This window comes from Schistocerca piceifrons, chromosome 5, assembly GCF_021461385.2.
Source record: "Schistocerca piceifrons isolate TAMUIC-IGC-003096 chromosome 5, iqSchPice1.1, whole genome shotgun sequence".
NCBI lineage: Eukaryota > Metazoa > Arthropoda > Insecta > Orthoptera > Acrididae > Schistocerca > Schistocerca piceifrons.
In genome coordinates this window covers 254,784,924-254,857,012 of record NC_060142.1, presented here as the reverse complement: position 1 = coordinate 254,857,012, position 72,089 = coordinate 254,784,924, and the positions used below count along the sequence as shown (strand labels likewise).

Here is a 72,089-nt window from a genome sequence, read left to right as displayed (position 1 = left end):
TCTCCCCCTTCTATTCCCATCTCCTCCTACACCTATGTCTCTCCACCAACTCCTCTCCCCTAACTCCGACGATCTTATCCCGCTCTTCCTGTTCATCTCTTCCGCTTTCCTAACTATGTAAATTTTCTGCTCTCCCCTGTCTCTGTCCGTCTCTTCCTCCCTTGTCTCTCTCCATTTCCTCCTCTTTCCATTCTCTTCCCATCGCTTTCTCCCTCCTCTCTGTTTCTCCCCCCTCCCATATCTGTGTCGATCTCCCCATCTCCTATCGGGGCCTATCTATTTCTCCCTCTTGCTGTCTCTCCATCTCGTCGTTCTCCGTTCTCTCACCATGTTATTGCACTCACTTCAACAGGAGGTTGTTGATTTTACTCCAACAGTATTTCTCTTTCCATTTGTAACTAATATATGTACCAAATTTGATAGAAGTCGTTTCTGGAGTTTATGATGAGCTTTTTACCCGTGAATCTGCCTGCACACGCACATGTAAAATATATTTCCCGTATGTTTAACATATTTGAAGCTTACTTGTACAGATATTTAACCTATATGCCTAATGAATTTTGCCCTGCAGTTTCAGAGCTTCTGACGTCATATTTCCTGAACTATATGCTGTAAAATGATGTAATTTTGCAGGTACATCCAGTGTTATACGAGTAAGTGGTTATGGCCTGCGAAATATGTTAAGAACAGAGTTAGTAGTAAAGAAGTAACAAACTTAAACGTGATGCATGATGCAACGATTACGCATATATCTCAGTGTTTATGACGTCGTATATCCTGAACTACTCATCATACAGAGAAATACCTTCTTTATGTACATTTAGCGGCGTACGTGGATACTGTCTACGAAATGTGTAGCGACTGAAGTAAGGAGCAAAGAAGTAATAAAGTAAAACGTCATGCATAGGGCACCAGTTTTTTTATTATGTCTCATTCATGTCATCTCAGCTATTTATCGTATAATGGTATATTTTTCTAGATATATTCAGTGGCAGATGTGAATACTGTCTGCGAAATGTGTTGTGAATAGAGTTCGTAGTAAAGATGTCATAAATTAAAAGTTCTTGCGCCGTATGGCAGTTTTACGGCATGAAAAGCGAAAACGGAGGAAGCGATAAACTTTTTTCCTTTCTTAATTTTGTAGGGGCAGTCAGCGAGAAAAAGTTTCGTAAAAAGTTGAAATTATGTGTAAGTTTGTTGCAAGTCGCTGAGTGGTTTCACTCGCATATATTGGATGACTAAATTCCTTTGATATGTGGATGGTTCTTATTACCACAGTAATTCTTTCCAGACTGTAAATGCATAAAGATGTGTAACACACAGTCATACAGACGTACAAAATTTTTTATAATTTGCTAGGATGTGAATATGCTCTGGAATGGTATCAGAACACGTTACCATTTTATCTCTGCCGTGGTACTCATAATACATTTCATTTTTTAAGTTAACATTCTGTGAGTTTGAAAACTGTGGTAAAAACAACGGGACTGTTTGTTCAATAACCTGCTTTAGTGTTACTTCATATGGTTCCCATACGCTTCAACAACATTCTAGAATAAGTCACACGAGGCTTTTGTGAGCAGTTTCGTCTGTCAACTGTTCGAAGATTGACAATGTCCTACCAGAGAACTGAAGTAAGCCACATGGTTTCCAATTTCACAGTATCCTACCAGCGAACCGAAGCTAGCCACATGCTTCGCCTACAACTGAGTCTACATTTCTTTCCATTATATTCCCCCGCAAGATGTTGCACATTATCGTTGAGCTGACTGTTCTCAACTGCGACTCGTATACAACTTTCTGCGTTGAGTGTACTGAATGTATGACAGTACCGATGAAATGTCAATCTTTGCGCCACTTTGAAGTCTTATCAAGATTTTACATGATATTTGTGCCACTTCCAATTACATGGTATGGTTTTTTATTGCATGGGACCTATGGTTTGTCATAATTAACTAACGGGCTATCTCAGTCAAAAAGTCTTTACAGAATCTGAAAGGAATTGAATCGAAGGCCACTGCAGCAAGAAGTCATTGAGTGTGTGCAGATATAAGATTATGTGAGTGCACACCTTGTGGATAAAGAACCAACCACATTCCTTCCTAATTAACTTAAAAAAATGTAGGACTTCGGAAATCAGCTTTCTCTTCACGATCACTGCTTAGGCCATAGTAGTATCATGTATTTGAACTGAAAAACTGGACTATTACTTCTCCACAACACCTACCGAATTGGACGCACCTGTGAAGCGTGATGGGATTTCTCCCACAAATCCTGGCGATTAGTTCCTTGTCCGACAGTCACCGCCAGAACAATCATATATTCGTTGGCAATGAGCAATGCTGCTGCGACTGGCCTTCATGGTGTTCCCATTCGCATGACTTCTGATGTTATCCATGCTGTGTATCCCACTGCAACAGAACTTTTTCAGCTCCGATAGTACAGGCAGATTATTGTCCACTTTCAATCGTGCCATAATAAAGAGATGTACGTATAGAACGTGGTACACAAACGATGCCGAAGACTGGCTAGCATTTTCAGGCATCCATATAACCCACCAGGTAGAAATACGACGTCATGCCACAGATATTCTTAACAGCTTGTAGTAACGTGAACCAAAGGCATGCTTGTTCGCAGTGAGCATATACCACGCCATACTTTGGAAAGATATCTATTTTAGCTAACGTGAATCAGTTTAGGAATAGAAAAATCTGAATCTACGCAACATAACGACGATATTGATCCATAGGTGTTCCACGTACTCTCATCTGGCCATGCAGCTTTAAACACAGAATAAGTTTTCCCAGCTCTACATAGCAAACGTTCTGCTCCACGAGAGCTCATTGAATAGTGTCATATGAGTAGGGCGACGAAATAATAATGGAAACTGATTAATAATTGTTGCTTGATTGATTAAAAAATTTCATTGAAATGAATAATTGAAAGAAATTGGATGGTACACATATTCTGGGTGAACTATAACTGGCACTAATATCAATAGACTTTCAGTGTCAATACAATTAAGACTTATATTCATCCCTTGAAGTTACGTACTTCTTCCCATTGGTTCCATTGTGCATAGAGCTGATACAGGATCGTCCCTCCGCTGCTCACGCTAATTCCTCTTGTCGTCTTTGAACCTCATGATGCAGGATTCTCAGTGCGGGTGAAATCATGAACAGACGGGTATTATTGATATAAATATGTATAAATAAACTCGGTTTTCTTAGTAACTTTTATATTATTTTTTAATATACGATTGGAATACTCATTTTTAAACAATACTCGCACGGTGGAGCTAGTCATACGTCCGCCTGCTACCACTTACAGAAACAAACGGATGAAGATATAGAAATTAATCAATTGAAAAGCGTATCTCTTCTCTTTTTTGTATGAAACCATTATCTCTGGCACAAAGCAATTGGTTAATTCACGGTCTGTTTTACCTGAATAATAAGAAAAGAACGAAGAAAAAAAGAAAAAATAATATGCTCCATAACAATTCCCCTCCCCCCCTACTGTATACTGACGTCATACGGAGGTACACAATGTCTAAGCTTATTTCCCTTTCTGAGGGTTAACCCTGGCCGATATGGGCAGAGCCTTTATTTTCAGCCATTGGAGTTATCCAGTATGATTATCAATTTGTATTCGTGAGTCATCTTCTTTTAACACATACATACATACGTTTTCCTTCATAACAAAGTGCTTGCTACGGCCGCCTAGTCCCATTGTTGTCAGTCAATATTTGCCCAGTGTTTAGCTCGTGAAGCACAAGCGCGCAGCGCAACGGTCGATGTCGTCCCATCTCGCGCTCGCATGTTTAGTACAAAGTCAGTGTGTCCGTGTCGTGCGTTTACAGTGGCTTTCCCTACACACATTCGTGAAGCTCGTGTTCAGTAGCGTTACCCTTTGTGAAATATTCGATGCGGTGACAACTGGTTTCCACATGAGTGGACCTGGGATTTTATTTCACCTCCTCGCACCCACTTATTCAGTCGGGGTACCAGCCGCACATCCGACATCCGTCTACAAAGGTACGTTTCCTGCCGCTTTTATTACGTTGTCGAGCACAGAAAATTCACGTTTTGCGACGTTGTCGAGCACAGATAATTCATGTTACACAAAGTATTGTCGTCTTTAGTTTATCACGAGCGTACCAACGTGTATCACACGCACGCTTAACACTTTGCAGCGAGGTTTCGTATGTTTTTGCTCTTTGTTTCTGAGCGTCTTTCATACAGTTGCATTACATAAAGTTTCTGTACTGTCCTTTCCACATACTACACAAACAACACCAAAAAAATGCAAATACAATTACAAAATACACTTATTCTTTTCATTCTCTGACTTGCCATTATCTTTGCTTAGTCTGCTACGTATTCTCTTCCTTTTTCATTGCTCGTCGCTATATTTCAGTACATCTCCTTAAATTAAAATTTCGTTTCATTATTTGATTCCAGTTATATGAGTACACACATTACTGTCGTTTGGTTATAATTTCTTCCTGTAACATTCATACAATAATAGATTCTGTTTTCCTTTAGGGCATAAATTGACATACATTTCATTTCAATTTACAGTGACTTCTTGTCGGAGCATATTTATTAATTCCAAAGAATTAAAGTAGTAAACAATAGTCGCTACAATAGATACTACTCGCCACCCAGGTTACTACGCATAGCCTCACCTCTCTAGCATTCTCTAGGAAGGATCTACGCACTACAGGTTTGAGTAAATTCCACGGAAAGGCATTTATGTGTTCAGTTACTTCTCGTTACTAGACTTAACTGTGATCCCAAAAACAAAATAGTTCGTTATTGATTAACACAACTCAAATCTGACGATACCAATCGTATTAAGCACTTATACCGTCTTTAAAAGTGCAGTTCAATGTTCTCTTGTTCTGTTCATTGTATAAAGGAAAGCTACTTCATATGCTGAGATATACAGAGGTATCTTATCAGGACGGCATGTTATGTACAATGAGCGTAAAAAAGTGTTTATGTAAAAAAAGAACGTGCATAAAAGTTTCAATGTAAATCAGGTGTTTGACCCCTTCAGGGGTAGTCGACGCTCACAGTAGTTAGGTTTCAACCCCTTGATAATGTGGTAGTGCTCAACCTTAGTGATACGAGACGTAGTGCAACTGTTTTCTTCTTCACATACTTTCACTCTATCACGTTCATTCGTATCATAAAATTATAACTCTATCTATCTTGTGGTGACGTCCTCCTTATTCTTATATGACACCTAACACTCTACAAGCATTTATCTCTCTTCATTTGAGGACGTGTCGATGCATCGTTCCCAGGAAGAAAAAACTTAACACCAGCTTAAAACTAAATCTTCATAGATATGTGTAGAGTGGTTCAATTGGCTGCTAATACTTCTTTCATATATTCAATCATGTATTCATTCACTTCAGTGTGCAGTCGTGCTATCAGAAAACTTATTTAATGTCATGTGTGCGTCTCTACTTACCTTATAAATCTGAAAGATGATTTTGTACGGGAAATAAAACACACATGCATGTTAATACTATTAAAAAGGCTTGTCAGCTCTTAATGACCATGGAGGTACGTAGAGCAGTGAAATAATATCCTCGTAAAGTTTCTGATAGAAAGTAGTCGCAAGTGATCTGCTGCATACTTTGATGTCAATCGCTGTTAGTGCTCAAGTATGGGGGAGTAATTTGTGGTGTAATACTGATGCGTACAGAAATTCTGCGAGTGGGATGATCTGGAAAGTAAGTACGATCGTTTAAAGAGCATTGTTTGGTTTCAGACAGGTGAAAGTTTCTAGAGCGATGTGATTGACAAATCTTGTGATCTTACAGGCAGAACTTTAACGACCTAACAAGACTCGACAGATTTTACTACAAACATTTTTTATCAGAAAGTTTGAAGTTTTTACAATAGCATCAATGATTTACATTCCGTAAGCTAAGATCCAACAGTCTAGCTTCTGCTTATCACCAATTTGACCAGTGACACGAAAGTCAGATTTAAATTGCACTTTTTTGGAAGGTGAACCAGCTATACTGGTTCGACGTAAAATGAGACAATGCTATTCTTTAGAGGAATTTCAAAATGAATTTCTTGCAGCATACTGGTGAGAGACTACATGGCTTCAAGAGAAGGACAAACTGATTAGTTTGTCAAAATTAGAAAATTCACATAAGTAATCTTGACGCAAATCAATGAGCACATGGTACAACAGAACCAACCTTTAAGAGAACTGTAGTGTCGGTAGCTGGACCGACACCGTGATGTGGATTGCTGAAAAGGAATGCTAAACTAACGCTGTGGCCGATAGTGCACGCTCGGCATAACGCAGACGGGCGTGAAGTCTGGAACATGAGAACTTATGAATGAATAAGAAGAAAAGTATGTAGATGCTTTTTACTTAACTTTTATTGATTCCTTGGAATACATCTCTCTTGAATACTCGAAGCTATAGGCACTGATACAAATGGCTCCTTGCTAGTTCGTAGCCATTAACTTAGCTGATGGCTATTCTGTCTCTCGGCTAATGAGAGAGAAAGGCTTCGTACAACTGGGCGATAGCTAGGTTCGCATACAACTGGGCGGTAGCTTGGTTCTCGTACAACTGGGGCCGAGTCCACTCTCGTATCACGAGACCTGCCTTGGTGGTGGCGCTAGGTCTGCGATCACAGTGGCGACACGCGGGTCCGACATGTACTACATGGACCGCGGCCGATTTAAACTACCACCTAGCAAGTGTGGTGTCTGGCGGTGACACCACATTCCTCCCCCGCAAATCGGCGAACGGTCGTGTAATAAGGCTTCCGCCCGCCGTGGGGAGGACCCCATGTTGACGTATGCGATGAGGTGGGGAGCCTAACAACAGGCGAGGCTGTGCCACCCGCACCCGGCCATCCGGTCCGAGGGGAGCTAGGAAACGCCTGCAAAACTAGTCCAGGGTGCACGTCAACATGCGGTGTACGCGCCCGTAAAGAAACATGAGGGGCCGAAGTGTCGACCTCCATTGCGTCGGGGTAGCCGACGCGCGATGACGTTATGTGGTCCGGAGCGGGCGGGCGTTCCATGGCGGAGGACAGCTGGTCACGGGAAGCGATCGGCGGCGCGTGACCCTGGGAGGCGCTTGGCGGCTGCAACGAAGCGTCGAATGCGGTCGGCGGCGGCGGCGGCTGCTGCTGCTGCTGCTGCTGCGGCGGCGGCGGCGCGTCGCCATGGGGCAAAATGGAAGGCATCGTCGGTAACACCTGGGGATGAGGCGAGCCAGTAGATGGGTCCCCAGGGCGCTGACCGGACGGCACCGTCGCTGAAAGCAGACGGGGAGCGGCAGAACCCGAGCGACGACAGAGGCGCAGCTGATTGAGATGCCGACGCACCTCACCAGAGGCCCCCAAAACCAAATACATCGCGCGGCCAAGGCAGCGAAGAATGCGCCCTGCGAGCCAACGCCGTGAACCTCGATAGTTGCGATAAAATACAACGTCGCCTGGAGCAAAAGCAGGAGTCTGCCGCTGCACAGGAACCTGATGCGGCGGATGCAGCAAAGACATCAAGGTGCGATGAGGACGACCGTGGAGCAACTCAGCCGGCGAGCGACCATCTCGGGGCTGAGAGCGATACGAAGACAAAAAGAGCAACAATGCGTCCTCCCGAGAATGCGACTCTTGCAATTTCAACATCTGTGACTTGAAAGTCCGGACCAAACGTTCAGCGGCACCGTTGGACTGAGGCGAAAACGGCGCGGATGTCAGATGTTGAATACCATTGGCCTGGCAGAATGACTGAAATTCTGCGGACATGAATTGTGGGCCATTGTCGGAAACAATAGTCTGCGGAAGACCTTCAATGCAAAAGATAGCAGACAACGCTTGGATGGTGGCGGAGGACGTCGTGGAAGACATCCGGACAACAAAAGGAAAATTACTGAAGGCGTCGACCAGAACCAACCATCGAGCATTCCAGAATGGACCAGCAAAATCAATGTGCAAGCGTTGCCAAGGGGAAGTGGCTTTTGGCCACGCAAAGACTTTCCGCGGCGGTGCGGATTGTTGTTCGGCACACGCCGGGCACGAAGAACACATATTCGTAATCGCAGCATCGATTCCGAACCAAGTACAGTGCTGACGAGCAAGTTGTTTCGTTCGCACTATACCCCAATGTCCTTGGTGAAGAAGCCGTAAAACAGAGGACTGTAACGAACGTGGGACCACGACTCTGGACTGATCATTATCAGAACGCAACAACAAAACACCACGTCGAACAAAAAGTCTCTCCTTGTGAGCAAAAAATCGGCGAACCAACGGATCCTCGATCCGAGACTTTGACAAAGGCCATTGCGTAGCAACAAAACGTAAAACAGTAGCAAGGACAGGGTCAGCAGCTGTGGCTGTAGCGACACGACGAAAATCAATCGGAAACGATTCGACCACTTCATCGGTTTCCGAATCAATGAACATGCAAGCAAGTTCGGAAGAATCGAATGCTTTATCCTCAGCAACAGGCAAACGGGACAACGCATCGGCGTTTCCGTGCTTAGCAGTGGACCGATACAAGATATCGTAGCGGTACTGCGAGAGGAAAATAGACCAGCGAATGAATTTCTGCGCTGTACGTGGAGGTACAGGCTTGGTCGGATGAAAAAGCGATGTCAAAGGTTTGTGGTCTGTGATGATGGTAAAGTGACGACCATACAAGAAATCATGGAACTTAGTAACACCAAACACGAGAGCCAAAGCTTCTTTCTCTATCTGTGAATAATTTCTTTGCGCAGACGAGAGCAATTTGGACGCAAAGGCAATAGGGCGATCATGGGAGCCAACCTTGTGCGCAAGCACAGCACCGATCCCGAAATCCGATGCATCTACCATCAACAAAAGGGGTTTCTGGGGATCGAAAGGCGTAAGGCAAGTATTAGAAAGCAACGCCGATTTCAACTGGCGAAAGGCGCGTTCACATTCCGTCGTCCAGACGAACGGAACACCTTTACGGCGTAAGCGATGAAGCGGAGCTGAAATGGAAGAGGCATTGCGCACATATTTATGGTAATAATTAATTTTACCCAACACACTCTGTAGCTGTTTCAGATTTTGAGGGGACGGCAAGTCTTGTATGGCACGGAGGTGCTCTGGACTCGGATGTATGCCTTGGGCATTAATGACATGTCCCAGGTATGGTAAGTCACGAGCAAAAAACACACATTTGTCCTTCCTCAAGCGAAGACCATTTTGCCGCAAGACCTGAAATAATGTTCGTAAGTTCGCAAGATGATCTTCTTCGGTCTGTCCGGAGATCACTATATCGTCCAGATAGTTTGCTGCAGTAGGGACCGACGCACAAATAGTTTGTAAATATTGCTGAAACAAGGCAGGGGCGGATGCACACCCGAATGGCAGTCTTTTGAAGCGGTACAATCCAAGATGCGTGTTAACCACCAATACGCGCTGGGATTCGTCGTCCACCGGTATTTGCAAGTACGCATCGGCTAGGTCCAACTTTGAAAAATATTTTCCCGGGCACAATTTAGCAAAAAGATCTTCCGGGCGGGGCAAAGGAAAAGTAGCAGTCACTAGCTGTGGATTCACTGTGGCCTTGAAGTCCACGCAAAGTCTCAATTTTCCGGAAGGTTTTGGCAAAATGACGAAGGGTGAGGCCCAGAGAGAAGCTTGCACACGTTCAATTACACCCTGTGATTCGAGATCGTGTAATGTTCTTGCGACCTCATCACGCAATGCGTGGGGAACATTGCGCGCCCTGAAAAATTTCGGTTGCGCGTTTACCTTCAGTTCTAAATGTGCTGCATAGTTTTTAGCGCAACCTAAGCCCGGTGCAAAAATGTCTGCAAATTCGTCACACAGCCGAGAAACACTGTCTGTAGGCACAGTCTGATTCACCGATAGGACCTGATTTACAATAGACATGTTAAACAACTTAAATAAATCTAGACCAAACAAGTTCACTGCAGAAGAAGAACGAAGAACGTAAAACGACACAAGTTTTGTTTGTCCCTTGTATGTTGCAAGAAGGCTGCACTGTCCTAACACAGGAATTTTCTGTCCGGAATATGTAGTTAGCTTAACATTTGCGGCACGTAACGGAGGTGCGCCCAGTTGTTTGTACGTGTCGTGATTGAGCAATGAAACTGCAGCTCCGGTATCGAGCTGGAATGGTATCACTTGGCCGTCAAAGTCTAAGTCCACAAAAAGTTTATTGTCCTGCTGACGACAAGAGCGACTGTTTTGTGCAATTGGAACAGACACTGGTACAGAATCACTTGCTAATTGACGTGATTTCCGGCGACGTCGACGCACAGTTTTTGTGGGACGATCACTGTCACTGTTAGAGAAAGTGTCACTGGACGAAGTGGAATTAACGACATGAATGTCCATAGGCGAAGGTCCACGAGCCTGAGTGTCCTTGGTTCGATTCCGGCGCGAAGCAAAGGGCCTGGAATGATTGTGATTGTCTGATCTGAGCTTTTTCTGGCAAACACTTTGAACATGTCCTTTCTTATCGCAGAAAAAGCAAATAGCTTGGCGGGACGGGCAATGTTCACGCGAATGTCTAGTAGCACACCGCGGGCATGATTTCACTACATTTGTGGGCTGGCGCGGCACACCTGGGTTAGCACGCGGCGGCAGCTGTGCGGACGGCCGCGAGGGCAGTTGACCGGGCCGCGTTGTGCGAGCGCGCCCGGCGGGCCGGTGAATGTTACACACAGCTGGCGAAGTTTCAAAAGATTCCTGAGCACAGTCAAGTGTGTCCTGTCTATCCAATATGTCTATCACTTGTTGAAGGGAGGGATTAACTATTTTCAAAATTTGCTCCCGTATGCGAACATCAGAAACGTTCTGTGCAATTGCATCACGCACCATTGTATCTGAATAAGAAAGACCACAGTCACATTCAAAGGCACAGTCCCTAGTAAGTCCTTGCAATGTTGCTACCCGCTCCCTATTAGTTTGACCGGCCGTACGTTTTGTACGAAAGAACGTATATCGTTTTGCAACCACATTAACTGTTTCTTTGAAATAGGCATCTAATGCAGACAAAATTTCCTCGTAGGACAGAGTTGCTACGTCGCGCCGGGGAAACAATTTCACTATCACACGGTATGTGGACACACCGACACAAGAAAGCAAAAACGGCTGCCGCTCATTACCTTGAATTCTGTAGGCAGCCATGTGAAAGGCGAACTGACGAGACCACTCTTGCCAGGTCTCATCGGCTGCCACGTATGGTCGAAAGGGAGGTGCAACAGCGTTCAGTGGCAGCGGTAGCGAAGAAGCGGCGGCGGCCGCATCGGTGTGCAGCGCACGTTGACCCTGGACGAGCTGTCCAAGGGCATCCAGTAACGCCTGCGTCTGCTGATTCTGCAAGCGATAAAATTCGGACAGTACATCTGGAGATTGTGGCGAAGCCATGACACAATTAAATGTAAGCAATCAGAACACTTGAAATCGGCCAATGGTGCAAATGAATTAATACAAACTCTTTATCTCGTCGCCAATAATTGTAGTGTCGGTAGCTGGACCGACACCGTGATGTGGATTGCTGAAAAGGAATGCTAAACTAACGCTGTGGCCGATAGTGCACGCTCGGCATAACGCAGACGGGCGTGAAGTCTGGAACATGAGAACTTATGAATGAATAAGAAGAAAAGTATGTAGATGCTTTTTACTTAACTTTTATTGATTCCTTGGAATACATCTCTCTTGAATACTCGAAGCTATAGGCACTGATACAAATGGCTCCTTGCTAGTTCGTAGCCATTAACTTAGCTGATGGCTATTCTGTCTCTCGGCTAATGAGAGAGAAAGGCTTCGTACAACTGGGCGATAGCTAGGTTCGCATACAACTGGGCGGTAGCTTGGTTCTCGTACAACTGGGGCCGAGTCCACTCTCGTATCACGAGACCTGCCTTGGTGGTGGCGCTAGGTCTGCGATCACAGTGGCGACACGCGGGTCCGACATGTACTACATGGACCGCGGCCGATTTAAACTACCACCTAGCAAGTGTGGTGTCTGGCGGTGACACCACAAGAACCGTTCAGCCAATGGGCTTTAATCCAGCTTTGTACACACATCAAAAAAGTTTTGCATCAGCTCGGTTCTGAGAGTTCCGGAACCTGTACAGAAAAGTGGGATAGAGATCAATAAGAACAACATTTATGTCCTTTTTATTGCTCATGAAAAACACACATTGAAAGTTGTAACACCATACAGTGAGACCTTCAGAAGTGATGGTTCAAATTTATGTACACACCAGCACCTCTAGTACCCAGTAGCACGCGCTCTTGCGTTGTTGCATGCCTGTATTCGTCGTGGCATGCTATGCACAAGTTCATCAAGCCACTGTTGGTCCAGATTGTCCCAGTCCTCAATGGCGATTCGGCGTAGATCCCTCAGAGTAATTGGTGGGTCACGTCATCCATAAACAGCCCTTTTCAATCTATCCCAGGCATGTTCTTCAAGGTTCATGTCTGGAGAACATGCTGGCGACTCTTGCGATATCGTTATCCTGAAGGAAGTCATTCACAAGATGTGCACGATGGAGCACGAATTGTCGTCCACAAAGATGAATGCCTCGCCAACATGCTGCCGATATGGTTGCACTATCGGTCGGAGGATGGCATTCACGTATCGTACAGCCGTTATGGCGCCTACTAGGACTACCAGCAGCGTATGTCGGCCCCACATAGTGCCACTCCAGAACATCAGGAAACCTCCACATTGCTGCACTCGCTGGAGAGTATGTCTGAGGCGTTCAGCCTCACCGGGTTGCCTCCAAACACGTCTCCGACGATTGTCTGGTTGAAGGCATATGCGACACTGATCAGTGAAGAGAACGTGATGCCAATTTGATTCCGTGACATGAATATGTGTGACGGAATATGTCTAACGTTTAGATGGCCAACTCAAAACAAATAAGTACATCCACGCATCGCTTGTTGTGTGCATGGTGCAAGAAGTAGTACCTCTGATGGTGAACATTTTGACTGGCACAGGCTCTAAGTGGCACACTAGCAAAGTTCACAAGTCTCACAGTTAAGGTAAAGACCTGCCGTTCATTACTAGTGAAGCGCCAGTACAAGAATGTCCTTCTGTTTCTCTCGGCTTTCCTCGCTATCGTGGTAGCATAGCACATTTCCATCTTAGACGACTCCGACTTTAGCACATGCCAAACACCAGCTGGAGCCCGACATTTGAAGCGGGGAGAACGCCCCATTCTCTGCATACATAGATTTGACCAACCAGCGACTTTAAAAATTAATTGGGAGAAAAGGAAAAAAAGAATAAGCTTCACAGCCTCTTTCGCACACGTTTACCCCGTGTCTTTGCTAAAAGCATGACCCGGATGGAACCACAGCCCTCCATAAAAACATCATTATTTTCCCTGTAGCGTCCATTTCTAACTTTGCAAAGAATGGCCATAAACTTGTGAAAGTCTCATGCCTTCACCAATATGTTTTGTAGCAGAGTCTGGACGCCTGGTCGCCACTGGCCTGTCCAACGGAAATTCGCAGAAACTCACAGCCGTCTCATCAGCTTCCTACTTTAGAAGGGCCCATCCTTTGCTTTATTGCCAGTCATCAATGCTCTGCTCATAGCTTCAGCGACTCCTTGGCGCTGGTCAGCCTACCTGGGCGCGGCCGACGACCGACTGGCGGCAGCCAGTGTGTCTGCGCAATGAGATCGGCGGACTTGGCAGTCCACCCAGGTTCCACAGAAAATACGCTCTCGTCGGCCCTCAGTCGCCGTACGCTTTTACTGCAGTCTATTAACTGCACCCTCTTCCTTTGAACGTAGGTAAGGCTTACCGCTATTCCTTCACTAGAGCACGCAAGCAAGAGCGTTAACTACTGCCAACCATTTCATCATATGAATGAAGTCAGATCGTATCTAGTATAGCAACCACGTAATATATATCATCTTCCCTAAGAACATTAAGCAGCATGACACCGTATCAGATGTGAGAGTGCCCTGCAATCTTTCAACCTACTTCACAGCGATGCGACAGTTTCGGCCAGCAATGGCTACAGGAGAAGATCCATACAGCACGATGTACTACCGATCTTACCAACGTTACTGAAAATACCATTTGTTTATAAGATTTTAGGGACACGTTGCTACAAGAAAATAGGAGCCTGGAGAACTAATTTATCATCCAGTAATCAGCACACATATAGGCAAACATATTTTAGACACAGTTTTAGATTTTGCTTCTCCACTTTGTAATCAGTGATGTAGCATTCAATAAATGTAATTAAGATAAAATTTACTCTGGTTTAGTATTACATACAACGAAAGTTAGAGGAGTTGTTTGAAGGAAAGGTGACGTAGTAAAATTTTAAAACTGCTGAACAAGATCAGACCTTCTCTGCAGACTTCTGGGTCGTTCCACTACTAACAACAGAATTATGATTAGCATGATTTGTTTAAACAGACAAAAGTTAGTTTTGGGTTCAGAGAATTCATGTATTTCGCTACAAAACAGTGACACGCTGGTTGCATTGCATTTACAGAAGTGTGTTTCAGTGGAGAAACAGGAGATTAGGAAGCTATAGTTTATCACGTCAAACAAAAGCATGAATTGGAACACTTCATTATTTATTACTGCAGAATCTCCTATTGGTGCCGGCCGGGGTGGCCGTGCGGTTCTAGGCGCTTCAGTCTGGAACCGCGTGACCTCTACGGTCGCAGGTTCGAATCCTGCTTCGGGCATGGATGTGCGTGATGTCCTTAGGTTAGTTAGGTTTAAGTAGGTCTAAGTTCTAGGGGACTGATGACCTCAGAAGTTAAGTCCCATAGTGCTCAGAGCCATTTGAACCATCTCCTACTGGTAATGAAAATGAAGAATATAGACGTTTCTCAAACAGTACGAGAAAAACAGTAGACAGGCACGAAGGTGCAACAGACTGGGATAGGAAACAATTACAGGTAGTCCTACATTTCTGGCAGTGTTCCGGGCACTATGCCCAGATTTGTTTATGAATTTCAAGTGAAACCTCATAGTACTTCTGTTTCTAGACATTATGACATTCCATTCATTTATAGAGACAAAGTAAACCAGGAATTTGAGTCTGTACTCCAGTAAGGCATAACTGAAACAGATACTATCCCATATAACTGTCTGTTACACGTTGTTCCAGGTAAGGATGTTTCTCTCGCACTTGTTTTAGATTCGAGACATAACAACAGAAACAGATACACCGCAAACATTAGATGAGTTGCTCCAAAACTTTCACGTGGTCACCTTATTTTCTACACTCGATTTAAAATCAGGATTCTGACATCAAATTACACCAAAATTGTCACAAATATACAGCCTTTTATATTGCAAACTGCCTTTAGGTCTTAATATTTTGTCTGCAGCTTTCATAAGAGGTTTGAACTCCATTCTTGCAACACATTTAAAGGCCAGAATCATTATGTCGATGACATACTTATTGCTGCTACCAACATGAGAACATCTTCAACTCATTATTGGAAACATTTTCAGATCATAGAATTACGCTCAATTTATGCAAATCGGAGTTTGGAAAGTTTTCTATTAAATTTTTAGGACGAATCAGTTCAGCTCCTGGTATTGGACCCGATCGAGACAAACTTTAGGCCATTCGTGACATTGCAGTTCCTATTACTAAATGCCAAGTTAAACGTTCGTAGGTCTCCTTAGTTTTTTTTGTTTTGTTTTGTTTTTTGTCGTCTCTTCAATACAAAGCTCAGGACACACAAAGATTATGCCAGTTAAGCGATAAAAATTCGAATTGGTTTTAGATAGAACAAGCACAAAAGGAATCTGTTAAACAGAAACAAGCTTTACTAAATGCACCTTTACTGTCTCACCCGACTCTTTCGCGTGATTTTTGCATAGCCACTGTCAGCTTCAAGACAACCCTTCAGAATCACGTGTTTTAATAGATTGAGAAAGATTGTGTAATGTTATTAAGAGCATTGCATTTTCCGACAGTGTTTTTCCGCTTCTGAACGGAGTCATTCAGTTACGGAACTTGAGGCATTACCTGTTGTTTGGGCCTTTACAATACTTCGATTTTTTTGTTTTTTGGGAAACACACAATAATATTCAGAGACAGCCATGCGTTACAGTTTCTTAGGACCGCTAACCTTTCTCATAATCACTTGGGGAGGTTAGTATTATATTTACAGTAACTTCATTTCATAGTTATAAACATTCTTAGAAAAAAGAGTGTTGTTGCTGACCCCTTTCACGATCTCTTAGCGGCTCATAGTTTTGTTCATCCACATAATTCTGTCAGTCTAACATCAGTCTGATATACATACAACAGGTTGCTTTCGAAAGTCGTGTTTGTTCCAGTTTAAAGAACATTGCCAAAGAACAGGATACAGATCCCATGTGTATGAATATCAAGGCAGTTGTGGAGACACACAAACAATTCGACAGCTAAACATTAGCATTCGGTTATGAACAACACTCTCTTCAAACGTTTGGAGCCTGACAGCGTTATCTGGCTTGTTTGCGTTCCGCATGATTTGGTCAAGAAGTTAGTCTAGTGCATTGATTTTAGTTACGCACACTTTGGCTCAAGAAACGTTTTTACATATTTCGTCAGACATCTTATTTCCTCAACATGGAAGAAAGCATCCCACGTGTTCTGACCAAATGTAAACTCCGTCATAAAACTAAAACATCCACGACTTCACATTCTGCTCAGCTGTTTCCAATCATTTTACATAAATTACGTCATTTAACAGCCGTGGACCTGTATGGAACCCTTCCAACGAGCAGCCAGAGTTCGTATATTTTTGTGTCAGTAGAACGCACATCAAAATTTGTCTCTTTTACACTACTTCGATTACGAAAACTGTCTCTGGAGCATTTACGAAGGATTTTTCAGAGAGATTGGACATATCGACAAAGCTATCTCTGACAATGGAACTCAAAGTCGTTCGATGCGTAGATTGAAAAACAGAAAAATTACACCAGTTTTAATTTCCCAGGACCAAGGTTCTTCCAACGACTCTGAAAGAATCACGAAAGAAACTGGAAAATTATGTCGATTCTACTGTCACAAAAAAACACATAGATTAGGGCAGGTATACTCAAATCTTTCAGGACATCATACATTCTTTACCTAAAGCTTCAACTTTACTGTCTTTTCATTTGTTACTGTAAATAAACTGACGCCAGACAAAATCAGAGAAACCCTACCTTTTCCAACGACACATTGCTTCAGACATCATGAAGTTATTGAAACAGCCCTTAAAAATTTAAAACACAGAGCGGAGAAGACACAACGGCTACAGAAGAGGGAGGCAACACTAAAGGACGCAGGCAGGTTAACAGGCGTCAGTTCGTTCTCACCAATTACCATGCAGCTCAAAGAACAAGTTTCACAGATTCTTCTTAATCTACAATGGACCATTCCGTATTCACCAAATAGCTATCACGAATGTGATTGAAGTTGAAACATTGCGCACAAAAGAAAAGAAAAAACACTTGGTCTACACCACATTTCCAATGTGAAACATTTTATAGAATAATTCATTGAGCATTTTTTTCTTTTGCTAGTTAGTACACATTTCTTAGCATGGTCATGTTGTGATACGCGTGAATTTCTCGTTGACGAGTGGATATTGTAAATGTGTAGAAGATACATTATAAGCCAGTTCATCCTAGGTATATGTAGATCGTAGTTTTTCCCCCTTACATAAGGTAGGAGAACCTGACCATTTCCTTGCAATTCTTTCACGTTATGTATTTCTGTTACTGTAACACTCTTTTCTGTTGCATATATAAATTATAATGTCACTAATAATGAAACATATTGGTAACATACGCAATCATCGACTTATCTTAGAAGAAATATTAAGGAAAGGCAAACCTAAGTTTCTAGCATTTGTAAACTTAGAGAAAGTTTTTGACAATGTTGACTGGAATACTCTCTTTCAAATTCTGAAGGTGGCAGGGATAAAATACAGGGAGCGAAAGGCTATTTACAATTTGTACAGAAAGCAGATGGCAGTTATAAGAGTCGAGGGGTATGAAAGGGAAGCAGTGGTTGGGAAGGGAGTGAGACACGGTTGCAGCCTATCCCCGATGTTATTCAATCTGTATATTGAGCAAGCAATAAAGGAAACAAAAGAAAATTTCGGAGTAGGTATTAAAATCCATGGAGAAGAAATAAAAACTTAGAGGTTCGCCGATGACATTGTAGTTCTGTCAGAGACAGCAAAGGACTTGGAAGAGCACTTGAACGGAATGGACAGTGTCTTGAAAGGAGGGTATAAGATGAACATCAACAAAAGCAAGCCGATGATAATGGAATGTAATCGAATTAAGTCGGGTTATGCTGAGGGAATTAGATTAGGAAATGAGACACTTCAAGTAGTAAAGGAGTTTTGCTATTTGGGGAGCAAAATAACTGATGATGGTCGAAATAGAGAGGATATAAAATGTACACTGGCAATGGCAAGGGAAGCGTTTCTGAAGAAGAAAAATTTGTTAACATCGAGTATAGATTTAAGTGTCAGGAAGTCATTTCTGAAGGTATTTGTATGGAGTGTAGCCATGTATGGAAGTGAAACGTGGATGATAAATAGCTTAGACAAGATGAGAATAGAAGCTTTCGAAATGTGGTGCTACAGAAGAATGCTGAAGATTAGATGAGTAGATCACATGACTAATGAGGAGGTATTGAATAGAATTGGGGTGAAGAGGAGCTTGTGGCACAATTTGACTAGAAGAAGGGATCGTTTGGTTGGACATGTTCTGAGATCGAGGGATCTCCAATTTAGTATTGGAGGGCAGCGTTCTTCTTTGTGTACTCGCCGTGGGGTCGAACTTGACCTTCAGCTTGGTCCACTCTGCAGGGTGCTTCTCTGTGATGTGCTTCAGGCTCTTGATAGCCCTCTCCAGCTCGCTAGGCGAGCAGTCTCCACATCCCGCCGCCTACACCTTTGGCAGCCTGCCTGTAGAAGTATCAAAGAAAATCTTGTGAAACAGTCCATTGTAATTTTTTCCACTTACATTTAATATTAAAAAATGTACAAATGTGTGTGAAATCTTAATGTGACTTAACTGCTAAGGTCATCAGTCCCTAAGCTTACACATTACTTAACCTAAATTATCCTAAGCACAAACACACACACCAATGCCCGAGGGAGGACTCGAACCTCCGACGGGATCAGCCGCCCAGTCTTTGACTGTAGGGCCTTAGACCGCTCGGCTAATCCCATGCGGCTACATTTAATATTCTATTAGATTTATATTTATACTGAAACACAGTATACAGTGCACAATGGGATTATTAATCATTTCATTGGGTGATACTGGCCTGTACCATGTACTGACAATTCCTGTAGTACTGCAGGACCAGGAGTTACTCAGGGTTGAGCAATGACAGAAACGGTGCAGTGGATAATGCGTTGCTCAGAAGCCGCTGTCAGCTAAAGTGGGCTGGAAATAGAGTTGTCATGTTCTGCAAGGGCGGACTTGTAATGCCATGAGGGAAAGCAGAGCATGGCGACGGCAATTTATGATGCTCAGGGTGATATAACTCTGCAGTGCGGAGGTTATTCTCCGTTGGGCTGAAAATTTTTTGAGTATAGTGTACTTGGAGAAAGAGTTTTGGGGGCAGAAGAAGGCGAAATAACATGATTTTAGTGCGGAGAATTGCGAGGGATCACAAATGATGGTCATGAGTTGCGCTTTGAAGAATCCTTTCATGGGGAGCGCGTTGCATGCTTCCCGCTGAAAATGACAGACATGTTTTTTTTAATCAAAGTTTTAAGGACGTAGGAGGGGAAATGGAGCCTTCCAGATAGTCTTCTGAAACGAGTATGAAGTTCAGATGATTATCTGCAGAGTCATGCCTTGTGTAGTTGAAGTAATATTTTTGTAAAGTCTACTTGAATTCGTCACCTGAGTGAAAACATGGACGCCACGTGTCCAGGAGTGAGTAGAGTACGATGTAAACAAGATCTTCAATCCAGGGATTGACCAAGAGCACATACCTATTGGGATTCATTAAAGACATTTCCCTTTGGGGCTCGAGCATGAGATTTTGCTGGCGAGAGCTAGAGTGGAGAACCTGGTGCTTAGATTTTGAGATGTCTTGATTTCACCACAAGGAGGACATGAAGTCAATTCTTTGTAACGGAGTTCTTATTCTGTTTACTCGACCATGGTTCTGAAACTCTCTGTGAAGTAAGACATACGCTAAATTACTTCTGTATGGGAGAACACTCGATTCGAAGAAATTCTGTTCGTGGCTAGTGAGCAAACAGAAATATTGACTAATACTCTGACTTGTTCTGAGTTAATTGCAGCCCTACAAGTGTGTAAACGGTATATTGCATCCACTGGATATGCATAGAATTCCATGTTCGCCATGTATGTCTTCTGTACAAAGGTAGATGCCCTGGCATCAATATCAGGGCTCTTTGAATTTTATTTACAAAAATTGTGCACACCTGTAGTCGGAGAAATGTGTGCTGAGATGTCGTCAGGCTCTACAAAAAATTCACCGAATCCAGGTACTCTGGGTTCCAGTTAAGCGTTTATCGACAATTTACGGTGTGGAAGTTGTGATTCATTCTAGTAGCATCCCGAGAGGTATTTGCGCTAAACACAAGTGATGAAAATCTACAAGTCGATATCTCGTTTTATGGAAATCTCTAGGTGTATACTTTCAATAGCAGGGTCGTTTTAATCATTTGTAGGCGCGAGAATTGTGTTATAGAGGCAACATTACGCAGCCACATATCCGCACATCATATGTTACAAACACCATGTGCGTTTACAAGTGATGTTCCTTAAGCATAATGTATACGGAAAAAGAACGAGTTTACCTTCATCATGAATACAACCGCTGACTGTTAAAACTGCAATACCATGAAGTGAGCACCGAAAATCCGTCAAACTGGCATCACGTGCCTTGAGGGGCAAGCGATTGGCGTTTTGGCTAAACTGCACAGAGTGGGTCAGACTAACAGCAACTACATTCTCTATGTAATGATAGATTACTCGACAGTTTTATCATACAGAAACCACTATTGAAGGTTGTTTCTTTCTGAGAAGGTCATGTTATGCAGCCTGTAAGTAGAAGAAAATTTGTAAGTAGGCTGTTTAGGTATTTGTATGTTGGTAGCGCTATGCAGCGCCCTGTATTAAATCTCTGACTGCACATTGTAAGAGACTCTGTGGCTGGTCGGTCTCAATAACGATCTATATTAGTGTTTGAACTGGATGTCACATCATTAAGGTAAAAAAATACATTATATGGTTTGCAACAAAATCATTCCTTTGCTAACCACATGCCTATTAGTAGTTAGAATCTTTTATTTAGCTGACAGTATTGACGCTCGCGTATTGCAGTAGGGCGCGTAATGAAGATTTTTGTGAGGCAAGTGCTTAATGAAATGTATAGGTTATTGTCAGGGCCATTTTTTGTATTAATTATTTGAAGTCAGGTTGTAATTTTTTTTGAGCAGTCAGATTCCGTTGCGCAAGAATATTGTGGATCAGTGTTGATATGATAAGAAAAAGTAAACAGGAAGTAGGCTCAGTACGCTCATCTTTACTCGGCTGTTTCAGAATCTAATAACCTAGTAGATACATCTTTTCAGTCATTCAGCAATTTAAGTACAGATTCACACATTTAAATAAAGATGTTTCATCTGTCGACCCATTGCCAAGGATTCCTCAGTGGAATCTTCTGATTTTTCTGGTAGTTTGAACAATTAGCACGAAATCGTATAGAGAATTTCCTTTGTAGTTGTAGTCTTTCATTGTTGTACAATATTGTAATGAGCAAAGCAGTCGTAGCATGCAGGTGGATTGGCACTATCTTGCAGTCGCTTTTGCAATTAAATTGGTAGTTATTATTTTCAATGCTATTTTTGCTCTTCAAATTGTTTTTTTCTGTGTTATCACGTGAAATGCTACGGTAATCATGGAGTGTGAAAAGCGCAACACTAGGCTACAAAGTAAATTGAGCAAGGATAGTGACGATGAGCGTAGTGTGTCAGCACTACCTTGTAATGAAGCGACAAATGTCCAAAATAATTTGGTATGTGTGCATAGGGAAATGAACGACGCAGTAATTAATGGTGTAGACAGTGAAACAATTAGTGAACAGGGAAGTATTGTCGATCGATCGGTCAGCAATAGCTCGCCTCAGGAATGCGAAATGACGGAACAAAATCTTGAAAATACCGTTAATTTTCTCAATTAAGTCAAGACTCACTCTTTACGTTTCAAAATGAGAATGTTACCGGTGCAAATGCACTGCCGAAAGGCACAAAGAACATTTTCTATACACTAATATATTGTTATTACGATTAATGCAAGAAACAGGACAAAATCAGAAATAATCACAGAAACAAATGGAATAAAATCAGAAACAAATTAAAGAAACACTTGAACAAACACGTGAAGGTTTAACCGCTGAGTTACGTAAAATCGAATGGAAATGTCAAAACATTTCTGAAAATGTAAAAACACAAATTTGTGACCATTTTTGGCCTATTCTTTTGCGACATGAAAAAACATTACAGAAGCAGCCATAAAAGAACTGCAAACTTTTGTTCACGAAAATCACGACACCTTGCAAGATAAAATTGACTCAGTTGCATCTACGGATACGATCACACAACTTGCAAAAAATCAGGAAAATTTAAAAAGCACAGTAGATACGATTTGGACAGACTAAAACTTGGTTAAAAAAACACAGGGAGGAAATTAGCTCATTATCGGAAAAAGTAGCCGAACTTTCGGACCAGTTAACTAATTTATCTACGAAGGTAGAGGATGAACTGAACGACACAGGACCGGTAGCCTTTACTGACTCAGAAGAATATGAAAAAATTAGGAAATTCAAACAAAGTCACAAACAAATCAACACGCAACACAAAATAAAAATGGGCGAAATACAAAATCAGTTGGCACACATGGTACAAGAGTTACATATTTCAGAAAATACTCGAGCTCCGACACAAGAAGAGGTATCTAGAAATACAGAATGATAACAAAGCAATAATGCGTGGTATTTTGGAGATCTTGAAAGGAGTCGGCTAGGAGCAGCGAGCCTTGAGAAGGAACCGCCGACACGACGTTAGAATGTTAGATCTGCGACTACGCGACACAATGACTTTCACTATAAGCTCATCATGACTACGCGAAAATTCAGAACATTCAAAAATTCTAGTAATGATATACCTCCACAGGCTTGGCTTTGTCAATTTTCTTACTGCTTTTCTCATTTCCTTAAAACTGGCCATTAAAGTAAAAAAAAGAAACTGTTCATTGAGAAATAATTTGTTTTCTGACTTAGTCGTTGCTATAAAATGTGGTGTCACCGCCAGACACCACACTTGCTAGGTGGTAGCCTTTAAATCGGCCGCGGTCCATTAGTATACGTCGGACCCGCGTGTCGCCACTGTCAGTGATTGCAGACCGAGCGCCACCACACGGCAGGTTTAGAGAGACGTACTAGCACTCGCCCCAGTTGTACAGCCGACTTTGCTAGCGAAGCTACACTGACAAATACGCTCTCATTTGCCGAGACGATAGTTAGCATAGCCTTCAGCTACGTCATTTGCTACGACCTAGCAAGGCGCCATAGCATTTGATATTGAGATTATAACATGTACCGTCAAGAGCGATGTACACCAATTGTGGATTACAGTTAAGTATTATATCAACTACGTACTTTATTTGCTGCTAATAATTCCCTTAACTGTTCCAGACCTCACGCCAGTCAGCGTGTAATTAAACGCGTGCATTTCGGCCTCCTCTAGCAACACAGTGTTGGCTCTTCTGCCAACACTACATAAAATGTTTCACTTCAGGCTACTATTACGCTTTGTCACATTTAGCATGCAGCGATGTTTTGAAGTTAACTATCTAGTCAAGAACTGGCATGAATATCAATTAATACAGTGATTTTACGAGTTCACTTTTATAGAGAACAGACGACACAGTCTTATTGTGGGTACATTTTTGTTTGTTGATCGCACGATTACGTCCCGACTATAAAGCCCACAGTCTTGGAACATACACCGCTAATGAGGTTTCACTGCAACATTTTGGTTTACTTGAAAAGACATTTTTATTTAAAGTACTTTATGAGAGGGCACAGATGACACAGTATTTGGCTTGTTTGTCAGCTACACGGTTGTTCTACGTCGCTACTTATGAGTGTACAATCTTCATTATTGCTTTTGCGCTGTATCTGCTTTACGTCTGTACAGTTTTTCTGCGTTCTTTTGAGAAGTAAAACAAGTTTTGGAAATAACTCTTGTGGCATAGCTACAATGAGATAGGTATTTTTTCGTAGCACAATACGTTATGGTACAGTACTTTCAAGGTGACAGCCATGAACCTAATAACTACGACATTTATACGCATAACACTTTACTTTGTAAGTGATAAAGTAAGTACATTAACTTCTGGAGAACGTTGCTTATGAACGAAGATAACTACGACACAGCACATTTTTAGCGTTAGCCAATGACAGATATTATCTTCCAGCAAGACGCGCCGTTTAGTGCTACATGTCACGCATTTGAGTGATTATCTTTCGTACCTGTAATATTTTTAGAAATATTTTAGACCTACTATGATACAGAGAAGATTTTCAGCGATACATTTCATTCCGTTGTTGTTATCTGTAACATCTGAGGGAATAATGGCATGACCCTCAGGGGGGTACATGTTTACTTTGTGTACCACGCGTGTGGCAAGCGCAAGGAGCCCTAGCTAATATGGTATTTGCTTATACATCTTTACACATCATACCATATTTCTGTAACACAGAATTACACAGCTATCTGATCATTTTACTGAGAGAGACAAACATATTTTTTACTACGCCAGTGACACATATTTACGTAATTACACAGTTAGATTACTTCACACTTATAAAATTGTACTTTGCCTGCATTTTGGAAACTGTTCACATTTACTTTAGGAACCATTGTGATACTACGAGAGATTTGAGTGATGTACCTTGTATGGGATCATTTTCTCCTGGGTCTCGCGGGAGGCGTGCGCGGGATAGTCCCTGCAGTCGCGCTATCCTCTGTGCCCTCGGTGGCTGAGATGGTGGTGGTGGTTGTTGGGATGTTTAAGGGGGACTAAACAGCTAAGGTCATCAGTCCCCGGCTGAGATGGATAGAGCGTCTGCCATGTAAGCGGGAGATCCCGGGTGCGAGTCCCAGTCGGGGCACACATTTTCACCTATCCCCGTTGATATATATCAATGCCTGACTGAAGTTTATTGTTCCATGATATTACTTTTTGCGATTTTTCGGCATCTCACTATTCCCATACGTATAACTAATCGATGGCTTCGGGTAGGCCATAACGTCACACAGGATCTCAACATCCGCAGGCTTCTAACATCATGATTAATAATGTTTTGTTTGCTTGACCATGCTAGACTGCACAACCGTACCTCATACTTTTGTTCAGTAATGGACTTCTATGTAACAAAACAAGTTCCCACAACGACAGCGGAGTGACGTCTGAGGCATACTGGTCCCTCGGCGTGGCGACCGCCACTGCCGTTTCGTCTGACGTAGTAGCAAATAGCAGTGTTCTTTGCAATGACTGGTGAAAGTGACTCCGGATTCACCAGAATCTTGTGACAAAAATAGATGTTAAGTTTGCTGACAAATTTGATATCTGTCTAAGTTTGTCGGATTGTCGTTTAATCTGTCAACACATATGGTGTTGAATGAACGGCCGATATGATACAACCCAGAAAATTTCGAGCACAGGACCTCAGCGACTGTAATCTAAATGATGTTTGAGAATGTACATCGACAGTGGCAAAACGTGTCTCTTACACAGTGTTGAGAGTGTGTAAGAGAGGAGGAGAAGGAGCTTAATTGTTGTTCAGATATCGTAAAGACTTCCATTCGTTTATTTTAATAAAATGTAATTTAGGGCAACAAGAGAGCTGTTCTATTACTTAAAAGTGTTTTTTAATCATTTACAGCACACTCAGAGGCGTAGTATGCTCCATTGTTTCAAGTTCATCTAGATAAAGTAAACATTACGATCAGTAGTGTATTATAAAGAGTTGGTGTTCGAGTCGCTTATATTATGATTATTTTAATTTTTTCGTTTGGCACTTTAAAAGACTTAGAAAGATTAGTTATCAATAGTGTCCTTGTACTTTATATCATAACAAATTTATTCATTATATTACTTTGGATCTATTGAATGCGTAGTGTGCGTGGAATTTTGTTATTCAACTCATTAATTTTCGTTGTGTGGTCCGTGTACATAACACATGATCTTCCGTCTGTACGTCGTCGTGCTGTTCACAATGAAACGCTGACGACTGCCCTGAGATCCATGCTAGCGGTGTACTTTGATAAGTCTCGATACCATTATTTGTATTTCAGAGAGCACACACACATCCTGCAGACTTCGTCGCAATAAGGAAACGAGAGAACTTCAAGGGATTTTTCGCACAAGATTCGGATTAATATGTGCCACACACTGCTCAGCTGCACTGAATCCATGATATAGATCAAAGAGTGTCACTGAAATGATACAGGATTTGGGGTGGACATCATTAAAACCTAGGTGTTTTTCGTTGCGATGGAATCTTCTTACAAAATTTCAGTCACCAACTTTCTCCTCCGAATGTGAAAATATTTTGTTGACGCCAACCTGCATAGGGAGAAACGAACACCATAATAAAATAAGGGAGATTCAGGCTCGCACGGAAAGATATAGGCGTTCGTTTTTTCCAAGCGCTATACGGGATTGGAATAATAGAGAATTGTGAAGGTGGTTCGATGAAGCCTCTGCCAGGCGCTTAAATGTGATTTGCACTGTATCCGTGTAGATATAGACTGATTTATTTAACTGGTGTTTATAACTCCATTTCAATGTTTTTGCAATCTATTTCAAACTACTCCACTCCCACATGAATACATATCTTCTAGCGCCATTGCCAGTTCTCAAACACATGGTGCAAGCAATTCTTTTTCAGGCCCTTAAGAACAGCCTCGCTTTCCTTCAGGAGAGTTTGGTTGTTCACAAATCGAGTACTCTTAATGCTTTGCCCTTAGCAATGGGGAAAAAAAAATCGAAGGATGCAGGATCGGAGCTACACTCCTGGAAATTGAAATAAGAACACCGTGAATTCATTGTCCCAGGAAGGGGAAACTTTATTGACACATTCCTGGGGTCAGATACATCACATGATCACACTGACAGAACCACAGGCACATAGACACAGGCAACAGAGCATGCACAATGTCGGCACTAGTACAATGTATATCCACCTTTCGCAGCAATGCAGGCTGCTATTCTCCCATGGAGACGATCGTAGAGATGCTGGATGTAGTCCTGTGGAACGGCTTGCCATGCCATTTCCACCTGGCGCCTCAGTTGGACCAGCGTTCGTGCTGGACGTGCAGACCGCGTGAGACGACGCTTCATCCAGTCCCAAACATGCTCAATGGGGGACAGATCCGGAGATCTTGCTGGCCAGGGTAGTTGACTTACACCTTCTAGAGCACGTTGGGTGGCACGGGATACATGCGAACGTGCATTGTCCTGTTGGAACAGCAAGTTCCCTTGCCGGTCTAGGAATGGTAGAACGATGGGTTCGATGACGGTTTGGATGTACCGTGCACTATTCAGTGTCCCCTCGACGATCACCAGTGGTGTACGGCCAGTGTAGGAGATCGCTCCCCACACCATGATGCCGGGTGTTGGCCCTGTGTGCCTCGGTCGTATGCAGTCCTGATTGTGGCGCTCACCTGCACGGCGCCAAACACGCATACGACCATCATTGGCACCAAGGCAGAAGCGACTCTCATCGCTGAAGACGACACGTCTCCATTGGTCCCTCCATTCACGTCTGTCGCGACACCACTGGAGGCGGGCTGCACGATGTTGGGGCGTGAGCGGAAGACGGCCTAACGGTGTGCGGGACCGTAGCCCAGCTTCATGGAGACGGTTGCGAATGGTCCTCGCCGATACCCCAGGAGCAACAGTGTCCCTAATTTGCTGGGAAGTGGCGGTGCGGTCCCCTACGGCACTGCGTAGGATCCTACGGTCTTGGCGTGCATCCGTGCGTCGCTGCGGTCCGGTCCCAGGTCGACGGGCACGTGCACCTTCCGCCGACCACTGGCGACAACATCGATGTACTGTGGAGACCTCACGCCCCACGTGTTGAGCAATTCGGCGGTACGTCCACCCGGCCTCCCGCATGCCCACAATACGCCCTCGCTCAAAGTCCGTCAACTGCACATACGGTTCACGTCCACGCTGTCGCGGCATGCCACCAGTGTTAAAGACTGCGATTGAGCTCCGTATGCCACGGCAAACTGGCTGACACTGACGGCGGCGGTGCACAAATGCTGCGCAGCTAGCGCCATTCGACGGCCAACACCGCGGTTCCTGGTGTGTCCGCTGTGCCGTGCGTGTGATCATTGCTTGTACAGCCCTCTTGCAGTGTCCGGAGCAAGTATGGTGGGTCTGACACACCGGTGTCAATGTGTTCTTTTTTCCATTTCCAGGAGTGTATAAGACGGATGGGGTATACAGGTAATGTCGAATTGATCCAGAAACTGTGTGTCTTGGTTTGCTACTTGAGATCGCGCAGTGTCATGATGAAGTCGCCACCCGCTCAGAGGAAGTTCTGGTCGTTTCCTTGCAATGTGGTTCCTCAATTTAGCCAATTTACTCACGGGTAGTATGGTGCCCTAACAGTAGTGCATGCTGGTATATAAATACAAGATAGTCAAAAAATGTCGTCACCATCACTATTCTCGTAGATGATAAACATTTTCCTTTTTTCCGTTGGAGAACATTGCGTTATCCGCACTGTGCCGGCTGAGTTTGTTTCATGATCATAATGATGCAGCCATGACTTATGATCGTTAAGTATAAATCCAGAAACGCTATCCCTCCATCGGTGAAGAGACATAGCAACTCACGGCTTGCCTCCATTCGCACAGCCTTCTGTTCAGCAGTCATGTGTGTTATTACTAACAATAATCTCAACATTACATGTCTGTAGAGAATGGTATCAAACGAACATTGCGAAGGGTGCTGTGTAAACAATATATTCAGGTACAATTACTTTTCGTAATGTGAGTTGTTATAATTACACGCTGGGTGGGGCCACACGTGGGCAAACGTTGATACCTACTGACCCATCTCGGCACACAGTAGCCTTAACTAGCTCCGTCATTTACTCCCAGATCGACATCCAGTTAAATTCGTTCACCTTGGTGTAGTAGTCACACGATGTGAAGCACGTTGAAGCTCTAGGAAACTTGTGGTGACGGTTGTGTCTGAAAGAATGCATTCTCGAAAAGTCAGTTATCGGTTTTATTTTCTTTGACCTCCAAATATAATTTTAAGTTCTTCCATTTAATTCTCGTTATGTGTACTCCATAAAAGAAAATAGCGAATCAGGTAAATGGTAGGAAGATGTGTCAGTGATACGTTAAGTATTAAACAAAGACATTTGTCCAAATGTTTGCCTGTGGAGAAATTAGGGGAAGCATACAATGCAGGCTGTCTTCTTTGATTGTTGAATTATTTTTGCTGTAGTTTGAAACTGGGCACTAAACTTTTCCATTAGTATCATTGACAGATTAAAAAAGTTGGAGGTAAATAAACAATATTGTGCACCTAAAGTATAGGATCAACAGCTGGACCTTAAAATTGGGGGGCGGGGGGGGGGGGGGGATACTTCATACTGGACATGAGGGAATGCTAAAATGACCTCGTCGTATAAGAATATCCAATAGCAAAATAAACAATCTGTACACTAATGCATATGAAAAGAAAATTGAATTTGGCGCAAACAACTTTACACACAGAATCGAAAGAGATTCTTGGAAAGAATATCCAATAGCAAAATAAACAATCTGTACACTAATGCATATGAAAAGAAAATTGAATTTGGCGCAAACAACTTTACACACAGAATCGAAAGAGATTCTTGGAAAGGAGATGAAAACTGGGTTCGCTGAGAGAAGAAGCGAAGACGATCCTCTTGTGCATAGAAGCGTTCATCGTGTGAAAAGTTCAAGAGAAAGTGAAATCGAGATTGACAAGAGGTGGAAATTGGAGAAGTAGCAAATTTTTAGCAGGAAGCTAAGTCATACGTCACTCGGTATTAGATAGGGGTACGAATAAAAGATATAAACCAGGGAGGTAGAAAAAATCTTGATTATCCAAACTGTCCATGATTCTTTGTTTAGATTAAAGCAAAAGCCGAATTGTAAGCCCTAAAAACATATCCTTAACTGCCAAGAATATTTCTGAGCAGGAAATGAAATTTCCAATATGATAGAACACTGAAATGCTACGAATGAGTGTAAGATTCTTGTGACAAGGTCAGCAAATACGTCTTCTTGACATCATGTGATTTGTCTGTTGTTAAACCGTTATTGCTCGTAGTGGAACACAGTACCACCTGATTCTGATCGGACATCTGACAATGAATAAAAAACGATGTCTCTTGAAGAGATGCCATGAAATCTGTGAAGGAAACGGTGCAGAATTTGTAGTTATTAGTCTACAGCGTGATTAGGTCGTTTTTGCGTGTCAGACTGCTACACCTTATTCCCTGAGAGTGTCCGCCTCCAGTAGCTGGGAAATCATGGCGACAGAATGCCAATCTTAAGGGCCCGAGTTCGATTCCCGACTGGGTCGGAGATTTTCTTCGCTCAGGGACTGGGTGTTGTGTTATCCTAATCAACATCATTTCATCGCCATCGACGTGCAAGTCACCGAAGTGGCGTCATATCGAAAGACTTGCACCCGACGAACGATCTACCCGACGAGAGGCCTAGTCACACGACATTTACATTTCATGAGTTTATTATTTAATCGAACATCTGTAGCTACCAGGAAAACGAGATAAGAGGTTTGACGATGGTGAACAGTGGAAGAAAGAAGCGAGAGACGAACGAGAAAGAAGGAAGCTTAGCAGTCGCACTTAGTTTTGATCTCCTTGCCCTCGGTGGTGCACTTTCCGTCGTCTGCGTCTAGCATGCACTGGATGTAGGATTTCAGGAGGCGGTCGTTGTTGAGGATCTCGTCCACGTCGAAGTTGTCTACCTTGTCTTGCGCCGCGGCTTGCACCGAAATGGCAACGACGGCCACAAGGCAGCAGTAGAAGATCAGGCTTCTCCCCATGGCTACCGGTGAGCTCCGCGGAGACTGTGGCGTGCAATAGCTGGTGAGCTCCTCTTATACCGCCGCACTGACGAATGAATGCATGAAGGGGTAACGGGGTATCGAGGTGGGGCGCATTCGGGAAGATCTACCACTCGCATCTACGATAAAGCGCAACCTGCGTGGGTGTCTCTTGACTCTCACGACCTTGAATAGCCAGTTTTCACTGTATTAACCCACCAGAATCCTGCTATATGGGGACCAGCAGAATAATAGACACTTGTAATGAGCACTACTCGCAGGATGGTGCCGTTTTCACAAATATGCTGCGCTCTTTGCAGTTAATTTTTATCACAGAAAAATTGTGCCAATGACACTGTCGTTCTCTTCCACAATTACACAAATTTTATTCTATCAGAGTCAACGGAATACATTCTATGTGTAAGCAGCCGTAGTTGAATCATGCTCAGAAGATTTCATATCCGTGGAAGCCGGTGAGATGTCGAACTTCGTGTCCCATGTTGAAAGAAAATTGAATTTTTCTCTGTTAACAACAAAAATTACATACGTGGAATAAATTTCTATGACATACATGTGTTGATTGATGAACCGTTGTTGACTAAGCATGTAAAAAATGTCCGGACACCGCAATAAAAGAGCATTTTGAGGCTGTACTTCATAGAGCAAATAGGTACATATCAGTACCTATACTGGACACAACATCCGAATGTACAAACAAATGCAGATATGAGTGCGAGCAACTATCTCAACTGACATGTTTTTTGTCAAGTGCGACAGAAAAATTTCGTTATTTTTCATGAGTATGGTGCAACGAAGATTTTGTATTCTTAGTAGAGTTTAATTACCCGAAAGGTATAAGCGTAAATTTTCGTGAAAAATAATGCATTTATTTTATGTCTTCTTAGAGTGTGTTACGAATCACCAGCTAAACTAAGTCGTAATTCGTCTTATTTCCTTAATGTGACTGTCGGAGAACATTGATGCGATAGGATGAAACTTGTCTGATAAAACTTGTCTGAAATTTGAAACTTGATTCTCAAAATTATAAGATATCTTTATACGTTTGTGAATATTCTTACACGACGTCGCTTCGGTGAAATAAAGGAGATCTGTGACAAGTAGGTTGTGCAAAGCATACATTTCGTAGTGAAATATTCGTCCAAAATATTCTCACAATAAAGGAGACGCAGTAAAATTACAAAACCGTCAACGTTACTCCGAAGTTTGTACTTATTTAAATGATGACCAGGTCAGAAACTGGTTTCTGACCTTTGTATGAAACCATCCAGGCAAGTTCTTTCATAATATGTGTACACTGCCCACATGTTTGTATGAATGATTGAATGCAAGACACTACTTGCGTATGACTATTCTATGCTACAAATTTCCGAAACTGATCACCATTTAAATAAAATACAACTTCTGTGCAACTTTGTAATTTTACTGTATCATAATAGATTGCTGCGCATTGCCATCTAATACAGTAGTAGTAAGTAAACTGAAATATATTGTTATTATTGCTATATTTTATCACAAGAAGCCCAGCTTGCATTTTTCTCCGTTTCAGTCACGTATTTCAATCAGAAGACAGATTCTGAAAAAAATGACTTATTTTGTTTATTTGGCTTGGAAACTCAAAATTCTTTTCTCGCCATTTATTTTCAGTAAATGGAACGTCCAAACTGTGATAGAGGCCACTTGTCTGTATGTCAGTGTCACTCTGTCCACTGAACACTGTGGACTTATATCCAGAAACTTGTACGGCTACCAGGAACTACCCTAGAAAGACAGAAACCCACGTGATACTGTACGAGTAATAGTTTGGTAGCGTGGTCAGTGTCCGTTATGGACATAGAAAGGGAGTGGTTTGCAAAAGTCATTTCTAGGGACAAAAAGATTTAGTTAGTACCATATGTTAACAATATGTGCTACACTGAGCGAGTGCATCGCACTGTGCAATGTTGATTTCTTTTATCTTTCAATACTTTTATTTATTTTTTATTGTTTCTTTATTCCCTTTCCATCTATTTATATAATAATTCTTTTGATTCTAAACTTTTCACTTGGAGTTGTTACGAAGATATTTCTTAGCTCAGCAAATGAAATAATGATATTTTTACCATAGCAACAATAAGCCTTGGAAATGTGCATTCAGATAGTACTTGAATTGTTGATGTTAGGACTTTACTATAACATAAACATGAAGTTAGTAAAGCAGTGAGACAAAGTTTAGCGCCTACCCTCAAAATGGTTCAAATGGCTCTGAGCACTATGGGACTCAACTTCTGTGGTCATCAGTCCCCTAGAACTTAGAACTACTTAAACCTAACTAACCTAAGGACATCACACACATCCATGCCCGAGGCAGGATTCGAACCTGCGACCGTAGCAGTCCCGCGGTTCCGGACTGCGCGCCTAGAACCACTAGACCACCGCGGCCGGCGCGCCTACCCTCTTCAAAGAATGAGGGCTATTCGGAAAATAAGTTCTGATCGATCGCGAAATGGAATCCACTGTGAAATTCCGATGAAACTTTGCACAGATGTGTGGACAGTGTCTCTAGTACGCCGTTAATTGCGTCACGTGGCTCTTTTTTAGTTCTGAGAGCACATTGAGCACGTTACTGAAATAGCGTCTCCCGCCAAGTATGAGGGCCTGGTGACAGATTTCGCCTGATGCTATGCAGTCCACATAACACAACTGCCATGAGATTTCTTCTTCATAACAATTCTCTGCCACCTTCTCGAGGGCAATGAAGATGTTCCCGGAGCTTTTTTCGATGATGAATGTTTGATCACACACAATACAACTCTTAACTGCCTGCCCGTAAGTTTAATCTCTGCTCACATCAACCACTGGGTTTGAAGACACGTTTTTTACAGGCAGCGAGCTGCAGTCCAGCGTAGAGCATTGGCGGGAAGCACAACCGTCTGCCTTCTATGTCGAGAGTATTGGAAAGTTGGCACAACGCTACAACAAGTGTCCAAGTCCGAGCGGCGACTATGTAGAGAACTAGCTCGAATGTGTGCCTAACTGTTACGAATAAAATATTTTCAATTTTCACAGTGGTTTCCGTTTAGCGACCGATCGGAACTTACTTTCTGAACAGACTGCGTATTTTTGAATGAAGCACTGAAAAATTGGAAAAGGAAGTGGAAAACATGGGAACTAGAGTCGATGACGACACCGGGATCTCCCTAAATTTCGCCGACAATCATGTCACTTCTGTCAAGGAAGAAGAGGATGTGTCATATGTTCAATAAGTTTAAAGAAGAATATGAGCTGTGGGGCATTAAATAACATCATAAAGACTGAATACTTGGTTCTCGGAGGTGTAAGAAGGGATCTATAGTAAAGTGTATCCGTTCGCATAAATATTTACGAACAACCATTTCGAATAAAGGTGGAAGCAACAAGAAAATAAAGTACAGGCCAGGAAATGGAAAGAGGGCAATTAAGCAGATACACTCCATCATCTAGAATATAACTACATAAAATTGGTTCAAAATGGTTCAAATGGCTCTGAGCACTATGGGACTCAACTGCTGAGGTCATTAGTCCCCTAGAACTTAGAACTAGCTAAACCTAACTAACCTAAGGACATCACAAACATCCATGCCCGAGGCAGGATTCGAACCTGCGACCGTAGCGGTCTTGCGGTTCCAGACTGCAGCACCTTTAACCGCACGGCCACTTCGGCCGGCACATAAAATTGGACAAGGAGGATGGATATACTAAACTATAGGTGAGAGCGTTGCTCTGTATGGCGCTGAACTGTTCAAAGGCTCCAGAGTCAATGAGAAGAAATTAAAGGCAACGCAAATGAAGTTTTGGAGTTTTTGCAGTTTTTCTTCTTACATAGGTTATTTATAACACATTTTTGTGACAACTTAGATCATATTAGAATTTTCTGTTTCTGATTTTGGTTCAAATGGTTCAAATGGCTCTGAGCACTAAGGGACTTAACATCTATGATCATCAGTCCCCTAGAACTTAGAACTACTGAAACCTATCTAACATAAGGACATCACAAAACACCCAGTCATCACGAGGCAGAGAAAATCCCTGACCCCGCCGGGGATCGAACCCGGCAACCCGGGCGCGGGAAGCAAGAACGCCTTTCTGATTTTGACGAAGTGCTTTTACATATCATAACCCACATTTTATCCGTTGTACTAAAACAACTCTCCTTAGTTTTTCTGTATCGCCTCATGGGCACTATCTATTTAACTGCGTGATTCTTTTGTGTGAGTCGATCGAAAACATAACACGACCAGTGACAAAGAATAAAAGCATACGCCATGATAGTTGCAGATGCTTTATAGGCTCTATAAAATTTGTTACATGCCCTTCTTCATGCCTTTGATTTGTCTCATATTTCCTGCTACACATGCTCAATCCGTTCAAACAACTGCTTTGTTTCAGTATTTTGATCACTGTTTTTTCACTCTTTGTATTTACTTCACTTAGCACAGTACAATGTCTGCAACTATTGTTCACAGTTGTAGACAACCAGACAAGTATTGTTATTTTATTAGTAAGTGTACCCCGTTTTGCCCAGTAGAATTATTTAAATCTCTCTTTACAATCGAGGGAGAGATAAATGATTCGGTGATGACTGCGAAACAGTTTCTCGTGAACAGTTAGCACTGAGAACATAGCAGTGTTTTACTGCAATAGCAGAGGCGCTCTTGAGTGATGTTATGAGAACAGCGTCGCCAACGGAGCGTTTACAGATGTTGGTTCTACTAATTTCAAGGGGAGGAGTAAGCATGAACTGGCGGGTCATATGCTGTATTCATCACTTCTGCAAAATTTAACTTTATGACCGTCTTAGACAGGGATTTGAAAGGAACAGAGTGTGAATCACGGCATAAATCAGCTTTCTCATTTCACGGGTGGTTCAACAGTATTGCTATCGAAAGTAAGGAGCTCTAAGCAATTTCAAGTGTCTTTCTCCTAGAAATATAGGCTATTTTCCACACAGTTGCCGCAGAACTATAATCTATATTCAACATAGACTGAGCTACTTGCATTCACCTTTCGTTATGAAAAACCCGCTACAGAGAAGGAATTGACGGCGTTTAGTTTTAAGAACTTGTTGTGCAACGTTTCAGTGGAGGGAACAATCTAGGAGTTGGTCAAGTGCTTCTACAGACAGCAGCGCAAGGCAAAGTAAAGTGGTTTTTACGTATGTTCTCTTTCCCCGTCAGTATGCAAGTACACTTTCAACTAGAAAAATTTTTAATGTTGTTTCAAACAACGTAGTGTTTCTGTAAAGACCTATAAATTTATCATATTTCGGTTCGAAGGAGAGTTTTCGTACTGCAGAGACAGTGCTATGTAATAATTATTAAAATACTGGTGTGATAATAGTTACATAACATAAACACAAGAATTTATTTCTCCCTTTAGTGAATACACAGAAAAGGTTTGTGGTTTATGAAACGACAGGAAAGTCAAACGGTAGCTTGCTGATGTAATGAGTCAATAAGTACTAAAGTTTCTGATACAGTTACCTGACTTGAGAATTGTAAATGTCATTGCAAGATGACATAGGATTATGCATGTGGTCATAGGGCGCTATGCAAAATTTCTCCCTCAAGCGACTTCTTACACTGTTTCAAATATTTTTGAATTGATTTGGAACAACGAGATTTTTTATTTTTTACCTTTGTCATGAAATCATTGTAAATTTCAGATGTTTTTGTTTTTATTTTGTAACAACGTGAACACAGCCATTTACCTTCATCTTGGTCACAGAAGAATCGTTAAGGCCGTGTACTATGTGAGCGACAGAAGCGAGCGACTCCTGGATACGCGACACTCCAGCGACAAGCAGCAGCATCCGGCGAAAAGCTTAGGTGTCTTGTGTGCGAGCGACCATGTCGCGCTATAAGTTGGCTGCTTAGAGCCAACCAGCTGTTTCTATAAAACGGCGTCCCTGACATGTATAATACTGTAGCTGGAGTGTAAGGCTACAGCATTAGGTTTACTTAAGAAAATAATGCGACAAGGAATGCTGTGCATGAAATTTACAAAGGGAGGAATATCCATGGAGAATTTCATAAATATCATCAACTACAAAGATCACCAGACAAATTCGTCGAATACACGTGAATGAGCAGAGGAACATTCGACTACCTCATCAATAAATTAAATACGAATGTTTTTTGTATGATCAAGAACTTTTAATAGCCAATAAATGCAGATGAACGACTACTACATGACTAACTACGCTAAATACAAAGAAAAGTTCACAGTGGGATAACAAAAGCTAGCTGTGGTGTAGGGGTAGCGTATACAGTCAGTGCTTATATGTTTGAAAAAGCTTCTGTGTTCGATTCTGGGCTATACTTGTATTTTTACTTACTTAGTTACAATGCTGTATAATAAATTTTGTGTATACTGTTTACACTGCATCGCTAAGTATACTTTTAAGGTCTTGCCAAAGAAATTGATCTTCACACATATCCCAGTATACCACACACATTTAATTCGATGAAATTTTACAGATATTAGACGTTGCAAACTTAATTCATCAGCATCAGTGTTTCTCTAAATAGTCTGTAAAAGTAAAGCTTACAAAATTTTTGAAAAGAAAGTCAAAAGTTTTGTGTAATGATTTGTCTAAAAGTGTGAAATAAAAATATTAGGGTAACGTTTGTTGCACCTCATTTTCTGTGCATGATTTCTAGCATCATTCAAAGGTACGTAGACCGTTTATCTGTCCTACTTATTTCCTTTATGCAAATCATTTCATAAAATATTTGATTGAGTTCTTTCATTTTTTAATTTCAAGTTTTCTTCAGAAAGCATGATCTTACTGACTCCTCGTTTGCCTTCCTAACGTACTCGATTCGAGGGAAGCCTTTTTGACATTTAAATACCACACCAATGTATATTTTTATGTGCAAAATAGATGAAATTTTTGACACTTCACTTACATACCTAAGCAGCAGATTTTTGTGAAATATTTCCACTTCTCTTCAGCTTATTAATTAAGTTTTTCGTTAATTACCTTGATTAATTTCAAGCAGTTAAATGTTTCCATTCCGAACTAGACCTCACGCTGGTAACTTTGATACCGCGTTTACCTGTGTCTCTCCCATTTGTTTGGCTATGAAAATTTGGACAAAACCTCATGGTGTAAGTTGTAGGGAGCCTTGTCTTCGCTCTGCTGACGCGTTCACAAAAACGTATCGAGTCTTAATCATATGATAAAATAGTCCTTTCTGTGTGCTGTCATTTCCTAAATCCGTCGTTTCGATATCTTGAACCTTTTTTGAGATACGACGATTTTTACGACCACTTGATTCCCGAAGCGCAGGAAAGGTTCGGACGCGCCACGAGCGAACCGTCCGCGGATATAACAACCAATAATTCAAGAATGAAAAGCGATATCATTCCGCTCTCAACTTTAAATGGAATTTTGATATATTGGTTACATTTCATACGCAATAATGTATGGCGTTAAATGAACTATGCGGAAAGTTTTCCCCTACAGATTCTTAAAAATTACTTGCAGCCATGTACTCAATTTCGTATAGTACAGTAACTATGACGAGTAATGAAAATAAATTCAGACCTATATCGCTTAAAGATATCAAGCTATAGGTTGCGGAAGAATAAAAATCGGACGTTAAGTAATTTATAGCTGCCGTCGCGTCCGCTCCACTGCTTTGCCGAGAAGGCACGTGGCTGTAGTTCTCTGTCGTGCGTGCTGCAGCGACAAGATTCAATAACGTTTGAATTCAAACGTCGCCAGTTTCAGCGGGAGTCAGGCAGCGATGCAGATGTCGCTCACGCAGGACATTTCCGTAACTACACCTGTGGTTGTGTTTTGTCGCCTGAAGCTGTCGCGCGCTGTCGTTCGCTTCTTACGTTCACGTAGGACACTGCCTAAAGCGTACATTGTTTCTTATTATCGAGGGACTGTACTCTGTTTATAATATTCATTTTACTTCAAATGAAGTTCTTACATAAATCATGTAGCAATGTTCTCCTTAACATTTCAGTTTTTTCTTTTTTTTTTCAAGTTCGTATTCTTTTATTTCTTTATTTCGTTGTTTGCTTTCTGTACCGTTCTTAATACATTCTTCTAAGTTTATATTACAATCGATATAATGAAATATAAACTGTCACGACATAAAGTGTGAAAGTAGTTGCTTGGCTAGAAGATAAGAAATAAATTGCAATTATTTTAATACCTTCAGCTGCTGACAGGCATTGATATACAGGGTGTCCCAGCTATCTTGACTGTCTACTCACGAGTAATGAGTGCGTTGGGGTGGGACGCTACGAATGTAGTGTGTGGACATGCAAGGTGAGAATGTGGGTCTCGCGGGAGTCGTGCACGAGATAGTCCCTGCAGTCACACTGCCCACTATGCCCTTGGTGGCTCAGATGGATAGAGCATATGCCATATAAGCAGGAGATCCCAGGTTCGAATATCGATCCGGTCACACATTTTCACCTGTGCCGTTGATATACAGGGTGTCCCAGCTATCTTGTCCACCCAAAATATCTCTGGAACAATAACAGCTATTGGAAAACGACTTTCACCGGTACCAATGCAGGGCTGGGGCCCATGAATGTACATATTCGGAAACATTCTAAAACGAAAGCATATGTGTTTTTTGACACAAATTTATGTTTTTTTAAATGGACCTCCTATATTTTTTCTTCAGCAATCCATAGCCTGACAAAGCACATACACAATGGCGTTGATTGCATCGCAATATTCCCATTACTTCCCGAGATATTGAGACGCGAAGTTGACGCTTGAAACACCCGACATGCGCTGCTAGCGCACGTCCTGAGGCTCAGGCGTGAACCCCATGCTGCCCGTAATCGCGATGTGATTGACATGCGTAATCACACTTCCATACGTATCAAGAGGTCCGAAACGAATAATACGGTCTGCTGCCACCAACTCTCATAAGCACATAATGGTTTCCCTCTTGCGCGTTTTACGTATATACGTACACAATATGAACCAGTACAGATCGTTGTACACCCGTCAGATTGTGTTATTTATCCTGCACACCCAAAATAAGGTTTATCTAATACGTTGTATGACCCATTGTGCCTGTCGCTCAGGGCCTGGCTCTACCTAGTCAAGTGTCCAACGTAATTCCCACTACTGCCACAGTTACCACTTCGCCTTATTTATGATTTGCGACCCATGCACACTCCTGTACTCCACCACCCTCCGAGCATCCCATTTGTTGTTGCTTTGGCGTGCAGTACACCGCTTGGCAGTGTAGTCGTGCATCAGAGTAATCTAGTGACGGCACGGAGGTAGTACACATTGTGAATAAACGTTGTGTTGTGGAATTTATACTGTATAGTGTACACATGAAGATATGGTAGAAATGCTGCTGATCTATGGAGAATGTACGTTGACGGGAAATACGTTATGAGATTGCTTGTTTGTTGATAGTACTGTTAGCGAACATTATGATTATTAAGTTAATATGTCTGTTTTCTACCCTACTCTACATACCTGTACTGTACCCTGTTGTAGGTGGACGAAATGCTGTTCAGGCAGAACGACTGTACAGAAGACGATTCCCTGACAAGCCATCGTCTTCGCGCCGGATGTTTGGTCGTCTCACATCTTGTCTACGTGAAACGGGAAGCTTAAATCCAAGACCTCGACATCGTCCTAGAGCACGCACAGATGAACGTGCTGAAGTTGCTGTGCTCGCTACCATAGCTGTGAATCCTCAAATCAGCACACGTCAAATTGAACGTGAAGTTGGTGTGTCGAAGTCAAGTGCACAGCGTATTCTTAAATGTCATAAATTTCATCCTTACCATCTTCATTTACACCAGGATCTTCATGGAAATGACTTCCGCAATAGGCTAACATTTTGTCGGTGGGCTCAGCAAAAACTTCTGATTAATTCAAATTTTTTTGCAGATGTTCTCTTTACCGACGAGGCATCATTCTCCAACAAAGGAATTGTCAATATGAGGAATATGCATTATTGGTCCGCAGACAATCCAAAATGGCTCCGTCAGGTAGAGCATCAACGTCCGTTAAGCTCAGGCAGGCTGGTGTGAGGTCTGGAACAGGTAAAGTAATTATACTAGCAAAAAAGGTACGTAGCTTCTGGAATACTTAACTTTAATCCATAATTGATGAACATCGGTCTGACGGTACATTCATCACAAGATAAATAGCAAATGATAATGACGCCTTGCTAGGTCGTAGCAAATGACGTAGCTGAAGGCTATGCTAACTATCGTCTCGGCAAATGAGAGCGTAATTTGTCAGTGAACCATCGCTAGCAAAGTCGGCTGTACAACTGGGGCGAGTGCTAGGAAGTCTCTCTAGACCTGCCGTGTGGTGGCGCTCGGTCTGCAATCACTGACAGTGGCGACACGCGGGTCCGACGTATACTAACGGACCGCGACCGATTTAAAGGCTACCAACTAGCAAATGTGGTGTCTGGCGGTGACACCACACTTCTCTCACACTTGTTTTATCTTCTAGACTAATTAATCAGATCATAGTACCAGAAACAGCTCGACCGCAAGCTTCAGATGAGTTGCTCTAGAAATTTCACCGAGCCACCGTATTTTCGACACGCTATTTAAAGTCAGGATTCTGACAGATCAAATTACAGCCCATTCGTCACAAATATACGACTTTTCTGTGCTTCGAAATTTATTATCAATTTTTCAATCTGCATTTAGGTCTTAACATTTCATCTGCAGTTTTTATCACAGGTTAGAACTTCATTCTTCCAACACATTTAAAAGACAAAATCACTATTTTCCTGAGGAAAACTGGTACCAATGTAACAGCGTCTTGAACTCGTTACTGGATACATTATCAAATCATGGAATTGCGGTCAATTTAAGCAAATCAGAGTTTGGAAAATCTTCTATTGAACTTTTAGGTTACATCATTTCAGCTTCTGGTATTGAACTCGATGGAGGAAAACTTCTAGCCACTCGTGACATTGCAGTTTAGAAGCTTTCTAGGACTCGTCAATTTTTTTCGTCGTTTCGTTCACTACAAAGCTCTGGACAAAGCTAGATTATGTCAGTTAAGTGATAAATATTCAAATTGGTTTTTCGTACGAACAAGCACAAACGGAATTTGTTAAACTGAAACTAGCTTTACTAAATGCTCCTTTATTGCCTCAACCTGGCCTTTCGCACGATTTTTGTATAGCGACTAACAGCTCCAAGACACCTCTTGGCGTTTACGTATCCAAGAGATGGAGGAAAATGATGTTGTTACTGAGGGCATTGCATTTTTCAGCTGTGAGCTTTCAGCTTCTGAACGAAATTATTCAATTACAGAACAAACTGTCGTTTGGGCCTTTATAAAATTTCAGTTTCTTGAACCTTTCTTTTATTTCCGCCATTGCCTCTTTGAGCCGTTGATTTAACATGAGGGTCGAAATATTGCACTCATGTGTTACACCCTTTTCAATCCGACCACCTCATTTTTGCTCTTCCAATCTTATTGTTGCCCATTGGTTCTTGCAGATATAGTACCGGGTACTTATAATTAAACACAATTAAACTTTCCCTATTTAACAGTTATAACGCGGAAACTAAATACCGTACGAGTACCAAACTTGGTAGCATTAATGTCCAGAGTACGGGGTGCCTGATTTCCATGCGTCACAGTGCGATCGTCCACTTCTGACTATGGCCACCAGATGCCGTGGTCAGTCATCGTGATTCATAGTCTCACACACCTGTCGAGTAGCAGTGAACTAGTGGCCGTGTCGACATGAGTTTCGACAAAAGGATCAGGGAATTATTGGTGAAGCTCTATTATCAAAACACCAGTAACACTGCAGCTGCACTTCGAAAATAGCGCCGGCTGAAAGGATTACGGAAGGCTCCTCTTTCTCCACCTGCTGCGTGGAGCATGATGAAGTTCGAGTCAACTGAAGAACTGGGCATCGTTCCGGAAAGTGGGCGACGACCGGTTGTACCACAGTTGGTTGATGAAATCGCTGTTGCTATGGCAGAAAACGCTGCGCACAATTACCAATGGTCAGGCAGTGTGCGTACTGTACAGAAGGCGCTCCGAAGCATTCTCAGAGATGGTATCTGCACAAAATTCATATCGTACAGCAACTTGCACCACAGGACGCACAGCGACGTGTTGGCCTCGCTCTCCACTTACTCGCAAGGATTGAGGTTGACGAGGGCTGGTCCTGGAACATCCCCTGGACAGACGAAGCTCATTATTCTCTGACGGCTGAGATGAACACACAGAATTGCCCAGTGTGGACATCTTCACCTCCAGTCACTGTGTGCAGAGTTCCTCTGTTTGGTGAAAGTGTCACCGTGTGGTGTGGTTTCACGGCTACGTTCATCATTGGCCCCTTCTTATTTGAAGAGTTTGGCGCTCAAGCACCAAAGATGTGCAGCGTGACTGGCCAGCGTTACTATGATATACTTCGCCAGCAAGTCATGCCCGCCCTAGTGGTACCCCACCGCACATCCTCATGAAGTTCACCTGCCTCTCCGAAACACATTTGGAAACGATTAAATTATCAGCCGATCGTTTCCAAATCCTTAGCTGGCACGATCACCTGATCTCGCTCCCTGTGATTTCTTGTTGCGGGGCTATCTGAAGGACAGGGTTTACCAAGGGGACATTCACACATGATCTGATCTGAAGCGCAGCATATCAAGAGAGGTAGCCAGCTTACCTATGGACATGCTTTGTTCTGCTGTGCAGAATGCAGTCCTGCACCTTCAGACTCTTCTGGACACTGATAGGCGCCGTATTGAGTCCCTCTTGTAACAGTAATGGTACCGAAATGTAATGGTATGAGGCAACGTAGAAGCAAATTAAAAGTGTTTCAGTTGAACTGATTCAGCATTATTTCTCTTCCTTACGTCCTTGACATTAATGCTACCTGGTTTGGTACTCGTAAGGTAATTATTTTCCGTTTCATAACGCACTAAATAGGGAAAGTTTAATTACAACCACCCGGTATGTTACTCTTATTTCCCTAAAGCTTACTCCCATTTTTGGCAGAATTTTGCATATCTGGCACTATCTTACATTGTCGATGGCTTTTTGTAGGTCGACAGGTCCTATGAACGTATCATGAGTTTTATACATTCTTGCTTCCATAATCAAGCGAAATTTGAGGAGTCTCTCTCTCTCTGATGCTTTTACCTTACATATCTTTAAGCCGATCGTCATCTAACAGACTCTTAATTTTCTTTTCTACTCATCTGTAGATTTTTCGTTGCCACAAACTTACATTCACGTCCTGTTAAACTGGTATTGCGATGTGTCTCAAACTTCTTGATTCTTGCTGTCTTCAGAATTTTGTGGATGATATTTTTCCGAAAGTCTGATGCTATGTGACCAGACTCATATACTCTATACAGCAACTTAAGCAGTAGTTTGGTTGTCACTACCCTCAATAATTATAGGAATTCCAATGGGATGTTATTTATGCTTTCAGCCTTATTTATCTCAACTCTTCCAAAACTTTTATAAATTCTAACACTGAATCCTCTGTCTGTTCCATATCGACTCCAAATTCTTTTCCTATTATGTCAACAGATAATTTCTCTCCCCTCTTCACTGTACTCTTTCCACCTATCCGCTCTGACCCAAGGTCAGAGTCCTGCCAACATCAGTGATTCTACATCTACATCTACAATTATACTTCACAAGCCACCCAACGGTGTGTGGTGGAGGGTACTTTACGTGCCACTGTCATTACCTCACTTTCCAGTCGCGTATGGTTCGCGGGAAGAACGACTGCCGGAAAGTCTTCGTGCGCGCTCGAATCTCTCTAATTTTACATTCGTGATCTCCTCGCGAGGTATAAGTAGGGGGAAGCAATATATTCGATACCTCATCCAGAAACGAACCCTCTCGAAACCTGGACAGCAAGCTACACTGCGATGCAGAGCGCCTCTCTTGCAGAGTCTGCCACATGAGTTTGCTAACATCTCCGTAACGCTATCACGCTTACCAAATAACTCTGTGGCGAAACTCGACGCTCTTTCTTGGATCTTCTCTATCTCCTCGGTCAACCCGACCTGGTACGGATCCCACACTGATGGGCAATACTCAAGTATAGGTCGAACGAGTGTTTTGTAAGCCACCTCCTTTGTTGATGGACTACATTTTCTAAGCACTCTCCCAATGAATCTCAACCTGGCACCCGCCTTACCAACAGTTAATTTTATATGATCATTCCACTTTTTCTCCCAGATATTTTACAGAAGCACCTCCTACCAGTGTTTGTTCCGCTATCATATAATCATAAAATAAAAGATCCTTTTTTCTATGTATCCGCAATACATTACATTTGTCTATGTTGAAGGTCAGTTGCCACTCCCTACAACAAGTGCCTGTCCGCTGCAGATCTTCCTGCATTTCGCTGCAATTTTCTAATGCTGCAATTTCTCTGTATACTACAGCATCATCCGCGAAAAGCCGCATGGAACTTCCGACACTATCTACAAGGTCATTTATATATATTGTGAAAAGCAATGGTCCCATAACACTCCCCTGTGGCACTCCAGAGGTTGCTTTAACGTCTGTAGACGTCTCTCCATTGAGAACAACATACTGTGTTCTGTTTGCTAAAAACTCTTCAATCCAGTCACACTGCTGGTCTGATATTCCGTAGGTTCTTACCTTGTTTATCAGGCGACAGTGCGGCACTGTATCGAACGCCTTCCAGAAGTCAAGGAAAATGGCATCTACCTGGGAGCCTGTATCTAATATTTTCTGGGTCTCATGAACAAATAAAGCGGGTTGGGTCTCACACGATAGGTGTTTACGGAATCCGTGTTGATTCCTACAGAGTAGATTCTGGGTTTCTAAAATGGTTCAAATGGCTCTGAGCACTATGCGACTTAACTTCTGAGGTCATCAGTCGCCTAGAACTTAGAACTAATTAAACCTAACTAACCTAAGGACATCACACACATCCATGCCCGAGGAATCTGGGTTTCCAGAAATGCTTGAACTTTGTCGTAGCTGCCTGTTCTCCTTGCACTTTTATTGAGAGGACGGAATGCGAGATAAGTAAACTAAAATGATGCTTACACCACATACTAATTATGTATTACTCGTCTACTGTGCAGTCGTCCCTGACAGTAGGCCTACAGAAATGGGCACTTCTGTGATTAGAGCGGATCATCGCATCCTCGTTTCTGAGTCAGTACATCACTATTATGATAAAAGCAGTACAAAGCTGAGGAGAAGCCAGGCAACAAGGCATCGAAAGTCTCGAAACACTGTTCACATCTACCGCAACTATCCGATTTCATGAGATATCAGTGTCTGAATCTCCTTCATTTGTGGTAAAGTACCAGTTTGGGTATCGGTACACTGGATGAGAAATAATCTGCTTTTAAATATTTGCTACGCATTGAAAGCGGGATTCCCAATACGTTCTTGACTAAAGTTGTTCACCTGCGTATGTGCGGCCACCTGGATACCGTTCGCTGGGAAGTCACAAAGATGAGTGTTATATATCGATTAACCACCGGTAGTCCGATGCTACCATCAGCCTCAGAACTGTTCATCTGCAGCAGAACGCCATGTTCCGCCTAGCTCAGATGACATTTCTTCTTAGGGTTGGCAGTCTTTCTGACGGCAGCAGGATATCATCGGCGTAGACGTGAATGCTAGAGGTTCATTAGTTACAGACTCCATAAAGCTGTACATCATGTAAAACATAGTTTTTGTACAGAACTACTACACATCTAATGTGATTTACTGTCATAAAATGATTGAACAGAAACCCATATCGACAAACGTGCTTTTTTGTCCTAAAAAAAAAATTGCTTTGCGATTGCTTCCATCCTGCTCCTGAGCCAGCAGAGTAAAATGCAGTTTATCAGTGTCAGAAAAGACATCGTATATGCGGGAGGACACTTCCACAGTATAAGTTTCGAGTGTATCCAACAACTGATAATTATTAACAACTTATTTCATTGGTAGCAATTACGTTAACTCTCCCATCCAATAGGCGCAAGAAAATAGAAAAAAAATATTTTACAAGCTGTCCACAAAAAACGTAAAATATTTCGCCCAACGATATGTGGCACTTCGTTAGGCATTATTTACTCCCTGTCGTGTATTTCACCAAACTATTTTGTATCGGAGATTTAAAAACACCCTGTACCCGGTACAATTATTGTTTCGATGATGTGCCTCACGGATAAGAATTTCTTTATTTTATCTTTCCCTTTTTTAATTGGGAGGTTATTCTATATATTAGTGATTCATAATCTTTTGTGACACTATTAGCTTCGAGTGAAACTAAAGACTAGCCCCACACCATCTCGGCACCACGCCTTTGTTATCGTCAAAATTACCCCATAACTAAACTTTAGAATGAAAAAGAATTTTCTTTGAACATTTATAGTTACAATAACGAAAGAAAAATGATTTTTTGTGGGTGTTTTATTAAATCACACACTAATCAGTCAATGCAACTATTGGTACTGCTTATTTCTAATAGCTTTGCATTATGTAAAATTGAGACAGTACAAATCATCAGGCATGATATCTTACATGCGTCAGAAAAGTTTGTCATTGATCAGAAAGATATAGTCGAAAATATCATTTGAGATAGAAAAATCCAGTGGCGCAGTAAGACTGGATAAGGGTACAGATTGCAGAGTGGACAACAGACCGGAAAGATATCTAATGTAGTCGATTGGGAGGTACATAAAGCAATAAGAACATAGCTTTGACCACAAAAGGTAAATAAATTCAAGACAAGAGCAAGATAGTCGGAAGAAAGGAAGAGAATACACAGTGAGAAGATGAAAGAAGTGTGGCTCCTGAGAACACCTCACATAAAGTAAACGCGCCATATGGTACTCTAGCGGCCTATAGCATGACACATTAATATTATTAATAATAATACTAATAATCACAACAATAATTCTGTCTAGGACCTACAGAAATGTAGTAGCCATTATAAAGAGAGACTTATTAACGTTTAAACACCTCCGATGCGATATAGATGATGCTGAGATAAATAGTTTAATATGAGACACATGGGGTCGAAAATGTCGGGAATTAACTGAGAAGTGGATGACAAATGTAGAGAATGTGACGTCACCACATTACATTCCTGGCCACACATTCATTGGTTGAGCCAAGTGTCCATGTCGATGTGGAGTCTCGCCTACGCGCGACATTAAGTTCAGGGTCGAGTTTTGCTCCTGACGGGCTGGTTTATAGCAAAGTACATTGCGTCAAAAGTAAATCAGAGCAAGGTTCCCAACCGCGTCGTTAACAGTAAATGGTCTACGTTTTCTTTACTAAATAATGTCTGTAAAGAAAAAAAAAGGTCAAAACGAAGTAAACACAAACTAAGAACAGCTCTTACTTGGTTTTAGTGAGGATAACAATTTCATAATTTCTATGTTTACAACAGATAACAGGTACGAGAAGTGCTATATTTTGCACCGTTTGTTCGAGAGCAAGCATCCCATCAGTCAATACTCCCTCCACACCCAACCCAAACCGCTGCAAGTGCGGTGAGCTACGTCATCTGGTGGCGTCATATGTTCAACATTCCTCATCTATTTTTGGGGTATTTTCGACATCTGCGACCCCATGTGTCTCACATAATATTACTTGTCTCAGTGTCATCTATGTAGCTTCGAGGATTTTCAAACGTTAGTAATAATTGTCCTGTAAAGTTAGAGTTGTGTTGTATTGTCAATTAGTCCCTCTACCTGCTGCGAAGTAAATAATGAATCAATACGTGATCCATTACGGCGACTACCAACCACCTGGAGACGCATTTTTGTGAAATATTTAAATGTGTGCAATGTGCATGTATAAACTGTACTCTCATAGATGCTTATTGCATAGTACAAAGTATATGTGTAGCTTTAATCTCTACCATAGTTTCACATGTTGATTCTGGTATTTGAAAAATAAATGTAATTACTGGTAACTTACGCAATCATTACTACACTCCTACGAATCAGTGATAATAGTAACGATTTTTAAAAATAATTGGCTTTCACAGATGAAACGAAATTGAGCCGCTTCGTTTTTACACCTCAGAAAGTTTCATTTTAGCCGTCGGGGGTCATTACCCCCAAGTTCGCTACTAGTGTTATACATAATGATTCAAATACAGTTACAGAAAAGTGGGACTTGGAAAGGGCTTGATATTTTCAAGCTGTTAATTATCGGTCGGCGTACCAAAACGTGAAACACAAATTTAACAATACAAACTTATTTCATAGCATAATTATTGTAACATTGTGAATAAGTGCAAGTTAAGAAATTGCGTTGAGTGCCCAAATTGGATGAAGTTGTCACATGAATTTATGGTAACGGACAATTTCGGGGAAGGAATAATATTTGCTGTTGAATTGTGTACAACTGTGACAGCTCTCAAGCGAGTCGGACTGGCGTGGCGCTCAGAAATTGATCCCGCGCTGCTTCCAGGTCTCAGCGAAGTCCTTGGTGCACTCGCACGTAGGGTCGAAAAACTTGGCCTTCAGTTTGGCCCACTCTGCAGGGTACTTCTCTGTTATGTGCTTCAAGGTCTTGACGGTCTTCTCCAGTTGGCTAGGCGTGCAGTCGCTGCATCCCGTCGCCACGAATTTTGGCAGTCTACCTGGAGCCATGCCAAAGAAAATCATGTGAAATACTGCCATTGCAAACGACACAAAGAGTACGTAACGTGGCAAGATTTTGCCACCGTAAGTTTAATATACTTGTAGATTTATATTTATAAAAAAGCACTCTTTGGAGTGCACAACTGGATTATTAATCATATCAGCGGTTTATACCTGTAGCACCACGTACTAACAATTTCTGTATTAATATATACCAGGAGTTACTTAGCGCTGAACACTGATAGAAAAAGCAAAATGGAGCATCCGTTCCTCAGAAACCACTATCAGCTAAAGTGAGCTGGAAAGCGATTTTTCGTGTTCTGTATCAGCAGACATTTACTGCCATGAGAGACAGCACAACAGGCGGCGGAACCTTATGATGCCAAGGCGGCAGAACACCGTAGTGCCGCCAAAGCGGAGGGAAAGTTTGTCTCTGGTGCGATAAAAAGTATTTCAGACTACCATACTTGGAGAAAGAGCGTCTGGGGTGGGGATGGGAGGGGGAAAAATGGTTCAAATGGCTCTGAGCACTATGGGGCTTAACATCTGAAGTCATCAGTCCCCTAGAACTTAGAACTACTTAAACCTAAGTAACCTAAGGACGTCACGCACATCCATGCCCGAGGCAGGATTCGAATCTGCGACCGCAGCGGTCGCGCGGTTCCAGATTGAAGCGTCTAGAACCAGTCGGTCACATCGGCCGGCTGGGACGGGGAGAGTAGAAGGCAAAAGGAGATGCTTTTAGTGCGGACAAATGCGAGTCATGAGTTGACCTCTGAGGAGTCTTCTCATGGGAAGCAAAGGTAGACACTTCCGGCTGAAAAGTAGAGAAATGTTTTTGTTAGGCAGAGTTTCAAGGTTTTAGCAGGGGAACCAGAGCCTTTCAGAAAATCTGTCGAAAGGAGTATGAGCTTTATGTGATTGGCTGCCGATTAGTGACCTATATAGCGGAAGATAATGTTTTTGTAACGGCCACTGGGATTCGCCATCTGAGTGCAAACAAAAACTCCAAGTTCTAATGGTTCTAATCACTATGCGATTTAAAATCTGTCATCAGTCCCCCAGACTTAGAACTACTTAAACGTAACTAACATAAGGACATCACACACATCCATGCCAAGGGCACGATTCGAACCTGCAGCAGCGCAGTTCCGGATTGTAGCGCCTAGAACCTCTCGGCCAAACCGGCCGGTTAGACTCCAAGTGTCCAGGAGGGAGCGGAGTTTTACGTGAACAAGGACGTCCATCCAGGAATTGACCAAGAGCGCATCCCTACTGGGATTGATCAAAGGGATTTGTATCTAGTGCTCGAGCATGAGATTTTGCTGTCGAGAGAATCTGGCCGTTAGATTTTGAGAACTCTTGATTTCGCCACATCGTGCACATTAAGGCGATGCTGTGTAACAGAGTTCTTATTCTGTTTCGTCGAGTCATGATTCTTTAGCTCTCTGTTGAGTCTGACATACGCTAAATTGCTTCCTTATGGGAGAACACTTAACTGGAATTTCTGTTCGTGTCTAGTGAGGAAACAAAAGAAATAGTGGTTTGTATTCTGACATGTATTGAGGTAATTTCAGACCACGGAGTTTTCAGATGGCATATTGCGTCCATTGTGTAAGCAAAGACTTATATGTACGCCAGCTGCACAGCTGCCGATACCCCCAATGAGTAAACCAGCGGTGCAGTACGACTGCTGTTCGCACATCAGTGTATGATAGATGCACTCCGGATAAACACTCAAATTAAATATGAAGAGTTTCACGTGGTTCCCCACTGAGCATTTTTTGAAAGATTCAGTTAGGTTGTAGATCTTCTGTTTCTCATCGCTACGCTGTATCAGCCAGCTATGTATATCTGTTTATCCATCGTGGATACGGGGTAGTGGCTGGTCAGATATTTCCCGAGGAAAGTCGTAAAACAGCATTATATTTTCAGATGTTATTTTATTTAGAGAACAAGTTTCGGACCCTCATTAAAGCCATCTTCAGGCGCTAAAGCACACCACGTATAAATAATCAGATACATTGGTACATGCATAACTGGAGCCATCAGTACCTGGATTCAGTGGATTTTTTGTACAATAACAGTGGATACCTGCTACTCGAGGAAAGTATGCTCAGTTGTTCTCAAGACCCGTAGCAAATTCACAGACTGCAGGTATTTATGGCTCCAGTGTGTATCGATCTATCTGACGGTATACTTGGAGTCCATAGGGACCTGAAGAAGGTATTAATGAGACGCCTAAACTAGCGATCTTCATAAAGTAACACATGAAAATAAACAGCTGTTGGCTACTTTTCTTTCGTAAAAATCCATTGGTAAATAAGCTTACTGTCCTAATAAATGAGGTCACAGTTTAAAGAAAGTCAAACATATGTTGAGCTAATCTCCAAATTACATGTGGGCTAGAATGTGATAGAGTGTACTATAAAAATATTTACACGACAATTTTGCTCTCTGCTTGTGTTGCGGGAACAAAAAATTTAGGGTGTCCACGCTGTGATTAGTTCTACTAGCACCCAGAGACCAATAACTGATGTGCGAAAGTGATGTGGCGAAAATACTTTGATACTTCGTTTTATGGAAATCCCTAGCTGAAGACTATCAATGGTAGGGCCGTTATAATCAGTTGCAGGCGTGAAAATTCCATTGTAGAGGTAATATTAAGCAGCCACACATTCACACATCATATGTTACAAACACCATGTGGGTTCGTAAGTGATGTTCCTTAAACAAAACGTATCCGGAAAATAACGAGTCCCCCTTCGTCATGAATACGCTGCTAATTGTTAAAAGTACAACACATTGAAGGCAGCACGCGAAATCCGTCAAATTGGCATCATGCGCTTTTATATGCAAGCGATTGGCTTTCCAGTGCAACTGCACGGAATGGGACGTAATAATAGATTACTCAATGGGTTTGTCACACAGAAATCACAACTGAAGTTTATTTTTGAAAATATCATGTTATGTCGCCTGTAAGTAGAAGAAAATTCTACATGTCGAAATTCGACAGTGGGGCGATCGATCCATCATACTGCTTTTCATAACGTCACTCTGGAGCTCGACATCTTCAGGCATCTAGCATTAGGAGTAAAGATGTTTTGTTTTCTTGGTAACGCACGACTGCACAGCTGCATCACAGACCTTTAATAGAAAATAATTAAACACACAATATCCAACACGACCCAGGAAACATAAAAATTATCATAAAAAGAGAAATCGCTTTATGGAACAACAAAACACAGAGATTTTCAAACATAACAATACTGCATATGCCGTTCACCCATCTCGTCATCTATGCGTTATAAACGTGTTCTTTCTAACCAGAAAGAATGGTGTGACAACTGTAGAAAAAAGGATTTCGAACTATAAACTCAATAAATCGAAAAGTCAAATTAAGGTGTTAGACAAATAAAACAGAAGGTAACATTAAGCAGAACTGTGGTATAAAACATTCTCGGACTTCTTGATGCATCAATTCGCGGAAAAACGTTAGCTTTCAACGATTTTCACCATCGTCAGCGTCAGGGTCAGCTGACAGTCAAAATCGCTGCTGTGGTGGTGTTATATAGCCCAAGGACGGCTTGTGATAGGTCGGTAGATTCCGTCATGCTGTCGAAAATGGTGTCAACGTCAACTCTGGTGGCGCCACCGCCCCTGCCATAGCGTAAACATTACGAACAATATCTTCGGCTCTTCTACGCATCGAGAGCCCGCTTCTGAACACCGCTAGAATTATATCTGCCGTCACGGTTGAAGGTTTTCTCACACATTCTTATTTCTACAGCCGCATTAAGTATAAGAATTCCAGTACGTAGGAGCCTGGGCCAAGACTTTTGTTTCGTCAAACTTTATTTTATGTTTGTGAGGCTGTGCTCAGCAACTGCGGGTTTATTCAGCTCACGATTTTTAATGTGCCGTTTATGTTGTGCACTGCGGTCGGAAACGGTGCGGATAGGCTGACCGATGTAATTACTTCCGCATTCACATAGGCTGTTGTAAATTCCAAGAATCCTGAGGCAGAGACTGTCCTTAACAGGGCGCAGCATCTGCTTAATCTTCTTAAGAAGGTCAGAAAACGGACCTGATACCTCTTTTCCCAGGTCTCTGCCTATTTTTATGGATGTAACGCCGAAGAAGGGATGAAATGCAATTGGTGACTCATCATGTGAATGTTCAAGATCTTCAGGTCTCCTTTTCTTGGTGAAGACTGACTTGATATCACGTGATGCACAGCCGTTCTTCGGAATGCAAGTGGTCTTCGTCAGGGTTTTAGCTCTGTGTCCCAGTGTATTCAAAGCTGTTCTCTTTTGTACTGAATAGTGAAAACTCTGGGCATTCATATATGCGTCGGATGTGGGTCGGTTTGAGGTAAGCTGATTGGCCGAGACATCCAACCGTCTTTCGTAATACCAGAACATCTAAAAACGGCAACCTTCGCTCTCTCTCTCTCTCTCTCTCTGCCTCGACGGTGAAGTGGATGTTTTGGTGCTTGCTGTTCATATGTTCCTCGAAGTGTTCAAGAGTTTCTTCACCGTGTGGCCAGACCATACACGTGTCGTCAACATAAAGATGAAATGAAGCTAGACGAAGGAGTGCTGAATTTAATTCGCGTTTCACAAAATGTTCCATAAAAATGTAGGCCATTGCTGGAGACAACGGAGTAACCATAGCCACTTCGGCCGACATTTCATAAAATATACCGCCGTACAAGAAGTAGGTGGTCATCATAACATGATGGAACAACTTTATCGTTTGAGGATGAAGATGCTATCCCAACAATTTCAATGTGTCCTCAAGAGGAACTTTTGTAAACAGTGAGACCACATACAGGCTGATTAGCAGATCGTTTGGACCAACTCTAATGTGTTTAATTTCCTCAGTGAACATCAGAGAGTTTTTGATATGTTGATCTGTTGACTCCAACTATCGGAGTCATCAACTTAGTTAAATATTTGGCCAGTTTGTAAGAAGGACAACCAATGGTGCTAACAATTGATGTCAAAGGAATACCTGCTTTGTAGACTTCAGGTAATCCGTACAGCCAATTAGGTCTAGGGGCTCGTGCTCTTAAGATTATTGATGCCATTCTCTGGTTGACCAGAATTCTTCAGGAGGTCTACCGTTTTTCTATTGTATGAAAGAGTTGGTTCCTTTTTAGGCATTTGTACGTGCTATCTTCCAACAACTATGCCACTTTGCTGTGATATTCAGTGGTATTAAGAACAACCGTGCCGTTTCCCTTGTCTGCAGGAACTACCACAGGAACTTCATCTTTCCGCAAACACGAAGCCCTTCTCCCTCTACTCTGCTAGTGTTAGATTTGGGTTACTTGACTGAGGCTAAAATGTGACTGATGGTAAGTCTCTGTTGTTTCATCATGGACAAGGGACATCAGCTGGACAAGTAAGTTATTATCAATGAAATTTCCCAACAGCCGTATGTTTGTGATGTTATTGTATTTAAGTTTGACTACCAGTTGCAGTATTCCTCTATGTCATCTTCAGCTCTCATATGCATCTCTCAAAATAAACGATATTGTTATAAAGTGTCATATACTCCTGCATTTCGTGAATTCAAACTGTATCCCAAGTGCTTCGTTCGAAGACTTGATTGCAACCAGCGGTCGGAAACGGTGCGGTTGGACTAACCGACGTAATTGCTTCCGCATTCAGGTGGGACGTTGCAAATTTCGGGAATCCTGGGGCCGAGACTGTCCTTAACTTGGCGTAGCATCTGCTATATCTTCTTAGTAGGTCGGAAAACAAATCTGATACCTCGTCTTCCCAGGACCCCGCCAATTTTGCTTAATGCAGCGCCGCAGAATGGAAGGAATGCAATCAGTGGTTCATCACGTGAATGTCCAACATATTAATGTTTCCTTTTTCTTTTTGAATGCTGACTTGATATCACGAGATCCACAGCCGTTCTTCCGAAAGACTTGCTCCAAATGATTGGTTTCGGTATCCAAGTGGTCTTCGTCAGAAACGGTTTTTGCTCTTTTACCCAGTGCATTCGAAGCCACTCTCTTCTGTACTGGATGATGAAAAATCTTGGCGCTCAGATATAAATCAATGTGCGTCGGCTTGCGGTACACTGAGTGACCGAGACATTCATCCCATAATGTTAGCAGAGCATGGAAGAGAGCTGTCGGTGTACAGGAGAGCCATAGATAATCGTCGCAATATTTACGCTACGATGGGAGCGGCAGCGCCACCAGCGCAGACATTTACACCGTTTGCGACAGCGTGACGTAACTACCGACCAATCAGAAGCCGTCTTTGGGCTGTATAAGGCCACCACACCAGCGATTTTAAGTCACTAGCGTCACACGCTAACGGTGGTGAAAATCTTCTACATCTCGAAATTTTATACTGAACTAACGCGGCAAGAAGTCCGAGAATGTTTTATCCAACAGTGCCGTCGGAAAAGACTTCGTTCACATATAAAGTAGAACTACTTATTGTAGACGAAGCATGTTGCTGTATGTTAATGCCGAGTAATTCTATAATAAGAACGAGAAACAGTGACATACAGAAAAAGGACCTATATTGAAAAATAAAAAGTTGAGATCCAAGAAAATTGTAGAAACAGATGTGGGAAGATCTCCTGGAGCAACAGATATACGACCACAGGAAAAGGTTATGACATGTTCACTACTGGGCGCCTACACTGGCAAAGGATGATGACGATGATTCTCTGTTCAGTGACATTTAAGTGTTCGACAAACTAATATGAATACCATTCGATAACCATTTCGTTACCGCAGTCTACTTACTGAATGACCTCTCAAAAGGTTTCTTGCCATTTTTTACCTCAAAATATAGTTTCTCTGCAAGGATTCAGGTACGCCAGTACGCCTGAGATTATTATATTACGATGTTGATCTGTTGTCATTTCGCAATTATCTGACATAAGAGGGGAAGCTTTTAGCATCTGCTTCTATGGTGTACCCAAATCAAAAGTCGAAAATATATTTGTGTCATTAGTATCACTTCTATTTAGGACGTTGACGTTACTAAGAAGTCGTTGGAAAGCGATCGCCTGCTTACAACAATAGTGGAGGAAATATTGGATTTACTAATAAATATAGAGTGACATTAACGACGGGTGCCATCACTAACGAGAACGTCTACACGATGGTAGAACTACTGAGCATTACGTTCGTGTACAGAATGGTATAAAATGAACATTGCACAGGATGCTGTATAAACAGTGATTTCACGTACAATTTTTTCGTAATGTGAGAATTATAAGCTGGATGGTGTCACACATGAGCATGTGTCTGTACCGACTCAGCCCGCCCTTCACATACAAACACTAACTTTCTCTCTCTCCTTTTTTTATTATTATTTTTTGAGAATCATCAGTCTCCTGACTCGTTTGATGCGGCCCTCCACCAATTCCTCTAGTTTGGCGACATCTTTGTCTCAGAGCAGCAGTTGCAATCTACGTCCTCAATTATTTGCTGTATGTATTCCAATCTCTGCCTACGCTCATTTTCTACCGGATTAGAAATGACGTTTCGTTATATTTCATTGATGTATAATAGCCATATGACGTGGAGGAAGAGACTCCATGATGAAGAGCCGCTGGAGCACGCTGAATCAGAAATTCTCTCCAGGAAACGTACAGTGACGGCTCAGTTTCTAAGAACACTTTCCCCAAAAGTTAGTTTTTTGAATTTGAGTCTTTTTCCGAAATATAGTCTTAATTTCATACAATTTAAGCTTTCACGACTGGTACTGACATCACTTAAAACTTCCAGGCTGATAGGCCATGATCGACGTGTAAGACTTTCTCATAAAGTATGGAAATAGCTAGAATTTTACGTACAAGCAAGCCACCTAACAGTTATGTCTCGCAGGCACACAGGAAGGGGTTGAGGGATGTCAGTATAGATAAAAACATCATCTTTCTTATCGCCGACAAGAGTAATGCCGCGGTCCTGATGACGAGTGAAGACTATCATGAAAGGATCAATAATATTGTGGATCCCACAACTTGTAGAAAACTTCAAATGGATTCGACTTCAAAGATTTTAAAAATCTCTAATCGATTTGTGAAAGCGTCTTCTCTCTCTCTTGGCGATAAGAAGCTACCTCCCAAAACTTTGCGTACCCGCCTAGTCTCTACGGATTATACAAGGCGCACAAACCACAGATTCCTCTCAGGACTATTGTGAGTGCTATGGGGTCACCCTCCTACGACTTAGCTTGACACCTTGCCTCAATGTTGTAACTTCATGTTGGTGGAACTGAAAGTCACATTAAATATTCGGATCATTTCATTAACATATGAAAAGAAATGCTTGTGGGTCAAGGTGAATTCCGATTAATTTGGATGTAACTTTGTTTACCATGATTCCAGTGAAAGAAGCTATCTCATGTATAACGAATATTTTTGCAGTTGATATTACGGAGTTATTCAGACACTGCCTCACAATATCCTATTTTGAATACAATAATGATTTCTATGAACAGATTGACGGGGAGGCCATGGACAGTCCTCTTAGTGCGGCTGTTGCCAATTTGTTTATGGGCGATGCAGACTGACAGGAAAAGACCGCCAGATGGTACAATTATGCCGATGGCATTTTCGTAGCATGTACACTTGGTGCAGAGGAATTGGATGCCTTCCTGATACACCTCAACAGTACCAATCAAAAATATAGTTATTAATGGAGACAGAGAATACTGGCCAACTGAAGTTCTTGGCTGTGTCTGTTATCAGGCGAGGGTACGGGACACTGAGCGATGGGGTATACAGAAACGCTACGCATACTGACCGATACCTGCGCAAAGATTCTGTTGTTGTTGTTGTGGTCTTCAGTCCTGAGACTGGTTTGATGCAGCTCTCCATGCTACTCTATCCTGTGCAAGCTTCTTCATCTCCCAGTACCTACTGCAACCTACATCCTTCTGAATCTGCTTAGTGTATTCATCTCTTGGTCTCCCTCTACGGTTTTTACCCTCCACGGTGCCCTCCAATGCGAAATTTGTGATCCCGCGATGCCTCAAAACGTGTCCTACCAACCGATCCCTTCTTCTAGTCAAGTTGTGCCACAAACTCCTCTTCTCCCCAATCCTACTCAATACCTCCTCATTAGTTACGTGATCTACCCACCTTATCTTCAGCATTCTTCTGTAACACCACATTTCGAAAGCTTCTATTCTCTTCTTGTCCAAACTAGTTATCGTCCATGTTTCACTTCCATACATGGCTACACTCCATACAAATACTTTCAGAAACGACTTCCTGACACTTAAATCTATACTCGATGTTAACAAGTTTCTCTTCTTGAGAAACGCTTTCCTTGCCATTGCCAGTCTACATTTTATATCCTCTCCGCTTCGACCATCATCGGTTATTTTACTCCCTTAATAGCAAAATTCCTTTACTACTTTAAGTGTCTCATCTCCTAATCTAATTCCCTCAGCATCACCCGACTTAATTTGACTACATTCCATTATCCTCGTTTTGCTTTTGTTGATGTTCATCTTATATCCCCCTTTCAAGACACTGTCCATTCTGTTCAACTGCTCTTCCAAGTCCTTCGCTGTCTCTGACAGAATTACAATGTCATCGGCGAACCTCAAAGTTTTTACTTCTTCTCCATGAATTTTAATACCTACTCCGAATTTTTCTTTTGTTTCCTTTACTGCTTGTTCAATATACAGATTGAATAACATCGGGGAAAGGGTACAACCCTGTCTCACTCCTTTCCCAACCACTGCTTCCCTTTCATGCCCCTCGACTCTTATAACTGCCATCTGGTTTCCGTACAAATTGTAAATAGCCTTTCACTCCATGTATTTTACCCCTGCTACCTTCAGAATTTGAAAGAGAGTATTCCAGTTAACATTGTCAAAAGCTTTCTCTAAGTCAACAAATGCTAGAAACGTAGGTTTGCCTTTTCTTAATCTTTCTTCTAAGATAAGTCCTAAGGTCAGTATTGCCTCACGTGTTCCAGTATTTCTACGGAATCCAAACTGATCTTCCCCGAGGTCGGCTTCTACCAATTTTTCCATTCGTCTGTAAAGAATTCGCGGTAGTATTTTGTAGCTGAGACTTATTAAACTGATAGTTCGGTAATTTTCACATCTGTCAACACCTGCTTTCTTTGGGATTGGAATTATTATATTCTTCTTGAAGTCTGAGGGTATTTCGCCTGTCTCATACATCGTGCTCACCAGATGGTAGAGTTTTGTCATGACTGGCTCTCCCGAGGCCATCAATAGTTCTAATGGAATGTTGTCTACTCCCGGGGCCTTGTTTCGACTCAGGTCTGTCAGTGCTCTGTCAAACTCTTCTTATCTCCCATTTCGTCTCCATCTACACCCTCTTCCATTTCCATAATATTGTCCTCAAGTCCATCGCCCTTGTATAAACCCTCTATATACTCCTTCCACCTTTCTGCCTTCCCTTCTTTGCTTAGAACTGGGTTGCCATCTGAGCTCTTGATATTCATACAAGTGGTACTCTTATCTCCAAAGGTCTCTTTAATTTTCCTGTAGGCAGTATCTATCTTACCCCTAGTGAGACAAGCCTCTACATCCTTACACTTGTCCTCTAGCCATCCCTGCTTAGCCATTTTGCACTTCCTGTCGATCTCATTTTTGAGACGTTTGTATTCCTTTTTCCCTGCTTCATTTACTGCATTTTTATATTTTCTCCTTTCATCAATTAAATTCAATATTGCTTCTGTTACCCAAGGATTTCTATTAGCCCTCGTCTTTTTACCTACTTGATCGTCTGCTGCCTTCACTACTTCATCCCTCAGAGCTACCCATTCTTCTTCTACTGTATTTCTTTCCCCCATTCCTGTCAATTGTTCCCTTTTGCTCTCCCTGAAACTCTCTACAACCTCTGGTTCTTTCAGTTTATCCAGGTCCCATATCCTTAAATTCCCACCTTTTTGCAGTTTCTTCAGTTTCAATCTGCAGTTCATAACCAATAGATTGTGGTCAGAATCCACATCTGCCCCAGGAAATGTCTTACAATTTAAAACCTGATTCCTTAATCTCTGTCTTACCACTATATAATGTATCTGATACCTTTTAGTATCTCCAGGATTCTTCCAGGTATACAACCTTCTTTTATGATTCTTGAACCAAGTCTTAGATATGATTAAGTTATGCTCTGTGCAAAATTCTACAAGGCGGCTTCCTCTCTCATTCCTTCCCCCCAATCCATATTCACCTACTATGTTTCCTTCTCTCCCTTTTCCTACTGACGAATTCCAGTCACCCATGACTATTAAATTTTCGTCTCCCTTCACTACCTGAATAATTTCTTTTATCTCGTCATACATTTCATCTATTTCTTCATCATCTGCAGAGCTAGTTGGCATATAAACTTGTACTACTGTAGTAGGCATGGGCTTTGTGTCTATCTTGGCCACAATAATGTGTTCACTGTGCTGTTTGTAGTAGTTAACCCGCATTCCTATTTTTTTATTCATTAGTAAACCTACTCCTACATTACCCCTATTTGATTTTGTATTTATAACCCTGTAATCACCTGACCAAAAGTCTTGTTCCTCCTGCCACCGAACTTCACTAATTCCCACTATATCTAACTTTAACCTATCCATTTCCCTTTTTAAATTTTCTAACTTACCTGCCCGATTAAGGGATCTGACATTCCACGCTCCGATCCGTAGAACGCCAGTTTTCTTTCTCCTGATAACGACATCCTCTTGAGTAGTCCCCGCCCGGAGATCCGAATGGGGGACTATTTCACCTCCGGAATATTTTACCCAAGAGGACGCCATCATCATTTAATCGTACAGTAAAGCTGCATGTCCTCGGGAAAAATTACGGCTGTAGTTTCCCCTTGCTTTCAGCCGTTCGCAGTACCAGCACAGCAAGGCCGTTTTGGTTAATGTTACAAGGCCAGATCAGTCAATCATTCAGACTGTTGCCCCTGCAACTACTGAAAAGGCTGCTGCCCCTCTTCAGGAACCACATGTTTGTCTGGCCTCTCAACAGATACCCCTCCGTTGTGGTTGCACCTACGGTACGGCCATCTGTATCGCTGAGGCACGCAAGCCTCCCCACCAACGGCAAGGTCCATGGTTCATGGGGGGGGACAAAGATTGTCTACCGACTTATTTAGAAGACGAGATTGAACAACTACTGTCGACATTCAAGAAGAATAGTTGATCGAACAAGAAAATAGATCGAGCACTGCGGCCGGCCGGAGTAGCCGTGCGGTTCTAGGCGCTACAGTCTGGAACCGCTCAACCGCTACGGTCGCAGGTTCGAATTTTGCCTCGGGCATGGGTGTGTGTGATGTCCTTAGGTTGTTTAGGTTTAAGTAGTTCTAAGTTCTAGGGGACTGATGACCCCAGAAGTTAAGTCCCATAGTGCTCAGAGCCATTTTCGAGCACTACGCCCTAGGGTTAGAATCAGGATCGACGTGGAAAAACAAAGGGGAAGATTTCCTTCCGTTCATCATTACGATTACATATCGCATTGGGAAAGAGTTGAGCAAGTATGGTATGTAAACTACCTTCAGTCCCACTAGGAAGATAAAAGAATGTTTAAGATCGGCAAATGATACACGACACCCTTTCGTCACACTGGGTGTGTATAAAATTCTTTGTAATTGTGGTCTGGTTTATATAGGTACCACAAAAACTATTTTTCACAACCGTCTTGTTGAAAACAAGATGAATTGCAGCTTTGGACATTTGGATAATCAGCCTTAGCGGAACATCTTTCCCAAGACGGTGATCATGAAATTAAACTTCACGGAGATGGCTGTCATATCGAAAATATCGCGTTATCATTCCACTACTTACGGATGGGCTACTGAGATTTATAAGCGCCGTAATAATTTTAAGGGAAAAGAGGGAAGTATTACATTAGTTAAAATTAGGATGCCAGCATTGCAGCGTAACAATGACGATCGATTACTTTCAATCGAAAACGTTGGCACTACAAGAGCTAACCTCTTAGCGACAACACGTGATGGATTGTGGTGCCCTCTGTACTGCTCATATATTCGGACTCCGTCGAGTTCTGGGTCCTGTTTGCCACCATACCTCTGAAGATGTGTCTCACGGTCGGAGTGGAAACGTTAGGAGAAAGTTTTATACATCGGCCACGACCTTTTAGGCTAGACGTTTTAAGTGATGATAATCTTAAATTGTTCCGTTCAGTACTCATTTTGTGTACTCCAAAAACATATAAAATAAAAACCGGGTAAAAGGAAGGCAAAAGTGGCAGTAATACGTCAATTATTAAAGTAAAACATTTGTCCAGAGATTAGCTAATAGTGAAATTAGGGGAAGTATGCAATGCAGGCTATCTTCTACTAATCGTTGAATTATTGATGCTGCAGTGTGGAACTGGACATACAACATTTCCATTAGCTTTGTTGTCCGATTAAGTTAGAGTTGCAATTCTATAAACAATATTATACTACTAAAGTATAGTATCAACAGCTGGACCTTAAAATGATGAGAAAATAATTGATACTGATCAATAGGCAATGCTAAAATTACTTACATCGGCAATGGGGCTTTAAAGTAGACATAGGGGATTAATGTTGCCCGAAACCTCATCGTATAAGAATATCCGACAGAAAAGGAAACATCTCAACACTAATATGAAATGAAACATTCACTTTGGCACAAACATCTTGACATGGGTAATCGAAGAAGATTATTGGAAAGGTGATGAAAACTGGAGTCGCAGAGAGAAGAAGCGAAGATGATTCTCTTTTACATGGAAGCGTTCATGGTGCGAAAAGTTCAAGAGAAAGACAAGACGAGATTGACCAGAGGTGGAAATAGGGGAGGCCTCACATTTTCAGTGTGAAGTTAATCTATACATCATTGGGGATTAGATGAGGGTGCGAACAAAATATATAAAGCAGCCAGGCAGTAAACATTGTGATTGTCATACTGCATATAATTTTTTGTTTAGATTAAAACAAAAGGCTAACTGTAAGCTCTCTAAACGTTACCCTAAATGTCCTGAATATTTCTCAGCAGGACGTGAAATCTCCAATATGGTAGGACACAGAAATGCTGCAAATGAATGTGAGATTGTTTTGATAAAGATTAAATAATATGTCTTATTGACATCGCGTGATTTTTCTGTTATCAAGCTATTGTTGCTCGTGATGAAACACAATAGCATCTTATTATGCTCAGGCACCTGACAAGGAATAAGAAACGGAGTGACCTGAGAGGATGTCACGAAATCTCCTACGCAACCGAACAGAATTTGTAGTTATTAACTTCTAGCATGATATGGTCATTTTGCATATCAACGTGCCACACCATAATCCATGAGCGTATTATTTAATCAAACATCTGTAGGTACCAGGAAAACAGGAAGAGAGGATTGACGAAGGTAATGAGAATGTAATTAGAAGCGAGAGAGGCATAAGAAAGAAGGAAGTTTAGCTGCCGCACTCACCTTTGATCTCCTTGCCCTCAGTGGTGCACTTTCCGTCGTCTGCATCGAGCATGCACTGGATGTAGGATTTCAGGAGGCGGTCGTTGTTGAGGATCTCGTGCACATCCAGGTTATCGATCTTGTCTTCCGGCGCAGCTTGAGCCGAAACGCCAAAGACGGCCACGAGGCAGCAGTAGAAGGTCAGGTTTCTCGCCTTGGCTACCTCTGTGGTTCAAATGGTTCAAATGGTTCTGAGCACTATGGGACTCAACTGCTGTGGTCATAAGTCCCCTAGAACTTAGAACTACTTAAACCTAACTAACCTAAGGACAGCACACAACACCCAGCCATCACAAGGCAGAGAAAATCCCTGACCCCGCCGGGAATCGAACCCGGGAACCCGGGCGCGGGAAGCGAGAACGCTGGCTACCTCTGTGCTCCACACAGACAGTGGTGAGCGATATCTGGTGAGCTCGTCTTATACCTCCGCTCTGACGTATGAATACCTATGACGGGATAACGGGGTAACGAGATGGGGCGCCTTCGTGAAGAATTAGCGCTCACACCTGCGATAATGCCAAACTTGCGTCGATTTTTCTCAACTTCCGCGGCCTTGAATAGCCAGTTCTCACTGTATTACCCCACCCGCAACTTGCAGTCTCACAGTTAACGGAAAACATCCTATGTGTAAGTAGCGATAACTGTATCATGCGCAGCATCTAGGTGGAAGGCCGTGAGATGTCGAGTTTTGCGTTTCGTGCGAAAAGATAACCACATTTTCTCTATTAGCGGCGGAGAAGGGCATTCGTGGAACAACATTCTAGGAGAATGTACGTGTCAATCTGATGAACTATTGTAAATCATCTATATGAAAAATCTGCAGGCATCACAATAAACGAACTTCTTCAGGCTGTACCTTCGAGGGCAAATAGGTAAAAACCAATACCTATTCTCGACTCACCATCCCAACGTACAAACCGAGACAGATGCGAGGGCGAGGAACTATCTTATTTTAGATATTTTTTGTCAAGACTGACAAAAAAAAATTCTTTTTTAAACCAAATTTAAACACAGATTTCGAATTTTTAATATTGCTCAATGACGCATAAGTATAAGCGTAAATTTAAGCGGAATGTAATTCATTTATTTTTCGCCTGTGAAGTGTGTGCCACGAACCACCAACGAAACTACGTCGCAATTAAACTTATTTTCTTAATGTGGCCATTGTGTAACATGCATGCCTATATCGCTTTCTTCGGTGAATCTTGCCTGAAATTTGAAACATAATTCTGAAAATTATATCTCTATAGGTTTTTGAATATTTTTAGACGCCATCGTTTCAGCTACATAATTTTATCACTAAAGACGCATCAATTCTTATTTACTTCAGCTATGCGTGCTGTTACGAAACACGTTTGCTGCTGGGGATGTGCGACCAACACGTTTTTTAAAGCATTCATTTCATAGTCAAACATCCGCCCAAATACGCTCTCAATAAACCGAGATGGAATAAAATTACGAAATCGTCCAAGTTGCACAGAAGTTTGTATTTGGTGAAATGGTCACCAGTTTCTGACCTTTGTACTCCATTATCAGACAATCAAAAAAATGGTTCAAATGGTTATGAGCACTATGAGACTTAACTTCTTAGGTCATCAGTCCCCTAGAACTTAGAACTACTTAAACCTAACTAACCTAAGTACATCACACACATCCATGCCAGAGGCAGGATTCGAACCTGCGACCGTAACGGTCGCGCGGTTCCAGACTGTAGCGCCTAGAACCGCTCGGCCACCCTGGCCGGCATCAGACAATCCAGGTAAGTTCGGCAATAACATCATAACATGTTTACGCTGCCCACATGCTCGTGTAAGTGGAGGAATTCAAGATACTAGTTGTATCCAGTGCTACAAACGTACGATGATAGTCACCATTAAAATACAAACAAATTTCCGTGCATAGTGTGCTAGAAGTAAGTAATGTGAAATCGTTGTTATTATTGCATATTTTATCATAGAGAGTACAGCCTGCATTTTTCTCCATTCAGTCACATATTTCAATCAAATGACAGTTTCTGCAAAAATAAGTTTTTTGTGTATTTGTCTTCAGTAAATAAACGTCCTAAAGTTCAGATAACTGTGATTGACGCCTCTTGCCTGTGTTGCAGTATCACTCCGTCTACTGAACACTATAGACTAATATCCAAAAACTTGTAGGGCTACCTAAAACTACCGTAGAAACGTAGGACACCGTCCCAAAGTCACACTGTATGAGTAATAGTTTCGGCGCCTTGGTCGCGCGATCAGTGTCCGTTGGGGACATATAAATGTTGTGGTTTCTGATAATCGGTTTGACTAACAAATACATTTAGTTATTACCATATGTAGGTATTAAAACTGTGTGCTACACTGAGAGAGTGCGTCGCGCTGTGGATTACATAAGTCAGGGATGCTCGACATTGAAAAATTCGGTTGATTGTTTCAGCTTTCAGTATCTATATATATTTATTTTATTGCTTCTTCATGCATACTATCTCTATTAATATGTCGTGTTTGGATACTTTTCCCTTGGAGTTGTTACGAAAATTCTTCTCAGCTTAGTAATTGAAATAATAATAGTGTCACCATGGGAATAATAACAATTAAGTATTCGTAAAAAAGCAAATGTGTACACTCTGACAGGAAAAAATCGCAATACCAAAAAATATATAACGTAGAGTAATGTAATTTCAGAATTACTTTTGTCTAGTAAGTGATTAAGGACACTGCAAGATAACAGGTTAATGCAAGCGCGAGATAAGCCAATGCAAAAGGGAAGTCCAGTAATAACCGGTGCAACCACCAGAATGATGAACACAAGCATGTAAATGTGTATGCATTATATTCTACAGGTGCCGTATCTCAGTCTGTAGGATGGAGTTCCATGCCTGTGGCAATTGCTCTGTCAATACAGGGGTGGTTAATGTTGTTTGTGGATGAAGCTCGAGTTGCCATCCGATGATGGAACATTTGCGATCTATTGGAGACAGATCTGTTGATCAAGCAGGCCAAGGCAACGTGTCGACACTCGGTGGAGTACCTTGCGTTACAACAGCGATATGTGAGCGAGCGTTACTCTGTTGGAAAACACGCCCTGTAATGCCATTGATGAATGGGAGCACAACAGGTCGAATCACCAGAATGACGTAGAAATATGCAGTCAAGGTTCGTGGGATAACAACGATAGTGATTTTGCTGTCATGCGAAATCGCACCCTAGACCGTCTAGCATGGTAACAGGTAGGTTACAGACCCCCAACTGGCGTTCTTCAAACGAAGTCGAAACCATTACGGGCACCGAGGCAGAACCACTCAGAATTTCAATGAGCAGTCGCTTGAAACCACTGAGGTCGGAAATGGTGTTGGTTTGCGGTCAGTGGAAACCACGCTACATGGCATTTTCTCGGAGCTGTCGTTGCAGTAACCAATCTGTAAGAACTATTTCTGTTCCAGTAGTGCCAACTGCTGCTCAGTTTGCTGCAGCAGATGCAATGCAATGCGCCAGAGCTATACGCCGATCACGATAATCTTACGTCTTCATAGGGCCATGTGGCCGTCCAGAGTCCGGTCTTCTTGTGACCGTGCATTCTCGTAACCACCGTCGCCAGCAGTCATGTACAGTGGCCACATTCCTACCAGGTCTTTCTACAATATCGCAGAAGGAACACCCATATTTTCGTAGTCCTGTTAAAAGGACCGGTTCAAAGTGAGTGAGGTGTTGATGACGGCGAGTTTTTTGCTTTAATGGAATTCTTGACTAACATCAACTCACCAAGTACAATCCCAAAGGTAACCAACGCCCACGACCGTTACAGCGTGTATGTAAAGCAAACGTGGTCTGCATCCTCATAGTGGCGCTACTACCGCCACTCTTATGCGACTGGCGCGTAGTTTGATTAGACATCATCTTTCAGATGTAGAAACAGGCCTACCAACTTGAGTTTCTATCTTGCAACCATCATTGTGTTGCGATAAACAGGATCACAGTTAATGAACTATATAAAAAAAACCTAAATTAGTTGCAAACTAGAGCTTGTACACACTTTTTTCAACATGTAAACGTCACTACAGATATTCGAATTTAGGTTATGACACCTTCGACATGACATCCTTCATTGGCGATGACGTGGCGCAGACGAATAGCGAAATTCTGAATGACCTGCTAGAGTGTCGGAATATCGATGCTGTCGATAACCTTCTGTTTTCAGCTCTGCAATGATTTTGGGGTTTTTGCAGTACGCCTTGTCTTTAATATACCTACACAAAAAACAGTCGCATATCTTCATTTCCGGAGAATATGGCGGCCAATCGAGGTCCATGCCAGTGACCCGTGGGTACCCCAGAGTCAGAATACGGTCCTCAAAGTACTCGTGCAGGACATCAAACACGCCCCTGCTTCGATGAGGTCGAGCTCCGTCTTGCATGAACCCCATCTTGTTGAAATCAGGGTCACTTTGGATGATAGGGATGAAATTATCTTTCAAAACTTTCACGCACCGTTCGGTAGTTACCGTGCCATCAAAGAATACCGCACTGACCATTCCACACAGCCACTCGTCGAGAGTGAAGAAACTTCTCGATCGCGAAATGCGGATTCTCAGTCCCCCAAATGCGCCAATTTTGATTATTGATGAACCCATCCGAAAGAAAGTGGGATTCGTCGCTCAACTAAACCATGCATGCGAATACTGATTCCCATCGTGCCCCACGGCCAACCGTGTAGATTGAACGTCCTAAAGCAAACCGTTCAGAAGTTATGACGATTTTATGTTATATAGTTTAGTAATTGTCTCCCTGTATATGCTGGCGGAAAAGAATTAATACACCTGGAAAGACGACGTCAATTCTGATCCAGTTACAGCATATACCATCTGGGGAATAATAGATAGACCGATAATCGTTCAACGTCTTCCGCCAACAGGTAGTATAGTTGAGTAGCTACTAGAGCGCCTCCTGTGTCTACCCTGTAGTAGGGAATGCTCACAGCCAAAAGGCTCAATTGGTGGTCACTTGTGAAGTAATTAGGCTCCCGTGCCATGGAGACGCACTCGAGCTTCCTACAGCGAAATGATCGAGTTTGGAAGAGGTCAAATTGCGGTCTTCAGAGTGGTGGAACGATTATTTCACAAAATTGCCACACAAGTTGGACGTGCTGTGTCGATTGTGTAACGATACTGGTGTCAATGACATTGTGAGAAACCCATACTTTTGTGTGTATTATAGTAAATACGAACCTGGAAATGTGAACTTGCAGCCTAAATGTGCTACTGAGCTCAAAGCCACAACACTTACATGAAATTGAAAAGAATCCTATGTGTGCGAGAACCGATCTTATTCATAAGCTAATAAATAAGCGAACGAATAATTTCACGCTCAGTAGACTTGGTCAATGCGAACTGTTAAAAAAACTCAACTGCATAAGAAAAACTGTAATGTCGACCTGTGTAAGACACGAAAATTAGTCTACTTCGCTTATTTTCATTCGCTTATGTCGTATGGTATTATATTTTGGGGTAACTCTTCCCATTTAAAAAGGATATTTTTGGCTCAGAAACGGGCGGTTAGGGCAATAAGTGGTGTCAGTTCACGAACCTCTTGTCGACCCCTGTTCACGAGTCTGGGTGTTTTGGCATTGGCCTCTCAATATATATATTCCTTACTGTCATTTCTCGTTAACTGTATTAGCTTTTTCCCAAGAATATGCAGCTTTCACTCGGTTAATAGTCGGTAGAAACCAAACCGGCAATTGGATCGGACTTCCTTAACTCTTGTGCAAAAAGATGTGCAGTATACTGCTGCATAAATTTTCAGTAAGCTACCACTCGAATTCAAAAATCTTAGCAGTAATCAACGCGCTTTCAAATCGAAACTGAAATATTTCCTCAGGGGTCACTCCTTATATTCTGTCGAGAAGTTCCTTGAACAATTAAGCTGATTCTTATTGTATTGTTGATTGCTTTTATTTAAACTTAGGGATTGATTTTTTCGGGTTCATAAACATTTATTTTTAACAATATATGTTAATACTTTTATATTGTAATTTCATGTACTGACAAGTTCCATGACCTTGGAGATTTGCTCCTTACTTTGGTCCCACAGAACTTGACGTGAAAATAAATAATAGCAAAATTTAACCTATAACACACGAAACTTCTGCACTGACATAAGGCCCTTGTAAAATATAGACTCTGACAGAACCTACATTTCAGAAAGGAAGCAAAACAATCACATACACTACTGGCCATTAAAAATGCAACACCACGAAGAAGACGTGCTACAGACGCGAAATTTAACCGACAGAAAGAAGATGCTGTGATATGCAAATGGTTAGCTTTTCGAAGAATTCACACAAGGTTGGCGCCGGTGGCGACACCTACAACGTGCTGACATGAGGAAAGTTTTCAACCGATTTCTCATACACAAACAGCAGTTCACCGGCGTTGCCTGGTGATACGTTGTTGTGATGCCTCGTGTAAGGAGGGGCAATACGTACCATCACGTTTCCGACTTTGATAAAGGTCTCATTGTAGCCTAACGCGATTGCAGTTTATCGTATCGCGACATTGCTGCTCGCGTTGGTCGAAATCCAATGACTGTTAGCAGAATATGGAATCGGTGGGTTCAGGAAGGTAATACGGAACGCCGTGCTGGATCCCAACGGCCTCGTATCAGTAGCAGTCGAGATGACAGGCATCTTATCCGCATGGCTGTAACGGATCGTGCAGCCACGTCTCGATCCCTTAGTCAACAGATGGGGACGTTTGCAAGACAACAACCATCTGCATGTACAGTTCGACGACGTTTGCAGCAGCATGGACTATTAGCTCGGAGACCATGGCTGCGGTTATCCTTGACGCTGCATCACAGACACGAGCGCCTGCGATGGTGTACTCAACGACGAACCTGGGTTCCGTTTACAGCATCATGATGGTCGCATCCGTGTTTGGCGACATCGCGGTGAACGCACATTGGAAGCGTGTATTCGTCATCGCCATACTGGCGTATCACCTGGCGTGATGGTATGGGGTGCCATTGGTTACACGTCTCGGTCACCTCTTCTTTGCCTTGATGGCACTTTGAACAGTGGACGTTACATTTCAGATGTGTTACGACCCGTGGCTCTACCCTTCATTCGATCGCTGCAAAACCCCACATTTCAACAGGATAATGCACGACCACATGTTGCAGGTCCTGTACGGGCCTTTCTGGATACAGAAAATGTTCGACTGCTGCCGTGGCCAGCACATTCTCCAGATCTCTCACCAAAAGAAAACGTCTGGTCAATGGTGTCAGAGCAACTGGCTCGCCACAATACGCCAGTCACTACTTTTGATGAACTATGGTAACGCGTTGAAGCTGCATAGTCACCTGTACCTGTACACGCCATCCAAGCTCTGTTTGACACAATGCCCAGGCGTATCAAGGCCGTTATTAGGGTCAGAGGTGGTTGTTCTGGGTACTGATTTCTCAGGATCTGTGCATCCAAACTGCGTGAAAATGTAGTCACATTTCAGGTCTAGTATAGTATATTTGTCCAATGAATACCAGTTTATCATCTGCATTTCTCTTTGGTGTAGCAAGTTTAATGACCAGTAGTGTATTATGAATCTCACCTACAAAATGAAGTACTGGCAGAAACAGCAATACAGCAAGACTCTGCATCAACTAAAAACGACTGCTAAAATCTAACTACAGCTGGTCCAGGGAGATTGGGTTCATACTCTTGACACAGAATGCCAATGAAACACGTGACTTAAGCTTTAAGTCCTGAAATTTCAGTTAGCAAGGAAATTATAAACAAAGACCATTATAGGCTGTCATATGAAAATTCATTTAATCTA

General features: G+C 42.2%; 1 protein-coding gene across 1 annotated transcript; it reads right to left on the bottom strand.

The window, feature by feature from the left end:
- Positions 1–49,427: 49,427 nt before the first annotated feature.
- On the bottom strand, positions 49,428–64,586 carry LOC124798097 (ejaculatory bulb-specific protein 3-like). Its single transcript, XM_047261347.1, has 3 exons — positions 64,535–64,586; positions 64,233–64,436; positions 49,428–49,793 (listed from the first exon to the last, which is right to left on the bottom strand). Exons 1-3 carry the CDS (start codon positions 64,560–64,562, stop codon positions 49,594–49,596), a joined length of 432 nt encoding a protein of 143 aa, XP_047117303.1. The 5' UTR covers positions 64,563–64,586; the 3' UTR covers positions 49,428–49,593.
- Positions 64,587–72,089: the final 7,503 nt, after the last annotated feature.

Bases quoted from the DNA above. Each gene is read 5' to 3' on its own strand.
- LOC124798097 (XM_047261347.1), bottom strand. From the start codon at position 64,562: ATGGCTGGGTGTTGTGTGCTGTCCTTAG. The intron at 64,437-64,534 runs GTTAGTTAGGTT...TTTGAACCACAG, and splicing joins GTGTTGTGTGCTGTCCTTAG to AGGTAGCCAAGGCGAGAAAC. The intron at 49,794-64,232 runs GTGAGTGCGGCA...GCATGGCTCCAG, and splicing joins TGAGGGCAAGGAGATCAAAG to GTAGACTGCCAAAATTCGTG.